This window comes from Balaenoptera ricei, chromosome X, assembly GCF_028023285.1.
Source record: "Balaenoptera ricei isolate mBalRic1 chromosome X, mBalRic1.hap2, whole genome shotgun sequence".
NCBI lineage: Eukaryota > Metazoa > Chordata > Mammalia > Artiodactyla > Balaenopteridae > Balaenoptera > Balaenoptera ricei.
The window spans coordinates 63,768,912-63,821,203 of NC_082660.1; the positions used below are offsets into that span (position 1 = coordinate 63,768,912).

At 39.8% G+C, this 52,292-nt stretch overlaps 1 protein-coding gene and 1 pseudogene across 4 annotated transcripts; one reads left to right on the plus strand and one right to left on the minus strand.

Annotated features, from left to right (window-relative positions):
- Nucleotides 1–1,292: 1,292 nt before the first annotated feature.
- On the minus strand, nucleotides 1,293–6,188 carry LOC132357085 (suppressor of cytokine signaling 6-like; annotated as a pseudogene).
- Nucleotides 6,144–43,307, plus strand: OGT (O-linked N-acetylglucosamine (GlcNAc) transferase). Of its 4 annotated transcripts, none has more exons than XM_059911663.1 (22): nucleotides 6,144–6,421; nucleotides 9,264–9,444; nucleotides 10,320–10,563; nucleotides 16,325–16,393; nucleotides 19,680–19,796; nucleotides 22,058–22,137; nucleotides 22,692–22,887; nucleotides 23,147–23,287; nucleotides 23,879–23,979; nucleotides 24,141–24,294; nucleotides 24,397–24,498; nucleotides 24,696–24,875; nucleotides 25,548–25,706; nucleotides 25,855–25,944; nucleotides 30,862–30,987; nucleotides 31,403–31,573; nucleotides 31,687–31,803; nucleotides 31,892–32,062; nucleotides 33,704–33,856; nucleotides 35,732–35,984; nucleotides 36,208–36,331; nucleotides 41,086–43,307. In XM_059911663.1, exons 1-22 carry the CDS (start codon nucleotides 6,385–6,387, stop codon nucleotides 41,258–41,260), a joined length of 3,141 nt encoding a protein of 1,046 aa, XP_059767646.1. In that variant the 5' UTR covers nucleotides 6,144–6,384; the 3' UTR covers nucleotides 41,261–43,307. The 4 variants fall into 4 exon arrangements, with proteins under 4 accessions (XP_059767646.1, XP_059767647.1, XP_059767648.1 ...); XM_059911664.1 differs by having other exon boundaries at nucleotides 9,294–9,444; XM_059911665.1 differs by lacking the exon at nucleotides 33,704–33,856.
- Nucleotides 43,308–52,292: the final 8,985 nt, after the last annotated feature.

Genomic DNA, 52,292 nt, shown 5'->3' on the forward strand with positions numbered 1-52,292 from the left:
TAGTTCTATTTTTAGTTTTTTAAGGAACCTCCATACTGTTCTCCATAGTGGCTGTATCAATTTACATTCCCACCAACAGTGCAAGAGGGTTCCCTTTTCTGCACACCCTCTCCAGCATTTATTGTTTGTAGATTTTTTGATGATGGCCATTCTGACTGGTGTGAGGTGATACCTCATTGTAGTTTTGATTTGCCTTTCTCTAATGGTTAGTGATGTTGAGCATTCTTTCATGTGTTTGTTGGCAATCTGTATATCTTCTTTGGAGAAATGTCTGTTTAGGTCTTCTGCCCATTTTTGGATTGGGTTGTTTGTTTTTTTGATACTGAGCTGCATGAGCTGCTTGTAAATTTTGGAGATTGATCCTTTGTCAGTTGCTTCATTTGCAAATATTATCTCCCATTCTGAGGGTTGTCTTTTCGTCTTATTTATGGCTTCCTTTGGTGTGCAAAAGTTTTTAAGTTTCATTAGGTCCCATTTGTTTATTTCTGTTTTTTATTTCCATTTCTCTAGGAGGTGGGTCAAAAAGGATCTTGCTGTGATTTATGTCATAGAGTGTTCTGCCTATGTTTTCCTCTAAGAGTTTTATAGTGTCTGGCCTCTAAGGCCATTTTTACAAAATATACAAACCACTAGATGAAAATGAAGGCAACAGAAAAATTCAACTTTTCATAACCAAAAAATTAGCACAACCTTAAAAATAATTTAGAAAAGAATGTGGTAAAAGATATACTGCAGATCTGCATTCTATTACCCAAGCTAGGTCAATTCATAATTCTAAATCTTTCTACAGTATGAGATTAAAAATCATTTTTAGTGTATATATAAATTCTGCATTTTATCACATGGGTATGTTTCTTCAACACTATCTTTTGAAAATAGGCCATTTAAAGAGACCACCATTTTTATTCTAAAAGTTTCATTCAACTTTACTTTGGGTTGCATACATGTGAAATGTGTTCTTAATGTCTAAAAATCACAATGGATAGCAGCAAAGGACTTGGGGGGAGGCACATTAAGGAGAATTTGATAATTTACATTGTGATTATTTTGCATACAATGGAAGACAATTCACACTTCTCAAACCTCAAGACTTTCCTTTTTAAAGAACCAAAAATAAACTCAAGACACGTTGGCAATACTGCCCCACCCCTAGACAAATTGATTACTCTTTTCACCTAAATCTTTAACAGTTATTGCAGCAAAAGATTTTGATAGTAATGAAAGTTTGTAAATTATATTTCAATCTCTTTTTCTGGAACCCAAAGTGCATGATGCAGGGTTCTCCTAATCTTTCAGTAGTGCTTCTCCTGTCAATAATTCTTCATTTTGTTTGGCAAAGGCAGTTTTTGAAATAAGTCTATTCTGATATACTGACATATAACAAAATAGCACCTGCAGGAATCGTGATACTTGTTTGGTCAGTCTGACAGGGTAAATTGCATATCCAGGCAACCGAGACCTTGAATAACAAAAAGCTCCATTTTCAGAGTCCCTGGTTGAATGTTTAATTAGATCAGCAAATTGTCCATCCACATCTGGTTGTTCAGAAAAGCAAAACCTAACATTTGAGTGCTCAATTCTAGTGTGAAGTGTTTACCATGGAAGCGAAAGCTGGAGCTTAAAAGATAACAGTCATCAGAACTAGCCGGAGCAAGAAAAGAACCATCTGGCACATTTGCTAGATTTCCTTCTGTCTCCCAGCATGTGATTTGTCCCCAGCACTATCCTTATTTCACAAGTTTTCTCAGCTTCTCTGCAAAGCTTGTCACAACTATAAGACTACTACTTTCCACTGAGTCACAAACTCTTGGGCTTCCCTAGTGGCGCAGTGGCTGAGAATCTGCCTGCCAATGCAGGGGACATGGGTTTGAGCCCTGGTCCAGGAAGATCCCACATGCCACGGAGCAACTAAGCCCGTGTGCCACAACTACTGAGCCTGCGCTCTAGAGCTAGAGCCCACGAGCCACAACTACTGACCCGTGAGCCACAACTGCTGAGGCTCGTGTGCCTAGAGCCGGTGCTCCACAACAAGAGAAGCCACCGCAATGAGAAGCCCGTGCACCACAACAAAGAGTAGCCCCCACTCGCCGCAACTAGAGAAAGCCTGCACGCAGCAATGAAGACCCAATGCAGCCAAAAATAAATCAATTTTAAAAATGAATAAATTAAAAAAAAGAAAGAAACTCTTGCAACCACAGGAGCAGAGTCAGGATCAAAATTCAAATGATAGCACGTATACTTTCAGATGCATGGACATCTGTGCTGGTAAGTCCACCGACGTAACTTTGGATTTGATTTTTCTGCATTGGAGGTGGCAATGGTGAGTGTGGAGGGACATCATCATGACTCACTCTTGGGCTTTGCAGTGTGACACCTGAGGTGCCAATGAACAAGCCATACACAGACTTGTCCACAAAGATCTCTGGGGCAATGACTAGGCCCTCGTTTTTATTTTTGGAGAAAGAGTTCTCTCCCGCTTGAGAAGGAACTGCAGAAACTTCCATGGGAAAACTGTCCAGACAATAGGCGATCCTTCCAAAGCATACATCCCCCTCATTTCTAGGCACAGAATACCAAACGCAGTCTTGACGGGTAAGTCCAATAACTACAGGCACGTGTTCATTGTGGTGAAGACGCAAATCTCCATTCTGAGATTCTGAACTCTTTTTTAAAAAAAATTTATTTATTTATTTATTTATGGCTGTGTTGGGTCTTCGTTTCTGTGCGAGGGCTTTCTCTAGTTGTGGCAAGCAGGGGCCACTCTTCATCACGGTGCGCGGGCCTCTCACTATCGCGGCCTCTCTTGTTGCGGAGCACGGGCTCCAGACGCGCAGGCTCAGTAATTGTGGCTCACGGGCCCAGTTGCTCTGCGGCATGTGGGATCTTCCCAGACCAGGGCTCGAACCCGTGTGCCCTGCATTGGCAGGCAGATTCTCAACCACTGCGCCACCAGGGAAGCCCCTGAACTCTTTAATGAATTATTTTGTTCTCGGCACACAGTTTCAGGCTGAAGACTGTGAAAATCTTTTCAGACATCCTTCCGTGTTGGATTTGGATTGGAAGAAAGAAACAGGGCTTTGAATCTCACTTCCTCCATTTTGATACACCGCTCCTCAGAGTTTGTAGGTCAAGAGACTAAGGGGTAGGACTATAGTGATGATTGACGAGGAAAGTGGACCTTATTGGTCTTTTGAGCTCTCGCATCTTTAAAGACTATTGGTGCTGAGGAGAGGAAAACGTATCCTCATCTGGCAGAGCTCCCAGAGGGTGTGCTCCCCTTGCTTTTCTGCTTTTGTTCTGCAGAAAGCCGCCTTTTTAATGTACCCATTAGGCTTTCAGTCTTTGATCTATTTTGTTCTACCTTTTTCATCTTCCCTGTTGATATCACAGCTGGCCATGTCTTTACCATAGCAGCTACCAAATAAGGAATCATTTTTTCCAAACTCACTGGCTAGTGATGGTTGCTGTGCTACCATGAAATCAGTTTCTTTACTTTTATTCGAGCTCAAAGATTTCCGGAAGGTTTTAAAACGAATTTTCTTCGTTATGAATGGTTAGCTACTCCGGGGGGTGGGGGTCGATCTCTCTCTGGAATATTATCCCCAAACATCTGGAGAGCCTGCGGCGCTACATCTATGTATTTTTCCAGCTTCATTGAACCTTTGGAGCCATTTTCCAGCGGCAACTGCGCGGCGGCGGCGGCGGCGGCGGCCAGAGCGTGTCTCCGGCTCCCTCGCCGAGCGCTGGCGCGACTGCTCTGAAGTGTGCGTTGTTTCAAGCCGCTAAAATTGGTGGGCAATTTGCGAGACAGTAACAGAAAACGAATACACCATTAGCGGTATTATTACGGTGTCAAAGTTTGGGATTGCGGTGGAAGAAGCGCCTGGTTTATTTTAGGTGATTCTGAATTTAGAATTGCTGCCCATAAAAGGGAGAAAAACAAACAGAAATCAGTGTGAAAGAGAACACACAAAAGCACCCCCATCAATGCCCAGGTCAGGCCTTCTTGGTCACCCTCCTCCAGCCTGAAGTGACTGTTCCCCCCTCAGATATTTATAGACAGTGATGTATTTTATCACCTTAATAATACTCTTCTGTTTTATGCTCTACTGGCTTTTTGTGTCTACGTAACTGGGCTTCAATTTCCTTGAGGGCAAAGATCTTGTCTTGCTGATTTTTGTGTCTCCCACAGTGCCTTGCACTCTAGTAAATGTTACTTGATTGGCCAAAGAAGATGCGTTTATCTGATAAGTCCTTCCAACTAAACCCTCCAGGTGCTACTGCTGGAAGGTACCTGGAGGGGGTTCTTGAGACTCCAACAGGAGTTTTTCCTTATTGAATCACTGTGAGCCCCACCACCCAGCTTTCCACAGCAGCGTCCTTTGACTCCTCTCAGGATAAGGAAACTTAGACCACAAGTATGGATGGGCCAAATAGCCTGCCTGGCTGGGAAGGTAATCTGGCATTTAACAAGAAGAAGAGTTTTACTTAATTAGCTAGCACCCACTAATCAGTAAGGCCTAAACATCTGCCAGTGGAATCTGAGAAGTCCGTTCTAAAAGTTGAAAAGCTGATTTTATTCACCACAGATGGAGCACTTCTGCCGGGGTTGGGGGGGGAGGGGGGAGAAAAAGGTTTTACCAGTTAAATCAAATTAAGAGAAGAGGTTGGTGCCCAGTTTCCAGGAGAGTTTGTGTAGTGAACTTTGTCTTTTTCACTGCATCTGACTCGTAATTATGGATGTGATAGAAGAAATGATCAATATTACAAATTTCCTCTGTGCCCATATCCATAATTAACAGTATGTGAACTGTCTCAAAGAAATTGAAGCAAAATTTGAGGACTTAAGGGTGTGTGTGTGTGTAGTCAGTTGGCTAGGTAGTAGAAACATTTTGAAGAAATTCACCGACTTGTTTTCTTAGATCAAGGACTTTTTTATTTCTTTTGGAAAAAAGAAGGCTCCGAGAGACACAACTTGTTGCCTCCATTGGTTTATAATTTCTTGCTGATGTGGCAAGCTACCTTAAATCCTTCCTGGAACAAGAGATGAGATATAAATTAATACCAATGTGACAAAATGTCTGAACAGTGGACTTGAAACTGCAGGAGGATCATAAAGTACTGATTTGTTCAATAAGTGGAGGCAACTTAGCTTCAATCTCGACGTGTGGTTTAGGTAGATGGCAAATTAATCCACTTATCATTGTTGAGCTGCCTTGAGTTAAATGATATCACCGATTGTGATTTGTTCAATAAGTGGAGGCAACTTAGCTTCAATCTCGACGTGTGGTTTAGGTAGATGGCAAATTAATCCACTTATCATTGTTGAGCTGCCTTGAGTTAAATGATATCACCGATTGTAACGTTCTGCAGAGCTACGTGGTGGAAATGAAGTCACAACTCAGAAGGGTCATGGATTTTGACGAATATGAATCGTCTTTAACATTTTTATGGCTGCTGCCTTTGGAGTGCAAACTCTCAGCATGTCCCCGAGTTATGAAGCATTTGCCATAATACTGTGGGCAAAACTATCCTGAACACCAAAAGGATTTGGAAATTTCGGGCCATATGGCCCAAATCTGAGATACTTGGGTTCACTTGGTCCTGTGAAACTCTCAATCTTTTTCATCAAAGTGCTTAAATCAATGGCTGGAATCAGAATTAAGATGTGTTCTAATTGGAACCCTCTCCGCCATCGTTTTGAACCCCGGCCTTTGAAATATAACCATTTAAATTTACTTGCTCAGAATTGATTCATCAACCTTGTAACTATCCTTTTTTGTACAAATAAAGTTGATGAAACTTTTGTAGATGCCTTTGGCATTTCTATTAAAATCTACGTTCTTGGCTAGGTAGTAGACTATATACTTTACCACTCTGGCAAAAATGTAGCCATCATGTGTATGTTTCTTTTTCACCTTCCGCTTCGCTAGTAGAAAACTTGGACGGTCCTGCCCCAGACAGTGCCCTAGCCGCGAGTCGGGTTGACAGGGTTGCTCGCATGCGCTCTCGACACAAATCGTGTTTGTCGCAATGGGCCCTGTGCGGAAGGCTACATAGGAAAGAGTGACTTTGATTATAGTCATTTTGACGTAAGTGGTTACCGCGCTACTTCCGCGCTGGTACTTGATTGTAACAGAAAGTAGTTCCGGTCCGTGTTGTCTCGGCCGAGGAGCCGTCGCCGCCATTTCAAGACCGTGAGAGAGAGATAGCCGACCAGAGTTCCTAAGGTTCAGTGTATGTAACTGTTGCCGCCGCTTAAGCCTCCCAAAGCAGTGGTACGGCTGCTGCCCTTGTATTTGCTACCTCTAGAAACATTCTTGCCAGTAGTGGCGGCAGCGGGACTCGATTACCCCCTTTTCGCACTCCCTCCAGAAGCTCCAGATGGCGTCTTCCGTGGGCAACGTGGCCGACAGCACAGGTACCGGTGTCTGTTCTACCTTGGCAGACGCCCCCTTGGGGTCTCGCGCCGTCCTCTGCCTCTCATCACTCCCTTCCCTCTAGCCATCCCCATTACATCAGTGGCATCGCTGAGCTTTTCGTCGTCTACCGGCATCCGATCGGGGTTTCTGCTGTCGTCCGTTCCTTAAACATTTCCTCTCGCTTGCTTGTTTTTTGCTTCCTTTCTTGCTTTGTAATCCTATGCATTTTCTAGCCTTCTACTCTCTCGGGACGCTTCTTCCACACGTGCGCGCTTAGGATGTCTCGGAATGGAGTGCATTGGAATCCCTGCCCTTCTCGCTGCCTTTCACTTGCCTTCGCCGCCGTATTCTCTCCTAATTCAGCTCACCGCCCCCTCCTCTTCCCCCTCCACGTCCCCCTCCACCCTGCTCCCCTTAGCCCGATTTGGTGGTCCTCTGTCAATCGAGGGCGGGGGTGCCGTTCCGAGGTAATCGTATCCTCACTTTGTATCACCCCAAGGACGAGCACAAGCTCCTGGGTGTGCTTCGAGTAACCTCGACAAGAGAGGATTTGGAAGCAGCACCCCGCCGGGCAGCGCCTTTCTGCTGTGTCTTCGGTTGAGTGGCCCCGGTTTCGATTGGAAATTTCCAGGGGTTCCTTTTGCCATCGCTCAATTCCACCCGCTGCCCCCAGCCTGGATTTCCCACCCAGTCCTCCTCCCTCCCCTCCCGCAGGGAGCCACACCCTTTCCTTCGCGAGGTTGCCAGCCCTGCGGTCCACTTCCTACCCTTGGGGAGAAACCACCCTGGTGTTGGGGCTTTGGCGTTGACCATCCTGCCCGCCAGTTTCTCGCTTTGTGTTACTTTCTCCCTGTATTCCTCCGCCGCCGCCTCTGGGTCTTCCATCCCCATTCTTTAGCCCGGTATCTCTTTATTCATAGGGGGTGTATTTTTTTTTAAGTTTTCATCCCTGCTTGAAGAGTTTGTAAAGCAACTGGAGTGTAGCTGCACAAGTACAAGGCGGTTGCCCTTTTAGACAATTAGTCGAGAGTATTTGGTACTAAAAATAAGGAAACAACCAAATTATAGGAGTGTCCTTCAGCTGCCTTTCCATATTGAGGCTATTTGGGGCGGGAGGGAGGGGGGGATTGGGCTGCGGTTCTAAGGTTTCCCACGAGGTTATTTTTTTGTTGATTTCTCAGTTGAGATGTGTCAAGGATTTTATTGTTTTTGAACATTGCGCACTAAGAAGTGAATCTTCAATTGTCTTATCCATGATTGTAGGTAGTGGGATTAGTTATTAGTCAGTGTTCCCCTCCCTCTCAGGGATTTTTAAAGATTTAAGATTCTGTCCTAGATTCTCCTGTACTAGCTTGCCCTTTTCTACGTGTTATTTTATTTGAGGAAGTTGTCATTTCGAGCGTTAAAATAGCAGGCGGCCTTGAAAAGTTAATAATGTCTTAAAATAAGGAGCTAGGAAGTTCTAGAGGCTTGTCTAAAATGTGCTTTTCTAGTTTTTCTCAGAGATATAACCGCCCCCAGAGTTGGATGCAGGTCTCTCTGCTCTTATGTTAGTGGTCAGCTAGCTGTGCATTCTGTTAGGAAATTTACTTTGCGTTCCCGTGAATACAGTTCACTCACCAGCTCTAATGATTGGGGGTCTAGGCTCAAATTTGAGCTTGTCACTCTGACCTTGGTAGAATTTAAGTAATTTGTACGATGTTTCCCACGCTATCTAGTTAAAGTGGTGTGGTCAAATTCCCAGTAATGTATTATTAAGTAAGTATCTACAATTGATACTTAGGTAGCTTGTTGTTGTTTTCCCTCTCTGGGCTTTAGATGTATACCCTTTATCTTTATATATCTGAACGAAGTCACTTACACACAGCAAAGTGCTTTCATTTGTTATTCTGTTGTGCTTTATCGAATGGTTTTATATTTTAGTGTTTTCCCATTCTTTTAAAAAATCATTGCAGTTGTAGGTAACTGCTTGGTTTACACAGGGTTGTTTGCAGTGTCTTAATCCTTCAGTCAGTATCCGAGGTCTTTGGAAAATGCTAGTGTTAAACCAGCGTGGGTGGGATTTAGCTAATTTGGTCTCAGTGTGAGTTTGGGATGGTAGAGGAGCAATGTAATCTTGGGTCTTTATTTAAAATGTTTGATGATCCCTTTAAATATTTTGGCTCTTGACAGATGAATTCATCTTGTTTATCAGCTGTTTTAAAAATAGCACCTTGACTTTTAGTTTTTTTTTCCGTATGCTTGTTTCTAGTGTTGCCCTTAAAGTAATTAAAAAATTAAGTTGTGAAATATACAAAAGCAACAATATAATTGAGTTCACTACGCATCTGGTGCCCCCAACCCAGGTTAAGAGAGAGATTGTTACCAGTACTCCACCCCCCACAGATCCAACCTAGAACATGGGACAAAGTATTAAGTTTCCCAGTAGGTTATTCTGACATTATTAAATCTATGTGACCTTGCAAATCACATGTTTTATATTTTGTTTTTCTGTGTTGACTAAGGTATGAGGAATAATGTTTCGTGACTCTTTAGATGCTACTTCTGATTTGTAACTTAAAAATACGAAGTATTTTTTGTCATTATGTAATCTCCTTTGGAAGTAAATATTTCTGTCTGGTCTGGGAAAGAAAGTTAATGGGCGAATTCTAAAAATGCTAATTCTGCACTTGATATTAACTTGGGGGTATCAGTAACGTGCAGAACACTCTAGTGCTTTACATAGTTTCAAGCATTTTCATCTTTAAGTTTAATATACCATATTTTTACATTTTTTTGTTTGCATTTCTAACTTTTTGTTTCCCCCCCCCCCTTCCCTCAAATGTTTTGATGATTCTCCAGAACCAACGAAACGTATGCTTTCCTTCCAAGGGTTAGCAGAGTTGGCACATCGAGAATATCAGGCAGGAGATTTTGAGGCAGCTGAGAGACACTGCATGCAGCTCTGGAGACAAGAGCCAGACAATACTGGTGTACTTTTATTACTTTCATCTATACACTTCCAGTGTCGAAGGCTGGACAGGTAGGAGATGTGGGGGTGATGCTGGTGATTGCTGCCTCTGGGTGCTAAGCTTGAAAAATGATACTTAAATATTTGAACTTGAAATTTTTCCAGTACTGGGTTTCACCTGGAGCCACCAACGCACATCTGCTCTCTTGCCCACTTGTGACATGCCCAGCTGCCAGTTTTTCCTCCCTCCTTTTGTGGTGGTGGTTATATTATCAGTATGACTAGGGACCTTTTCTAGTTCTTTCCACCTACGTCTGCTGCTTTTTTAAAACTCTATTCAGGTAATTATTCTTAGTATACATCTGAGCATCCACTTTTACCTTTGTAAGATGTGTCAGCTTGAGGGACAGAAATGCTCAGAGATGAAGGTGTATATGCTGTGGTAGGAGGTGCGTATGTGGTTCAAGTTGCAGATGCCATCAAGTCATTATGATGTGCTACTTTTAGCTAATCAGTTGAATTAATCAAAAGGGAAGAATCTGTGTTCTTATCCTTTTAATAAATTGTCATTTTGGCTTATTTAGATATTTAAAGGTGTGCGTCATTGAATCTTTTCAAGAAATGGAAAATGAGACTCACGCACATAGCATTTTTATTCTTGATCTTAACGATCATGGTTTACAATGAGGGAGTTTGGTAATGAGACTCTAGTTAAGAATTTTATCTCATAAGAAAAAAGAGTGTTCCAATTTGAAATCTGGAATTCCTCCACTTCTGAAAAACTTTGATTTCCAAAATTTTTCCTACTATGTGCTAGTTAAAAGATAATGTATTATTATATAATGAGCAATACACAGGATCTTCAGAAACTGTTTGAGTTGCGTATGGGCCATACCTTCTTTCTGTAACATGCATACCCATGCATGAATACTTTTCCCCTTTTCCAGATCTGCCCACTTTAGTACTCTGGCAATTAAACAGAACCCTCTTCTGGCAGAAGCCTATTCGAATTTGGGGAATGTGTACAAGGAAAGAGGGCAGTTGCAGGAAGCAATTGAGCATTACCGGCATGCATTGCGTCTCAAACCAGATTTCATCGATGGTTATATTAACCTGGCAGCCGCTTTGGTAGCAGCAGGCGACATGGAAGGGGCAGTACAAGCTTACGTCTCTGCTCTTCAGTACAATCCTGTGAGTATAATTTTAATGGTTATTATTTTCCCTTCACAAAAGCCCTGAAAGAAACAGTTTGATACTTTAGACACTAAAATAGGTTTTTGCATGGAAAAAAGTCAAGAGTTTGGAAATGTTTTGTCTACTTAAAATGGTGAAATTGCTTTGACTCAGGTCTGTGTTATGTTTTAAAAAAATTATTTTATCTAGCAAGTTATTTGAGAGCATAAAAATTATCCTTATTGCAAGAAACTCTACGTCTGTCTTTATAATGCCCGTAAAAGTACAGAACACATGACGTTGTTTCTTTGGGCTCTTTTGATTAAATTTGGGTAACTTCTGCTATAACATGTTTGTAACAGTTAATTGATTTTCAAGGAATAATGGAAGAAGGGCCTTAATCTGTAATATAGAATAGTTAAGATGTCAGTATATGGATCTGTGACATGAAAACTAGGCTGCAAATTTTTTTCCTCAATATCCTATTCTCTTTTCTTTCTACATAATTAGAAGTGGTAGAATAGAGGTGATAGTATGCACACCAGGCTTTTGATTAGTTCTAATAAATTTTTTGTCTAAATTGCAGATGTTTTCCGGGGAACAAGTGAGGCCCAGTTGGCAGACATTAAGTTCACAATGTGTTAAGGTTTCTGAAAGGTACACAGAAAAAGTAAGACTTGCCCTTAGAACTTTTGATGTAGTTAGGGAAATAAGATAGACATAACAGGAAAGTGATAAAGAGGGAGATTATAGGAATCCAGAAAACATTTAAGAATATGTTTCTGAGCTACGTCATCAACATTTAGCTTTGCACCAACCCTTGAAGTGGTTAATAATTAACTATTATAGCTACCATTTATTGAAAGTCTACTATGTGCTCAGACATTGTGCCATTCAGACGTTGGTCTTTCTTAATGCTCACAATGATCCTTCAAAGTAGATGGTATCTGTTCCAATTTTACCACTTAAAAACAGACTCAGGGGTTATGTTAACTTTCTTGGGATCAAACAGCTAGTAATGGTGAAGTGGATATTAAAAGCTGAGTCTGAATATCTTGAAAGCAAACATTGTAGAGAGAAGAAATAAAGGAAACCCTTTTTATCTGGGTACCCAGAGGGCATCCACCCCTCAAGGCAGCCCTTGAGCACAGTTTGAAAACCATTCTGCTGTCCCTTAATCCTTATTTTACAGGTGGGAAACTGAAGCTTAATATAGTAGTTTATGCAAAGATCTGAAATCACTTTTTATCATATCTATGAACAGTTGTTTTTTCCGTTAATTTTGATTGTAAAATTTTAAATTTTATTTATTGCTTTTTGTATGGATACAGTGAAAAGTCTCCCAGCTACCCTTCTTGGAGGTAGCTGATGAAACTAATTTCTTATGTATCCTTTTGGAGATACTCAATGCATATATATGTAAATTTGAGTGACTTTTTTGTAATTTTTATTGCAGTACCATCTAGCTAGTTACAGAAAGTTTTAGGGAACCCTGTATGTGCTGCCACTGGGGCTTGCACCTTGTTCTTGCCAAGGCTCAGGGCTCACTTGTGTACCTAATTGTCACAGTAAATTCTTTCCCTTTATTAATTAAGGTTGGTTCCATCCTTCACTTGTTGATTGCGTATACATTCACTTGTGCCCTTTTACACAGCCGTGGGCCCAAACACCTTGGAACTCTGATCCCCTTTGCTCAGGTTTCCAGTTGCCTACATGTATCGCAGAGCAGTCATTGCTGCTGACAGTATACCAAACTGTAGGAGTATGATGAGAAGGGAAAACTAAAGTGGGAGACAGAACCATGCTTTTCAATATCTAACCTGTTAACAGGAAGCTTATCATTGTGCCCTACCAAAGAAGTAAGATAATACTAAAATAAATCATGGGACTACCCCTTGAAGGCATTGAACAGCTGTGCATTCCCATCTGGTTCTGTTTCTTTTAGTGGAAGGTGCTGCTTTATTTCTGTCTTTACCAGTAAGAATGAAAAAGGGACTGTGCCTACTGCCTTGATTTCACCTAAATATACCGTAGTGATCATGTTTTAATTCATTTCAGGGTATTTAGTCTTAACTAGATTTAAGCTTACTGTCAAATGCCTGTGTCAATTCAGTACTGACAGAGAATCTTGAGTCTGTTCCTAGATTGTGCTCTTGTTGGCAGTGCATTGCTGGCCTGAATCACAGATGTAGTTGGCATTCTATGAAAAATAGTTAAAGAAACTCAGGTTATTTTGGTTTTGCAGTAGTGAAAAAGTAAAATGTTAAGGTGGTGGTCTTGGCAACCTGTTTTCAATAGTGTTTGTCTTTTTAAGTTAATGGTATGTCAGTTTAGAAGTTATTCTGTGACTTGATTATAGAAATTACTTTTAAGAAGTAGAGCTGTTTCATATTTTTACATTCTGAATTGGCTTCTGTAATATTGGGTGATTTAATAATTTCACTAAAATATTAGTCCATTGTATTTGAAGGTGCTGTTGCAGCTGGTAATCTTTCACATGATAACTCACTAGAATTGCCCATGCTTGGCAATCCCTTTTATGAGTTATGTATAAAATGTTCTTTGTAAGATGGCTATAATACTGAGTTGCTCTAAGGAACTCTGTTCCTGAGTCTATAGGTTTTTGAACCATTGCTTCTGTTTTGATTGTGGATGCATAGCACTGAGAGCTACTGGCATCTTGACCATCACGTGTTACTGTCATGTTATTTGTTACTGTTGCGAGTCTCAGTCATACAGCTAAACTGTAGAAAACCTTATACAGTCATCCCTAGGTATCCGTGGGGGATTGGTTCTAGGACCCCCCACGGATACCAAAATCTGTGGGTGCTCAAGCCCCTTATAAACAGTGGTGTAGTACAGTTGGCCCTCAAGAGTCCACAGTTTCTGCATCTGCAGATGCAGAGGGTCAACTGTATTTCTGTCCCTCTCTGCTCTGCTTTTTGTAAGTTTGCTGTGCAAATGTCACATTTAAATACTTGAGTGCTTATTGTGTGTACAGTGCTTTGTTAGGAATTGGGGAGATGTGTTGCGGGGGGAGTTGTGGATTATAATATGAGACAGGACCTGACCCATAAAGGAAAAAAGGTGTAAGCTCCTCAGATGATTATTCTTAGGGAGTATTAATCAGAAGATTTTCTCGAGTGGATGCTTATAACCTAAGCATTCTGTAGGAAGGTAAATAGCAAGTAGACTTCCTTGGCTGAAGTGGTGAGTCAAGTAGTAACAAGAAGTGAGTGTAGTAGAGGAGAGTCAATTGGAAGATTGAGAAAGAATAGAGGCTGAGGAGTTTGAATTTAATTTGAGAGGCAATTGAGAACTACTGTAGGCTTTAATCAATCTGATTTTATTTCGTGTGTATATAGATGTTGTGGGTGGGGGTGGGAGGGCTCTAGGAGGAAAGGCGGGAAATAAATGCTATCTCAGGAGGGGTTGTTATACAGCAGATTCTTACTCATTTCCGTCTCCTTACCTTTATTCATAGTATTTTCCCTTGTCTGCAATGTCCTCCTCCTTTGTCTGTTAAAACCGTACTCATCCTTTAAGGCCTGGCTTAAAATTTCTTCTTTGAGTTCATTTCTTTACCACTATGTGGCTGTTTAATATGTATGTGTTTTGTCTTTCCACATAGATTGTAAGCCCTTTGAAGATAAGGATTCTATTAATTTATTTCCCTACAGTTCCAGGCATATTGTTGAATTGAATAAAGGTTTGCATAGAAGATATTAACCTAGGAATGGACACAATGGGCTGGGTTTGAGAATTGTGATTCTCTTAGCAGATATTGTTTCAATGTGACTAATGAAGCGGAACTGATGTCTTAGGTTTTGAACTTTGGGGAGAATAGTGGTATCCTTGAATTTTCTGGAAATTAGTTATTCATGCATGAAGGTTTAGATTTCCAATGGGAGAATTGGATTTCACTATTATATTTAATATGATATGTTTTACCTTTTTCTAAAACTGCCTTATTGATTATTTTATAGTGATCTTGAAGATAATCTATTTTTAACTGTGGGCATTGTGTTAACTTGATTTAGTATGCTGTAATGGGTCTAGATGATGATATAACTAAATATAGGTACATACACTGTCAGTACTTGGATGGCATGCATCCAAGAGTTTATAGAAACTAGAGGGTAAAATTATGCAACAGTTGGCTAAGATGTATAGCCCATTAGGGTCATTGTTGGAGAATTATTGCAAGACTTCTGATTATTATGGCTCAGAAAAGAAATAGGAATTGGTAAAAGTCCAAAGATGTATAACCACGATAATGAGATATAGTAGAAGGAATTTGTTTGAACAGATTGGATTGTTCAGTCATGGTCTGCCAAAACATAACGGTAGCCCTTAAAGTTTAGGGGGAAAAAAATCATACAAAGTAGATAGCAAGATTATAGAATTCATTACTTCTGAGAGTATAAATAGGGTTGAAAAATACTTAAGACTCATTAGAGGATGCTAAGTCTGTAATAAGATTAATGATACCTATGAGGATTAGTATTAGCCTTTTGTGCTTGAGGTCACGGGAGACCACCATTTTCTCCCAAAACACTAGTCATTGCTCCATGGACAGACAGATCAGGTAGCTCATGGAACTGACTCAGTATGGCCAACCATAGGGTGTTCTGTGGCAGCCTATTCTTTGCTGGCTGACTTTTTGTTCACTTGATGGATGATAATATACAATCACAAAAGCTGTTTATCAGTAAAATTATCACCTGATTGTGGAAACCATAATACAGTTGCACATAGAGTAGTATATATGATGATACTTTGGCACAGTTGACAAAATTTCACTTTCTAGGACTTAGTGTCAGGCTCTTCCACACGTGAAACAGTTTGGAATGATAAGCTTACTCCTTATTGCCATTGTCTTTGCTTGTTGACTGACAAGGCAAACCAAGGACAAATAAAAATTTAAGCTCACTGTTCTGATGTGTCTTTCATACTGTGAACGGACTGGTGAGTCAGATGACAAGCAACACAATTGTGCTGCTAATAAAAAGCCGAGTCGACTGCTTTTCATTATTCGCCCACTCAACTCTAATGGCAGTTAATACTAATGAGTAATCTAGTGCCAGGTGCCAGGATTAAAGCTTTGGTTGGATGGTAATCCTTTTGTCTAATAGTGAAATGAAGTCAAGTTTTCTACATACTCTGACAGCCTAAGGGTAGGTTTGCCAATAACTAATCACAGCTAAATCCTTTTTTCCACTATGGACAATTTTTGACCCTCAATGTAGTAGTGGTTCATCATAACCTTGAACAAAATAGTTGAACAAACATTTGATGCTTTTTTTTTTTTTTTTTAACGTGACTAACATTTGGGGAGAGGAGAAGCTATAGCAAGGCCCATAGTCTTCTATCTGAAACTGGTGGGATCAAATGCGTCTTAAAATTCAGAGTTTTTAGGATTTTAGAAAGATGATAATACCATATATGACTCCCAGGTGTGTCTGGAGCAGCACCTTCTAGTAGAACACATTTATATTTCTGCAGCAAAAGGTATGCATATTCACATTAAGTGTGATCAATAAATTCTGTAAATAACTTCATGCCAGTTCAAGTCAGATTTAATCATCAAATGAGTTTTTAAAATTTTTTGGAATTTGGAATTGAGGATGAGGGGATTGTGTTCCTGTTCTTAAATTTGTCAAGCAGTATCTCTAGTTGACAATAAAATGATGGAGCTAGATACGTAAAAGTAATTTCAAGATATCTTTGGTTGACAAAGCAGAGTATAATTAATGACAGAGTATCTCTGGGTTTCTAGGATTTGTACTGTGTTCGCAGTGACCTGGGGAACCTGCTCAAAGCCCTGGGTCGCTTGGAAGAAGCCAAGGTAGGTGTTTGATAGAACACATTTAAACATCAGTGTTATGGATACTTGTACTTTTTGCCAAGTCTTCAACTCTTCATTGAGCTATCTTCACAAAACAGTCCTATGAAACTGAGGAAAACTGACGGCATGAATCGCCTCAGACTAGAGCAGGGCCAGGATTTGGCATATCTGTTCTAAATCTGGGGGTAAAGCAAGAACCTCTGAACATTTTGGAGCCTGTCTGCTGAGCTAGATCATCTTTATAACAATGGGCTCCATCATGATCTTATGTGGGAATAAATAACATTCCTTCAAATCTGAGGCTTGCCTGCTGGTGACAAGCAGAGCGCCTGTGATTTGGCTCAAGACTCCTATATGATGCAGGTGCCATTGAAAATGCTGCTCTTCTAAGTCCTTTGTGGCTTGTAAGTGGAGAAGAATTTCATCCAAATGTTACCCTGTAATACTGGCATTTAAAATTCTTATTTAACCTTCCTCCCTTCATCTTCCTCACCCTTTTTACAGTGGAAGAAAGGCTGTTAAATGATTGCAAATTAATAATTGGAACATCCTGCCCCTTCTTGTCCTCACTCCCTTCCCCAAGTTCCTGTTTCCTCTTTTCCAATCCTAGTTGTCTACCTTCTTTTCTTCCTTACTTCCTTCTTTTATTCCTCCCCATCCCACCTCTTTTAAAAAAAAAGTCAGAAGGACAAAGCTGGTTTGTTTGGGAAATGGACTGATCGAAAGAAAACTTGCCCAAGTGGAAAGGTGGCTTTTAGCATTCTGTGTTTCCAAATAATGAATTTGAACACCAGGTTGGGTTATTAAAGCTTTTGGTATAATTTTAAATTAAATTTATAAATGAAATTGTCTTGTTACAAGCCACCTTACGCAACCGCGCTGCAGGGGTGAGGAGTGGGGAGAAACCAGAATGCTTCTGAAACTCCCACCTGTTGCTCTGAGCCCCACGCGCATGCTAATACGTGGAGTGTATGCGCAGCGTAGCTGTCTGTTTGACTGCTTCATCCAGGGAGGGAGAAGGCTTTTCAGCACCATCTGATGTTAAAAGGCACTAGTTTTAAGTGCATAGCTCATAAATTCTGCTGACACTTTGCATTAACCTTATGTAGGTTTCCAGCTAATGAATTGTAATTGATTTCAATCTTAGCTGATAAATCTAATTGGTAATTTATAGAACAAATATTTGATAAGCTTCTATTAATTGTCACCCCACCAAGCGGACAGCTAACATGAATTGCACTTCACTGCAGCTTTAGAGATCGGTTTAGGCTGAGACATTGCGCCTGCCTTAGGTTGCTGACTTCTTTATTTCAGAGCTCTGGAGACACCTAGTTTGAAAAATGTTATTCTGTTTTTGTGAGAACTTAGTGAACAAGAAAATACTCTTGAGTGAAATGCAATGTATTTCTTTTGTAATCAGTGCATTTGAAAATTCAAGCCAGCATATTCCTAGTAGATGGAAGCAAAATTAAGTTGTCTTTGTAGAAAATGAAGAGCCTTTCTTCCAGCAAAAACCCCTGCTGTATGCAATAGCCCTGATTAACCCTCTCCCTTCTGCATGTTTCCCATATTACAGACTTGAGACTGTCCTCATTCCCATATGTAATAGACATCCAAAGAATTTCAATTGCTTTGTTGAACTTTTACTAATGATCTTGTTTTTATTTTCTCTCTTGTTTTTGGTTTTTCACCATTGATATTGTATTTAGAAGGTTTCAGGTGGGTGAAACCTCCTATTCCATGCGTAAGGTGCCTCGCTGAAGGGAGCTCGAGGCCTGGATCTAGGGCAGACACACACCTCCTCCTCTTCCAGCAAGGAACGCACCGAAAAGTCACATGATGAGAAATATGGTAACGGGTTTGTAACTGCCACAGCAAAACAATTTGCCTCCATGCCTGAATCTTCTGTCTTGTGGCTTCAGAAACAGCTTAAAATAATTTTATTTACAAGCAAGTTATGTAAGAGAATGTTTTATACTATAGCCACAATTCTGTCAAAGATAAGTAAAAGTTAATTGATATTAAAAATTATTAGAGATAATTTACTAGTAAAAGCTTCTAACTCTTCTTGTTGTTCATTTTTTCCTTTTTTCTTCTTTGTTTGGATTGCAGCATTCTGCTCTTCTGATGATGCGCTGTGACCCTGCAGTAGCGCAAAGGCTGCGCAGCGTTAATGCGCAATGCGTGCGAATGAGCCCCTGTGAACGGTTGACTAGATGAGTAATCTGATTGACTGGCTCCCTCAGTCCTATTTTGTAGCCTTTTTGGATAAAATTGGGTTTTAACATACCTCGAGTCCAACTAATCTCATTAAACAAATATTCTCTATGGGCCTGTCTAGTAGATTAATGGATCTGGTTGGCCGTTTGCTGCGTCTAGGGGTGTTCTATGTAGCGCAGCAGTTCGCAGCGATTGCGCAGTGCGATGCTGTTAGGTTGCGCAAGCGATGTTTGCGCTCGCATTACAGGGACCTCAACCTAGGTGCAGTCCTGTCATATGAGGTTTCAGCTTCAGTCCCCCTTGGGAGATGGGCATTGTGAGGATGTGACTTATAGCCTGGCCTTATGATATCTGGCTTGTCAGAAAAGCATTTTCCTCCTCAGTAGCATAGTTTTGATGTTAGTGAGGAACATTATTGTTTATTTAGAGCAGCATTTCCCAAAATGTGTTTTATAGGTATTCTCATAAAATGTCCAATGAAAGAAGAGTTCCATGGTCAACTAAGTTCAGGGAACCGTGTATATACTATTAAAGGCTTAGGGAAGTCCTGTAGTCAAGAAACCTGTTTTCTGTTTTCTTAATTTATTTGATCGTGAAATCCTTTTTTCCAGTGATAACTATTAACACATCGTAGAACAGACTTTGGGAAACTTGGGTGGGGGAGGGGGGGAGGAACTTAGCCTTAAGTGGCGCCTTCCAGATACCACTTGAAAACGTAGCAAGAGCCCTTAGGTGTTCAGATAAGAGAAGTCCAGCATAGAGTCTTAAGGCAACTGACTTTCCGGTTAAGTTCCAGTGTAAGGGTTGGTCATTGGTTGGCAGAACTGAACATGGTGGTTTGCACCTGGGTTCTGGTGGCGCAGGCGCAGGAGCAGCCAGCTGTGGCAGCGCATTAGTTTTGGCGCAAGCGAGCCTATGCTGCAGGGTCACTTTTGGCTGGTCAGAGAAGGAATAATGATATCACCTTCTTCCCCCCTCCCCCAATCTTTTTTTTTCCCCTTTATAAATTTTCCCCCTTCCCTTTACCTCCTTCCCCTCCCATCTTCTTTCATTAACCCCTCCTAAGGCATGTTATTTGAAAGCAATTGAGACGCAACCGAACTTTGCAGTAGCTTGGAGTAATCTTGGCTGTGTTTTCAATGCACAAGGGGAGATTTGGCTTGCAATTCATCACTTTGAAAAGGTTAGTCGTTAAATTAATAATTGGTATTTTTGAAGTGCTTATGTATGCAGGGTGTTTCTACTAGAACTAAATAATAGGCCTTTACTTAATTAGTCATATAATATCTTTGTTTCTCTGACAGTATTGCAGCATTTGCTGGATGGTACATGGCAGTTTCCAGTTTAGCATTGAAAATGTACTTTAGTAATTAAAAATTCTTTTTTTAAACGGGCAGCTTTACTGTAAAGAAGCAGTGTTTCTTGGTGAAAAGACTGATTCCAGATGTGGGGCAGGAAACGTACAAAAATAATCTGGAGTGCCTTGTTGTGCCAGAAAGCAAGGAAGTTTTGATATATTTATGTCAAAAGGACTCAGGAGGCAACTGGAAGAGGCTCCTACTGGCTAAAGATGGGAGTTGAGCATCAATGGGAATAATAACTGAAATATATTGAAACTTATCAAATACATTTAAGTTCATGAGTATAATTATACTAAGAAGAAATTCATGGGTCATCTTTGGAAGATAAGGAGCAACTCATTTTGAGAACTGGTTAAACAATTGTCCTCTCTCTCCTGTATGAACTGGACATCAGGGTAACCCAGTAGTTGATGGGGGAAGTTTCTCTTTATACAAGTGTTCCAGCTAATAAATGAAGTAGGAATGATAGAATCAGAGTATCACCAATAATAAATTTAGGCATTTATCAGTGGCAAAAAAAAGAGACAAAACCACATTTTGTACCTTGTGACAGAAGTAAATACTTCCACCAGTGAAGTAGCCTTGCAAAAAGAGAAAAGAACCCAAATCTGATTACGCTTGTAGTTCTACCAATTTACAGGAAATACATGGGACAGGGAAATATAATGAGCATGTTAAAGGACACCATAGGGGTGCAGTCAGCAAATTCAAACTATGGGAAGCTGTATAGGACAGTGATCTGATTTCTTCAACAAATTACAGGAATAAAAATGGAGATTTAAATTAAACTTTTAATTTAAAAGATTTAAAGAAACTCACAAAGACACGTTAATTGTATGGGTCTTATTTGGATCCTCAATCAAAGTTAACCAGAAATTGGACCACTGAATGGATATTTGATATTAAGGAATTGCTGTCACTTTTTTAGGTGTGATATTGGTATTGTGGTTATGTTAGAAGGAAAAAGTATTCCTGTATTGTCCCTAAAATATATTTTGAAATATTTTCGAATGAACTGATATGTCTGGGATTAGCTTCAGAATGATCTGGGAAGAGGGTGAGTTAGGTTGGAATATAGATTAAATAAAATTGAATATGATTTTTTAATTGTTGAAGCTGGGTAATGGAGACTTGAGGGTTTGTTATATTCCTCTGCTTTTGTATATATTCAAAATTTTCCATAATAAAAAGTTAAATTTTGGGGGTGGACATCTATTACTATAGACAATCTAAGTAAGTTAAGTGCAGCAGAGTTGCCATCTAAGTGAAGAGGAATGTTCTTAATGAATCTTAAATACATTCACAGTTACTCATTACCTTTACCTTTTCAGTATTTCAGTTCAGGTTTCCATTCATTACACTATAGTAGTACCTACTCTCTTGCTTGCTCTGTGGTTCTCCTTGGTTGCACATGAGGAGCTTGTAAAAGATATGGATATCCTGGCCCCGTTTTCAGAGGGTCTGATTTAACTGGCCTGTGATGGAACCCGGGCTCCATTTAGGAGGTGAATTCTAATATACTGCCAGGGTTGAGAATTACTGCTGTAGATATATCTGGTCATATTTTAAGACAGCTTCAGAACTATTTGAATGAACCATTTAATGGTTAGTATCCCCTTGAAGTAATGTATCTTACTGAGTATACAGCTCTAATTACATATCTTACTAAGGTCTGAGTATACAGTTGTAGTTACTGAGGTATGTATTTCCTTTTTCAGTTAGAGCTTGCTGCTTCTTCCTGCCATTATTTTCTAGAAGAGCTAGGCTGATTAATTGAGAATAAAATGGGGCCAACCATGAGAAGTGTTCAGCTCAATAAAATTGGAGCAGACCCAATTTAAAATTTTTCCCTTCAGGACACATTTTGCTCTTATATTACATGGGAAGTTATTTTGATAACATTGAGATTTGTGAATAATGAGTGGGTACTAAAATAATTGGGTTTTAAAAATGAAAGAAATAAGATTTAATTATACTAGAAAATGTAATTGGAGGTCTAAAATTACCTCAGACTAAAAAATTGTAATTGGGAAGTTAATCTGAAATTCTAACTTGCTCTAAGTAACTGTCTTGCAATTTTTAGGCTGTCACCCTTGACCCCAATTTTCTGGATGCTTATATCAATTTAGGAAATGTCTTGAAAGAGGCACGGATTTTTGACAGGTGAGGGAATGTTCTGTTTGGAGTTTTTGTTGTATCAACACTTGAGAGTTTAGACTGAAATTATCACAGTGGGTCATTGAAATACACTTTCCTTTTCTACTATGTTGCTTTCCCCTGCTCAGGTCTGCTGTATTACCTTTTATTATAGGTTTATTGTTGCCTGACTTCATTGTTGGCTTTTCACAAAGCCATTATCCTTTTGCTAGGAGTTTAGTTGAAATTTCCTTTATTGTAAAACTATTGAAATGGTTATCTTTTAGACTAAATTATTCCTTCTATCTGATTCAGAAAGCTAAGTAAATCCTGACTTTTAACTTTTTGTTGCTGTTGTCAAAGGAAAGTCTGTTTCTTATGGGGGTATAGAAAATTTTTCAGTGTAAAAATACATTTTATAAAGGTGCAATTTTGATTTTTGAGGTTAAGTGTAGTATGGCATGAATTAATTGTAACTAGTTATAATTGATATACTTTGATATAGTATAGAATGAAATAATTGTAACAAAGCATCCATTAAAAGTTAGTTGCGTTGTGTGTGTGTGTGTTTCTGTTTATAGAGCTGTGGCAGCTTACCTTCGTGCCCTAAGCTTGAGTCCAAATCATGCAGTGGTACATGGCAACCTGGCTTGTGTATACTATGAGCAAGGCCTGATAGATCTGGCAATAGACACCTACAGGCGAGCTATTGAATTGCAACCACATTTCCCTGATGCTTACTGCAACCTAGCCAACGCTCTCAAAGAGAAGGGCAGTGTAAGGATTTTTATTCAGTCTCTTTCTTTGTTACCTGATGGGATTAAAAAAAAGTAATTTTTGTACATATTGTCATTAAATATTGAGGTGGTAAATTGTTTAATTTCGGAGTTGTAGATGAGAGGAAGAATAGCAAAAATACCTGTTTTCTGGAATATTACCAGCCGTTAGGCTTAACTAAGCAATTGTTAGAATAATATCAGTGGTGGCTCTGTGATTCCTCTATATAGGTTTTTGAATAGTTTGTTTTGTTTTTTAGGTTGCTGAAGCAGAAGATTGTTATAATACAGCTCTCCGGCTGTGTCCCACCCATGCAGACTCTCTGAATAACCTAGCCAATATCAAACGAGAACAGGGAAACATTGAAGAGGCAGTTCGCTTGTATCGTAAAGCATTAGAAGTATGTTGAGGGTGGTGTGGCTGGGTATTTTGTCTGTGTGATAGTAGAGGGAAGGCAATTAAGTTTGCCATGTCATCCACCTCTTTTTTAAAAAATAGATAGTGGGTGAATCATTCGTTGAACCAGTAATTGAGTACCTAAGGTATGAGTGAGGTCCTGTGTGATATTCAAGAAAATCCTTAACATTGAGTTTGTTATTTTATGGGTAGATAAGATCGGCACAAAAAATTTAAACAGTAAGCTAGAGTTCAAGAAGAGTTACCAGTAAATATATAATTTCAGTACCTGGCGGCTGTAATGTTGGTTGGTAGGTGTGGTAGGAGTTTTGAAGAGAGAGATGCTAGAGTTACCAGCATAAACTAAGATGAGGAGAGGTCTACCTCATGTTTTGAAACACGGAGAGGTATAAAATAAAGGAAGAGGTAGAATTTGAACTACTTGGCTTTGAAGAATGAGTAGACTTGGAGAAGGTGGAGAGAAGTGTAGGGATATAAAGGTGCTTGAGCAAAGTTCTTGTTGTGGTAAGTTATTACTGCTGTTTTAGCAGTTATTTCTTTTTTAAACCTCGGTTATCATCTTGAATCTTTATAGGTCTTCCCAGAGTTTGCTGCTGCCCATTCAAATTTAGCAAGTGTATTGCAGCAGCAGGGAAAACTGCAGGAAGCTCTGATGCATTATAAGGAGGCTATTCGGTAAGAGACTCACAACCTTATTTTTTTCTTCTAAGTTTTTAAAGGTTTGGCATTTGGCACATTTGGTATGTGGGACTTTTAATAATAGCAGACTAAATTAATATTACAGGGGGTTAAAGGTTTTTGTACTAGAGAAATAAAATCTTTGTCCTCTCCTTTAGAATCAGTCCTACCTTTGCTGATGCCTACTCTAATATGGGAAACACTCTAAAGGAGATGCAGGATGTTCAGGGAGCCTTGCAGTGTTATACTCGTGCCATTCAGATTAACCCTGCATTTGCGGATGCCCACAGCAATCTGGCTTCCATTCACAAGGTACTATTTTTTATATATATTTTATTACAATATATGCATCTTAGCACCTAATGTTTTTAATTTTAGGAAAAATTTTAACCATCCCACTTTATTTATTTCCAGGATTCAGGGAATATTCCAGAAGCAATTGCTTCTTATCGCACTGCTCTGAAGCTTAAACCTGATTTTCCTGACGCTTATTGTAATCTGGCTCATTGCCTGCAGGTAAAGAATAACGGGCCAGTAATTGGCTTTCAGGGTTGTAATCACTTTTTAGTTGTTATGTGCCATATTAATCCAAGCTTGGCTGGAGACAGTGTTTTTTATTGGGTTATCTGACATTACTTTAGGCCAAAGACACATAAGATGTTAAGTCTTGGAGTAAGGTTTTCTGGATAATAACTTCTTTTTGCCTCCTCTAGATTGTCTGTGATTGGACAGACTATGATGAACGAATGAAGAAGTTGGTCAGCATTGTGGCTGACCAGTTAGAGAAGAATAGGTTGCCTTCTGTGCATCCTCATCATAGTATGCTATATCCTCTTTCTCATGGCTTCAGGAAGGCTATTGCTGAGAGGCATGGGAACCTCTGCCTGGATAAGGTGCGAGTCTTTCGTTTTAATCTTTTCGTTGTAAAGTAAAACACAGATACAGAAAACTACATGAATCAAATTTATGGCTTAATGAGTTATCATACGGTGTTTACCACCCAAGTTGAGAAATGAAGCTTCGTGAGCCAGCCCAGAAGCCCCCCTCCCATTGTGTCCTGTCTTGATCATAACCCCTTCCATTCTATAAGGTGGAATCCTTAACTGAAATACTTAACAGTAGGCTGATGGTGTTTTCCTTTAATTTTGAAACCATAGTTTTTAATAAAGTGTTTGGTATTTTCTACTCACCTTTGAGAACTAGAGCAGTACTTGATCAAAGGTGGGAATTTTCTCAGCAGAATAGAGCAGAGTGCTAGGTGTAATTCTGTTTTTAAAAAATGCTTCCCTACAGAATTTTCTAAAATGCAGGGTTTGTCATGCTCTTTTCCACTCTGCTTCCTTCCTACAACTTTAACTTGCTTGGGCTACTTCATAGGCCTCAGGAACAGGTCAAAGTATGAAGCATATTATACAAATTGCTAAGGTTGTATTAGACTGGTTATATGAATTAAAGAAGTATTCTGGGCATACCATTCCTAACAGGTATGCTTCTAGTCAGTTTTCCTAGATGAAAATTTACATATAGACTCAACTTTACTAACAAGCACTGAATTCCATTGGTAGATAAATGTCCTTCATAAACCACCGTATGAACATCCAAAAGACTTGAAGCTCAGTGATGGTCGGCTGCGTGTAGGATACGTGAGTTCTGACTTTGGGAATCATCCTACTTCTCATCTTATGCAGTCTATTCCAGGCATGCACAATCCTGATAAATTTGAGGTAAGACTAGTGTTGCACTAGAGTCACTATTTATAAAACCAAACAAACCCACAGTGGTAGCTTTATAGTCACCTTTAGGTGTTAAGCCCAGTGTCTTTTGGAAAGATTTGAGCCAAGGTTATTAAATATACTATGTGCTGCCTTTCAGGTATTCTGTTATGCCCTGAGCCCAGATGATGGCACAAACTTCCGAGTGAAGGTGATGGCAGAAGCCAATCATTTCATTGATCTTTCTCAGGTAGGTGAAACTCTTATACTTCCAACTTTTTTATTTTTTTGAGTCCTCTCCCTCTTTTTCTTGATGAGTCTGGCTAATGGTTTATCAATTTTGTTTATCTTTTCCAAGAACCAGCTTTTAGTTTTATTGTTCTTTGCTATTGTTTTCTTTGTTTCTATTTCATTTTTTTCTGCTCTGATCTTTATGATTTCTTTCCTTCTACTAACTTCGGATTTTGTTTCTTCTTCTTTCTCTAGTTCCTTTAGGTGTAAGGTTAGATTATTTATTTGAGGTTTTTCTTGTTTCTTGAGGTAGGATTGTAGCTATAAACTTCTCTCTTAGAACTGCTTTTGCTGCGTCCCATAGGTTTTGGATCATCGTGTTTTCATTATCATTTATCTCTAGGTATTTTTCGATTTCCTCTTTGATTTCTTCAGTGATCTCTTGGTTATTTAGTAACGTATTGTTTAGCCTCCATGTGTTTGTGTTTTTTACATTTTTTTCTCTGTAATTGATTTCTAATCTCATAGCGTTGCGGTCAGAAAAGTTGCTTGATATGATTTCAATTTTCTTAAATTTACTGAGGCTTGATTTGTGACCCAAGATGTGATCTATCCTGGAGAATGTTCTGTGCGCACTTGAGAAGAAAGTGTAATCTGCTGTTTTTGGATGGAATGTCCTATAAATATCATTTAAATCTATCTGGTCTGTTGTGTCATTTAAAGCTTGTGTTTCCTTATTAATTTTCATTTTGGATGATCTGTCCATTGGTGTAAGTGGGGTGTTAAAGTCCCCCGCTATTATTGTGTTGCTGTCGATTTTCTCTTTTATAGCTGTTAGCAGTTGCCTTATGTACTGAGGTGCTCCTATGTTGGGTGCATATATATTTATAATTGTTATATATTCTTTTTGGATTGGTCCCTTGATCATTTTGTAGTGTCCTTCCTTGTCTCTTATAACATTATTCATTTTAAAGTCTATTTTATCTGATATGAGTATTGCTACTCCAGCTTTCTTTTGATTTCCATTTGCATGGAATATCTTTTTCCATCCCCTCACTTTCAGTCTGTATGTGTCCCTAGGTCTGAAGTGGGTCTCTTCTAGACAACATATATATGGGTCTTGTTTTTGTATCCACTCAGCGAGCCTGTGTCTTTTGATTGGAGCATTTAATCCATTCACGTTTAAGGTAATTATCGATATGTATGTTCCTGTGACCATTTTCTTAATTATTTTGGGTTTGTTTTTGTAGGTCCTTTTCTTCTCTTGTATTTCCCACTTAGAGAAGTTCCTTTAGTATTTGTTGTAGAGCTGGTTTGGTGGTGCTGAATTCTCTTAGCTTTTGTTTGTCTCTAAAGCTTTTGATTTCTCCATCGAATCTGAATGAGATTCTTGCCAGGTAGAGTAATCGTGGATGTGGGTTCTTCCCTTTCATCACTTTAAATATGTCATGCCACTCCCTTCTGGCTTGCAGAGTTTCTGCTGAGAAAGCAGCTGTTAACCTTATGGGAGTTCCCTTGTATGTTATTTGTCATCTTTCCCTTGCTGCTTTCAATAATTTTTCTTTGTCTTTAATTTTTGCCAATTTGATTACTATGTGTCTCGGCATGTTTCTCCTTGGGTTTATCCTGTATGGGACTCTCTGCGCTTCATGGACTTGGGTGGTTATTTCCTTTCCCATGTTAGGGAAGTTTTCGACTATAATCTCTTCAAATATTTTCTCAGGTCCTTTCTCTCTCTCTTCTCCTTCTGGGACCCCTATAATGCGAATGTTGTTGCATTTAATGTTGTCCCAGACGTCTCTTAGGCTGTCATTTGTTTTCATTCTTTTTTCTTTAGTCTGTTCTGCAGCAGTGAATTCCACCATTCTGTCTTCCAGGTCACTTATCTGTTCTTCTGCCTCAGTTATTCTGCTATTGATTCCTTCTAGTGTAGTTTTCATTTCAGTTATTGTATTGGTCATCTCTGTTTGTTTGTTCTTTAATTCTTCTAGGTCTTTGTTAAACATTTCTTGCATCTTCTGGGTCTTTGCCTCCATTCTTTTTCCGAGGTCCTGGATCATCTTCACTATCATTATTCTGAATTCTTTTTCTGGAAGGTTGCCTATTTCCACTTCATTTAGTTGTTTTTCTGGGGTTTTATCTTGTTCCTTCATCTGGTATATAGCCCTCTGCCTTTTCATCTTGTCTATCTTTCTGTGAATGTGGTTTTTGTTCCACACGCTGCAGGATTCTTGCTTCTGCTGTCTGCCCTCTGGTGGATGAGTCTATCTAAGAGGCTTGTACTGCCAACTTTTTATTTTGAGCAAATAGTGAATAAAACTGTTGGTGTGTAGCTTGTATCCTCAATTTTCTTTTTTTAATTTAATTAACTTATTTATTTTTGGCCGCTTTGCGTCTTCATTGCTGCCCATGGGCTTTCTCTAGTTGCGGCGAGTGGGGGCTGCTCTTCGTTGCAGTGCGCGTGCTTCTCATTGCGGTGGCTTCTCTTGTTGCGGAGCATGGGCTCTAGGTGTGTGGGCTTCAGTAGTTGTGGCTCACGAGCTCTAGAGCGCAGGCTCAGTAGTTGTGGCACACGGGCTTAGTTGCTCTGTGGCATATGGGATCTTTCCGGACCAGGGCTCAAACCTGTGTTCCCTGCATTGACAGGCGGATTCTTAACCACTGCGCCACCAGGGAAGCCCATATCCTCAATATTTTTCATGACAGATATTTAACATCAGCTACTACATACCTGTGGTCAATTGCTTTGACCTTATTTCCTTGATTGTTTATATTTATTACATTGCATTTATAATCAGCATGGATTTTTGCTGAGTTTGCAAATGAAATAGAAATATGGTGTATTTGTGCTTGGACGTAGAACTTCTCTGGGGATTGAGCTAGCACTTGTGACAGTAGATACTAATTACCTGAATAAATTGAACAAAATGGTGGCTTGGAAGAAGAACAAATAGGTCATTGAAAGGGCCTTTGCCTTTGGTTTTCTTTATTTCTATACTTGCTGCATTGCTGTTTCCTCTAGGAGCAAAAGTTTTATGATAAATTAAGATTGAAACCTGTGAGGGAGTGAATTTGCTGAAGGTATGGACTAGAGTTTTTTTTATAGACGCTGTTGGCCACTTTGGTCACTAACAGAGGTACATATGGTATATCCAGTAATTCATATATATGAATCATTGAAGTCCTAGCAGAAGGATTGTGAGACTCTTGTCATTTCATAAATAATTTCTACCAACGTCTTTTGCGTTATAGCTGTTGCTTTGGAAATATACCTGACCATTTTTGATGTAGGGTTGGACTCTCTGTGACCAAGAAGAATATGGCCCTCCACCTCTGAGACCTTTTAGGATTCACTGCTTATTGACTGAAGACTAAACTCTTTAAAAATATATATTTATTAATTTTATATATATATATATATATATATATATATATATATATATATAAATTGAAATGTAGTTGACGTACAAGGTTATGTTGGTTTCAGGTGTACTACATAGTTAATTGACATTTGCATACATTACGAAATCACCATGATAAGTCTAGTAACTATCTGTCCCCATACAAAGTTATTACAGTATTTTTGACCATATTCCTCATGTTGTATGTTATATCCCTGTGGCTTGCTTATTTTATATCTGGAGGTTTGTACTACTTAATCCTGTTCACCTATTTTGCCCCACTCCCTCCCTTCCCTCTGGCAACTTTTAAACGGCTAAGGAATATTCCATTGTGTATATATACCACATCTTCTTTATCCATTCATCCATCGATGAACACTTAGGTTACTTCCATATCTTGGCAATTGTAAATAGTGCTGCAGTGAACATTGGTGTGCCTATATGAAGTCCAAGCTCTTCAGTGTGGCCTTCACAACCTTTCTAAACAAACAACCTTGTTTGCCAGTGCTTTTCACCCATCATTAGCCCTCAGTTATACCCTATACCAAGTAGAAGTGATCTACCCATTTTTTAAACCTACCATGCACTTTACTCTGGTTCTTTATTCATACAGTTCTCTGTCGAGATTGTATTCTTTCCAACTCCCTCAAACTCCTATCCATCTTTTTTAAAAATTAATTAATTAATTAATTAATTTATGGCTGCATTGGGTCTTTGTTGCTGTGTGCGGGCTTTCTCTAGTTGTGGCGAGCGGGGGCTACTCTTTGTTGGGGTGCGTGGGCTTCTCATTGCGGTGGCTTCTCTTGTTGTGGAGCATGGGCTGTAGGCACGCGGGCTTCAGTAGTTGTGGCACATGGGCTTAGTTGCCCCGCAGTGTGTGGGATCTGCCCGGACCAGGGCTCGAACCCGTGTCCCTTGCATTGGCAGGTGGATTCTTAATGACTGCGCCACCAGGGAAGTCCTCCTATCCACCTTTGAAGCCCATTTCAAATATCAACTCCCCTATGAAGCCTAGTTTTGTTTTTGTTTTTTTGGTTGCGTTGGGTCTTTGTTGGTGCGCGCGGGCTTTCTCTAGTTGTGGCGAGCGGGGGCTACTCTTCGTTGCGGTGCATGGGCTTCTTATTGCGGTGGCTTCTCTTGTTGCAAAGCACGGGCTGTAGGCATGTAGGCTTCAGTAGTTGTGGCACATGGGCTTAGTTGCCCCGCAGTGTGTGGGATCTTCCCGGACCAGGGCTCGAACCTGTGTCCGCTGCATTGGCAGGCGGTTTCTTAACCACTGAGCCACCAGGGAAGTCCCAAGCCTAGCTGTTCATACATTCAGTCTAGAGGTAAACTCTCCTTCCTCTGTATCCTGTTTGTGTAATGCTGTGGGCCCATTTTAATGGTACTTAACCATATTTTTACCCTGCGTTAATGTAATTTGTGTTGTTACCACTTTTGCATCTGGGAATTTGAATTCTGTTCAATGCCATTAAGACTAGTTGAATCAGTCTTAGATTATACATAGTATGAGTTCTTATTTTTTTATTCCATAGATTCCATGCAATGGAAAAGCAGCTGATCGCATCCATCAAGATGGTATACACATCCTTGTAAATATGAATGGTTATACCAAGGGTGCTCGAAATGAACTCTTTGCTCTCAGGCCAGCTCCTATTCAGGTAAAGGAAATAATGATAATTATTCACAGTGTTTATTGGGCTAAGAAGACAGTGATAGGTTTTTTCCCTCTTTGGTTAACTGTCCTTTGAAACAATAGGACAGACATGCTTGACTTAATGAAAAAAAAGTGTAGTTCTTGAAAATGCACAGGGACAAAGAATTTTGAGTGAGAACACAGTGCCCACAGGTACATGTACATGTATATGGAGATGTGCAAGTTGGATGTAAACAGTTGTTCTGTCTTGTAAATTGGAAAAACAGTTTAGCACTTAGAAGGTTAGTCTAAAATATTACTTGATTGCTCTTGGCTAAAGAAGTCCACCCTCCTTGGTTGTTTGTTTACTTATTTAATTTTAGACCATTTTGCTGAAGGTTCCTAGTCAGTTTTTGGTCTGATTTTTCTTTTTCTTTTAGGCAATGTGGCTGGGGTACCCTGGGACTAGTGGCGCGCTTTTCATGGATTATATCATCACTGATCAGGAAACTTCACCTGCTGAAGTTGCTGAGCAGTATTCTGAGAAACTGGCTTATATGCCCCATACTTTCTTTATTGGTGATCATGCTAATATGTTCCCTCACCTGAAGGTAGGTAGAAAAACAGTACTATAGGGGAATTGCAAAGAACTGTAGTCATTTATTTCCTTGCTGCTGTCCCTGTGCATCCTAAAAGATATGTCTGAAACTTTTTTTTCGATTAGAAAAAAGCAGTCATCGATTTTAAGTCTAATGGGCACATTTATGACAATCGGATTGTGCTGAATGGCATCGACCTCAAAGCATTTCTTGATAGTCTACCAGATGTGAAAATTGTCAAGGTCAGAACCTGGTCAATACTGTCATTGAAATTGTTATCTGCATTTGGGATCTTTTCCCTAATGATGTATTTTGTGTGATTATTTTAAGATGAAATGTCCTGATGGAGGAGACAACGCAGACAGCAGTAATATAGCTCTTAATATGCCTGTCATTCCTATGAATACGATTGCAGAAGCAGTTATTGAAATGATTAACAGAGGACAAATTCAGATAACAATTAATGGATTCAGTATTAGCAATGGACTGGCAACTACCCAGGTGAGAAGAGAATAATAGAACATACTATCTACCACCAAGTATACATTTATCTTCTTTACATCTCATAACTCTAGGTGGTAAGCGTCATTACTCCTGTTTTATAGATGAGGAAATGAATTCAGTGGAAATTGGCATCTTATATAGGTTTGTTTGATTTTAAAAGTCTCTTGGATTCAGCCAGCAGGCTACTTAATGAGAGTCTTCTGTGTTAATACCTTGTTATTCCCTGCCTGTGGCTTTACTCTTATCAACGGTGAACTGTCTGTAGGCATCATACAGTGTCTTGCTTCTGTAACTCATCCTTTCCCCAGTTAAATCTTACTCATCTTTAAGACTTTCAGTTCAGACAACTCCGCCAGGAATCTGTTTCTGTCCATATCCCTGACCTCTCCTTCCCTGCTCCATTGGTACCTGTATTCTCTGTTCTTGTAGTATTTGGGATATATCTTTACGTCCAGCACAACACATTATAATTCCCTGGGTTTGTATGTATTCTCCACTGAATTGAATTACTTTAGGGTCCGTGTCTTAGCCACAATATTGAAGTACGTGCTGAGTAAATATTGGGTTGGCCAAAAAGTTCCTTCAGGTTTTTTTGTAAGCGCGTATGAAAAATCCGAATGAACTTTTTGGCCAACCCAATAGTATATATTGCATACTTGAATAAGTGAATATGTAGCTCTGTCAAGAGATCATAAGGCAAGGATCTCTGACCTCTTTAGGAGTTAACAGTTTTAGTGGTATAGCAGTTTATACAAAGAATGCTTGAAATGAATTCAGGTAAAGGAATTAATCACCCGTAATGTGTATTGGGCCTGAACTGTCCTTTGAAACAATAGGGCAGACATGCTTGACTTAAGGAAAAAAAAGTATACTTCTTGAAGTGCACAGGTACAAAGAATTTTGAGTGTAGAACACAATGCCCGTAATGTATGAGATGTCTATCACACCTGGAATAGTTGCATAACAAGGTAGGGCAGTACCCAGATGTGTGGGAATTTTAAGATAAGACTGTAATTGTGTATGTAGATGCTCAGAAATAGTGCTGAGCAATGTGAGGAGAGGCAGTCTTAGTAGAGATTGTTTAGTAATTTAAGTTTAGTCTTGAAAGGTGGGTGTGATTTAGAAAAGGATATTTCATACATGGAGAAAAGAGTGAGCAAAAGCTTGCTGTTGGACTAATAGGGTTTTGAAGAGAACTTTTTGGCTAGAGTGAAATGTTTCATAGTGCAGTCCCCCCCAAATTAAGATAATGCTCTAACTTTTATCCTTTAACTTAATGTGTCATGAATATATTCTCATTATAGTTCAGTGACATGACTTTTAATGGTTATACCACTTTGCATCGTAAGGATTGTTTATTGATTGAAAAATATCAGATTGGGGACTTCCCTGGTGGTCCACTGGTTAAGACTCCATGCTCCCAATGCAGGGGACCTGAGTTCGATCCCTGGTCAGGGAACTAGATCCCGCATGCCGCAACTAAAGACCCCGCATGCTGCAATGGTGCAACGAAGATCCTGTGTGCCGCAACTAAGATCTGAAGCAGCCAAATAAATAAATAAACAAATATTGAAAAGAAAAGGAAAATATCGGACCATGTTTACTTTAAATATAATCGTATATTTTTTCTTGTTTTAGATCAACAATAAGGCTGCCACTGGAGAGGAGGTTCCCCGTACCATTATTGTAACCACACGTTCTCAGTACGGGTTACCAGAAGATGCCATTGTGTACTGTAACTTTAATCAGTTATATAAAATTGACCCATCTACTTTGCAGATGTGGGCAAATGTGAGTGTGTGTAGATTCATTATTAATGTCTAGAGATTCTAGTAAAGATTCTGTATATAGGTCGTCTTGCTGAGGCTGCCCCCCAATCCTTCCATTCAGGAGCTATTGTGCTAGATTATTGTGATAATCTTCAAAAGAGCTGTAGATTTCAGCAATTTTTGATTTGTCCTTCAAGTGTCTAAATATCATATTATGAACTTTTAAAATTTATGTGCTCAAATGCAGGGATCAGCAAACTTTTTCTTAAAAGGCCAGGTGGTAAATATTTTTGGTTTTGCAGTCCATACTCTTGTCACACCTACTCAATTCTGCCATTGTAGCAAGAAAACATCATACTCATTATATAAATGAATGAGTATAGGTATGTTCCAATAAGTTTTTATTTACAAAAACAGGCAATATGCCAGATTTGGCTCATAGGCTATAGTTTGCCAACCCATGGTCTAAGCTGATAGCAAAGCTGTTACGTATACTCATCCACATTTTACATCATTCTTGCAATATTGTAGAGTTAGAACCAGGAAGGAATTGGCTTATGCCATTACTTCTCAGTCATTTCATCATACCAGTTTGCATAAGCAGGACCTCTGAAGGTTCTAAACTTTGTTATCCATATCTGCCTCTTTTTCCATAGAGCTAAAATGGAGATAATTCTTGGTGGACTTTTTTTCTGATTAATATCTGGGTTTTTTGGTCTGTTTTCTTTTTTTAAAGGAGGAGGGAGGGTGGAGAAGAGGAAACAGATGAGTACAGGTTTACTATCCCTTAATCTTCACTTCCCCATTTCAAAAAACCTGAAAACCAAAAGCATCTTCATAAGTTTGTGGTAAATTTATTTGGTTGGCAGCCACACTGCCTGAACTGACGTTAGGCTATTTATGGTTCTTTCTTTATTCCATTTAGTATGAATATTCCTACATCTTGATGCAGAGATACTAATATGTTGGTTTGCAGGGAGTTGCCGCTGAGAGTGTTACGTAATTTATATATACTGTACTACTTTTTAAAAATCTGAAATATTCTAAATTCTGAAATCCATCTGTTCTCATGGCTTTCAGAGACGGGATGGTGAACTTGTATGATACATTGAGTAGATGTAGGTCTAAATCGGGTTGGCAAACTATGGCCGATGAGCCAAATCCAGTCCACTGCTTGTTTTTTTGTTTTGTTTTTTTATTTTGGCAGTGTGGCATGCAGAATCTTAGTTCCCTGACCAGGGATCGAACCTGAGTCCCCTGCAGTGGAAGCACGGAGTCCTAACCACTGGACCACCAGGGAAGTCCCAGCTGCTTGTTTTTGTAAATAAAATTTTATTGACACACAGCCATGCCTACTTACATATTGTCTATGGCTACTTTCCAGTGACAAGGGCAGAATTGAATAGTTATGACACAGTCCATGTTGGCATCAAAGGCAAAAGTATTTGCTCTCTGGTCCTTTACAGAAAATGTCTGCCGACCCCTGATCTAGATTAGGCAAATAAAGTTTGGCAAGTGTGAACTAACTTTATTTGTTGTACCATGGTGGGGGATTTAAAATTTGAAATGGAAAGTTCCTATCTCATGGACAAAAACCACTCCTAGTATCAATTCCCACAGGACATAGCTGCCTCAGATTTTGCCAATTAGTAACTTGTTTTGTGTCTTCTTGCATTAATCTCCTCTTTCTTTGAACTGTCTTTGGGGACAGCTAAGCAGAACAGGAACCTATAATTCAGTTGATCTAATTCATCTATGTGAAAGACTTAAGTTCACGGTAGGCTGCTTATCTGGGTGAAAAGAATAGAGTATGGTAGAATTACTAGAAATTTATGGGAGCCTTTCTTGAGAAGGGCAGAGCTGCTCTTAATACTTGCTCTTGTTTTCCCTATTTTAGATTCTGAAGCGCGTTCCCAATAGTGTACTGTGGCTGTTGCGTTTTCCAGCAGTAGGAGAACCTAATATTCAACAATACGCACAAAATATGGGCCTTCCCCAGAACCGTATCATTTTTTCACCTGTTGCTCCTAAAGAGGAACATGTTCGGAGAGGCCAGCTGGCTGATGTCTGCTTGGACACTCCACTCTGTAATGGACACACCACAGGGATGGATGTCCTTTGGGCAGGGACACCCATGGTGACTATGCCAGGTGAGTTGCTTCCTTGTTCTTTTTAAAATCTCCTTGGGAGAGACACTTCCAGGTGAAATCATATGTACTAGAAGCAACATTTAGGGCAAGATGATTGAAAATGAGACTTGTTCAAGTCTGGACACTCCTCATCTGCATTGTGTGGATATTTAACATAAACAACATTAATAACTGTGTGCTATTTGCATTCTCAGATGTGCAGTTGTTATCTTTCTTATTGCAGGAGAGACTCTTGCTTCCCGAGTTGCAGCTTCCCAGCTCACTTGTTTAGGCTGTCTTGAGCTTATTGCTAAAAATAGACAAGAATATGAAGACATAGCTGTGAAACTGGGAACTGATCTAGAATAGTAAGTAAACTTTTCCATGAACAAATTATATGGTGAGGTGAAGGAAACAAGAAAAATTTAGAGAGAATATAGGTGTTATGAAGTGAAATCATAAAATAAGGGTAATATAAAATAAATGAATTAGTTGTATGCTCTCTGGATGGGAGAAGGACTTTTTATTATTTTATTTTTAAATTTAATTTAACTTGTTATTTATTTTTATGGCCGCGCCACGCGGCGTGCGGGAACTTACTTCCCCGACCAGGGATCGAACCTGTGCTCCCTGCAGTGGCAGCATGGAGTCTTAACCACTGGACCACGAGGGGAGTCCTGAGAAGAACTTTTTAAACTTTCATAAATGAAGTGATCATTAGGTTTCACTATGTAAAGAGTAAGTGGCTGAATAAAAGTAAGTCAAGAGAATTAAAAGGTGTAAACTAGCTATACTTCAATCAAAAAAAAAAAAGAAAATTAAAAGGCAAACAAGAGGGAAAAAAATCTGTTCCTTAATGTCAAATATTAATAGCCTGGCTATATAAAGACTGAAGAATATTTACATTTTAAATCCCTTAATAGGAAAGTAAGCAAAGAAATGACAACTGACTAAAGTAGAAATACAAATGGTTAACAAGAAAGTTTCAACCTCTGTAGTAGAAATAAATATTTATTTTTTAATTTATTGGCCTTGCCACCCGCCTTGTGGGATTTTAGTTCCCTGATCAGGGATTGAACCCACGCCCTCGGCAGTGAAAGCGTGGAGTCCTAACCACTGGACCACCAGGGAATTCCCTAGTAGAAATAAATTAAAATAACATTGAGGTATACCCATTATTTTCCAATAAAATAAAAGATTTTTAATATGATACCAATGATGAGGGAGCATTGAGGTGCTGACCTTTTCATACATTGGTGAGTAAATTGGTAGTCCTTTCAGAGCCCTAAAAAAAAAAAAAAAGCTAGACCTTTGACCCTAAGAATATCCTTATAATAATATTTGGGCACGACTTAAATGCCCCCAAATGGGTGGGAATTAGAGAGATGATGCTTAGATAAATGATGCTTTATCCATACAATAAAATAGTGTTTATCTCTTAAATGAGATTTTTCTTTGGGTATTACGTGTGATTTTTTTTTTCTTTGTGTTTTCTGACAAGTAGCATATTATGTAGAAGTTTAAAGAAGCACCCTCTTTGAGTCAGACTTCCTGGGTTTGAATCCAGGCTCTCTCACAAGCTTTGTGACTTTGGACAAGTTAGTCTCTATGTGCCTTGGTTTTTCCATCTGCAAAATGGGGATGAATGATAGTACCTACCTTGCAGAGATGTGAGGATTAAAAAAAAGTGTTCCCGGTCAGAATGGCCATCATCAAAAAATCTACAAACAGTAAATGCTGGAGAGGGTGTGGACAAAAGGGGACCCTCTTGCACTGTTGGTGGGAATGTAAATTGATACAGCCACTATGGAGAACAGTATGGCGGTTCCTTAAAAAACTAAAAATAGAACTACCATATGACCCAGCAATCCCACTCCTGGGCATATACCCTGAGAAAACCATAATTCAAAAAGAGACATGTACCACAATGTTCACTGCAGCTCTATATACAATAGCCAGGACATGGAAGCAACCTAAGTGTCCATTGACAGATGAATGGGTAAAGAAGATGTGGCACATATATACAATGGAATATTACTCAGCCATGAAAAGAAACAAAATTGAGTTATTTGTAGTGAGGTGGATGGACCTAGAGACTGTCATACAGAGTGAAGTCAGAAAGAGAAATTCTACAAATACCGTATGCTAACACACATATGGAATCTAAAAAAAAAAAAAGGTTCTGAAGAACCTAAGGGACAGGACAGGAATAAAGATGCAGACGTAGAGAGTGGACTTGAGGACACGGGGAGGGGGAAGGAAGGGTAAGCTGGGACGAAGTGAGAGAGTAGCATTGACATAGATACACTACCAAATGTAAAATAGATAGCTAGTGGGAAGCAGCCGCATAGCACAGGGGGAGATCAGCTCGATGCTTTGTGACCACCTAGAGGGGTGGGATAGGGAGGGTGGGAGGGAAACGCAAGAGGGAGGGGATATGGGGATACATGTATACGTATAGCTGATTCACTTTGTTATACAGCAGAAACTAACACAACATTGTAAAGCAATTACACTCCAATAAGGATGTTTAAAAAAAGAAAAGAAGCGTTCCACGTGCAGCACTTAACAACAGTTCTTGGTACATAGTAAGCATTCAACAGATGTATGTTAAGCATTTATTTATCATTTTCAAAATTTTCTCCCCTGAACATCATATACAGCTAAGAAAAACTAGTGAAAACTTTGAGCCCAGGCATTAAACAATTAAGATTTATGTCCATCATCCCAGAGATAACTACAGTAAATAATTTAGTGTATTTTTTTTTTTGGAACTTAGTTGATTTCATACAATACTTTTTCCCAACATTTTGTTATGAAAAAGTTCAATTTTATAATAAACACTTATATACCTACCACCTAGCTTCCGCCACTGATAATTTTACTGTACTGTTATCACATTGATTCCATCTGTTTATTCCTATATCCATTTAGAAATCCATCTTATTTAAATTGCAGATATCAGTATTCTTCTCCCTAAATACTTCAGAATGGCCATCATTAGAGTTTAATATTTGTTTCTTTTGTCTTTTGAGGCAGAATTTATATACAGTGTATATACAAATCTTTTTTTAATTTAATTTTACTTTTTTCGTTGAAGTATAGTTGATTTACAGCGTTTCTGGTGTACAGCAAAGTTGATTCAGTTATATATATATAATATATATTATTATATATTATATATATAATATATATTATATATAATATATATAATATATAAATATATATATTATATATATATTATACACGTGTATATCCTTTTTCATATTCTTTTCCATTATGGTTTATTATATTGAATATAGTTCTCTGTGCTGTACAGTAGGACCTTGTTGTTTACTATATCTACAGTAGTTTGTACCTGCTAATCCCAAACTGGAATACACAAATCTTAAGTGAGTTTTGAGAAATACCTTTATAACCCAGGCCTCCAACAGCATGTAGAACATTACCATCACTCCAGAAAGTTCCTTCACACCCCTTCTCAGTTGGTCCTCCTCACCAACTCTCAGAGACAACCACTGTTCTGAATTTTTTTTGCACCATAATTTATTTAGTCTTGCCTTTCTAGAACCTTATACAAATGGAATCATACAGCATGTACTCTGAAGGCTTCTTTCACTCAGGATAATGTTTTGAGATTCATCCATGTTGTTGGCTCGTATCAGTAGTTCATTCCCTTTTATTGCTGAGTAGTATTTCAGTGTATGGATGCACCACAGTTTAACCATTCTATTGACATACAGAACTTTATTTATTTATTTAAAAATTTATTTTATTTATTTATTTATTTTTGGGCGCTTTGGGTCTTCATTGCTGCGCGCGGGCTTTCTCTAGTTGCGGCGAGCCGGGGCTGCTCTTCGTTGCGGTGCGCGGGCTTCTCATTGCGGTGGCTTCTCTTGTTGCGGAGCACAGGCTCTAGGTGCACAGGCTTCAGTAGTTGTGGCACACGGGCTCAGTAGTTGTGGCTTGTAGGCTGTAGAGCGCAGGCTCAGTAGTTGTGGTGCACAGGCTTAGTTGCTCCGCGGCATGTGGGATCTTCCCGGACCAGGGCTCGAACCCGTGTCCCCTGCATTGGCAGGCGGATTCTTAACCACTGCACCACCAGGGAAGCCGACATACAGAACTTTAAAAAAAAAACACAAAGGTATTTTTATTTGGAAGATAACATTAATATGGTCATGGTTGGGTTGAGGCCAACAGATATGCATAGCTGTTTTACTAGTTCCGGCACAAAAAAACATTAGAATAACCTTTTTTTTAATTGTTTTTAAAAATGCACAGGAGTATTCCAGCTTCTGGTTCTAAAGTAATAATTCTCTCTGTATAAGAATAGTCTCATGACAAATGATATATTCACAACAGGAGGAGAGAGAGAATTCTATCCTCTTTCCCCAGAAGAATTGATTGCTTTTTTTTCCTGTTTCTGAACAGAACCATAGTCTTGGTGATATTAGGAACCCTTTTTTTTTTATATCTAAATAAACAACTCAGTTCATGTACAAGGGGAAAATTAAAGCAGTAGACATACTGCAGTTTTTCCCCTTGAGTGTTTTCCTATTTCATTAAAACATTCATAAAATGAATACTTCTGTCTTATGTTTGTGCCTTAGCTATTGTAAATGATGCTTCAGTGAACATCTTTGCATGGTCAAGTATGTCTGCATCTCTGAATATTTCTGTTGAATAGATTTAAAAGTGTTATTGATAGGTCATAGGGTTATGAACATTTATGGTTCTAATAGACACATGCTAAGTTGCTTATTAAAAGGGTAAACAGTTTACGTTCTAACCAGTAGTACGTAGGAATAGACGTGTCATTGCCAAGTCTTATTTTTATTTTATAGGTAGAAATAAGATGAAGTGGAGAAAGCATGGTGTCTCTTGGATATGCTTATTTAGGAAAGAACAGTTTTTTCAGGAGACGTGGAGGTGAACTCCATTATAAGTGTTCAACATTATGTTAGCTGTGACCTTTCACTTTTTTAGCATTGAGGTAAGGGAGGGCCAATCAGAAGAGAAAGTTTGGTCATGTAATTTACCATAAAGGTGTCTAGGTGTTTATGGGGGCTAGTTCTGAGTTTCTGCTCTGATTTGTAAACTTGGATCTCTTTTTATTATTCAGCCTGAAGAGAATTCGTGGCAAAGTCTGGAAGCAGAGAATATCTAGCCCTCTGTTCAACACCAAACAATACACAATGGAACTAGAGCGGCTCTATCTACAGATGTGGGAGCATTATGCAGCTGGCAACAAACCTGATCACATGATTAAGCCTGTTGAAGTCACTGAGTCGGCCTAAATAATGACTGTGTGCACAGGAGAATTACCCCTGTACCTGAGCCTCAACCTTCTGGGGGAAAGGGAACTAGATACATTACTTTGTACTTATCTGTACAATATCATGTTGCAGATGGGTGACAGACAATGATAACAAATAGCACAGCCAGACTTGCTTCCTGCATGATCATGATAGGGAGAGACACAAGAGATGGGAAACTGCTGTTCCACAAGGAGTCTCCATAGAATTTTGCAGCAGCCAGGTGTTGCCTAAGTCTGGAAGGTCTGATCTCCCTTGGTCTTCCATGGGATGGATGGTTAGTGTGGAGGGGAGATAGAGATTGCCCAGCCGTTTTGTGATTATCATGGGTTGATTGAGTCTTCTGAATTTATTTTTTTCTTTATTTTGGGTATTGGAGCTTTTAAAAATGTTTGGTTTCAGGTATTTTTATTCATGTGAAGTGTATATGATTCTCTTGAGATAAGGTTTTAAGCTAAAATATTCCTTGTTTTAGTTTCTGAACTCTATAGATAATGGGGACTTTGCTGGTGTAGTCTTTTTATAGGTTTTATAAACCACTTGAGCCTATATCAGTCATTTTAGTGTCTGACATGTTTGGAACTATCAGTGCTTTGTTGATTTATGGCTTAAATTCTTTTTCTGGTCCGTTTCCTTCTTCCCTTCCCCCGCTTTAAAAATTTTCCTGTAACTTGGCTAACAAAAAACCAAGTCTGATTCAAAACCTCCCAGAGTGTTTCTCTTAAACACATCATCTGGTGCCAAATGAAGATTCTTAGGAGTGACTATTAGTTATGAAGGGCACAGTTGTGGTACTGTCACTGATGATAATAATAATGGATTTTTGGCCTAGAGTTTTGATCTATTTCACCAGTGTTTTACCGTTGACTGCCCCTCTATGCTGCTTCCAAAAGTGATAGTGTGTGATAAGATTTTTACTTTCACTTCTAAAGTTTTTTTTTTTTAAGTGAGTCCTGTTCTTCCTTTTTCTTTCAGCAGAAATGAAATCCCAGGTAAGTATAAGTATTCAAATATTTGATCAGTAAGTCACAGTTATCTCCAGTACATTAAATAACTTTTATCAAAAAACATGTTATAGGTAAAAAGCTCTGGAGGACCAGCTATGTATATGATTATTATGTTTCAGACCTTCTAGGGTATTATATATAATAACTTGTCTTCTGGACGTGGTCTTGAAGTCTTTATGGAATCAGCCTCAGTAGTAGCGAACTGCACTACTTGGTTTGGAGTATAAATTAGACTTTAGCCCTCCTGAAGGTTGAGTTTTTGGTATTGAAAACCATAGGAATGAAATTATTGTATTTCAACAAAGGATTGAGGGCTTGAGGCTTAAACAAGCCAACATATGAATATATGTTTTTGTCTTGCTGTACTGCACATATGCTGTCTAGTAACAGATATTTTGTCTGCTAGTAGTGTTCTAGATTCTGTCTTTCCAAAGCGCTGAGGCAGTGCACCTATTCTGTAGTTGCAGCTGATGCCTGAATGTATCCTAGCTGACAAATTATTGATTAATAAGAACTTGAATTTCTGAAAGATTTGTACTGTTAACCAAAATCTGAGCAAGGAGTCTCAAATGTAATTCTTGGCCAGAATTACCTGTTAATGAACGATTTAACAGTGTAAATCAAGGAACATCAGTGTAGGGATTTCTTTTAATTTATTTTTTACCTGCTTGAAATAATCAGTTAAAGGTTGCCAGCTTGGTTGCAGATGAACGGACGTTTGAAGTTCACCAAACTACTTAATGTGGAATAGGATAATAGACTTCCAACGCCCTCAAGGCTGTGACCTTGCAGCCATTTTACATAGCACATCATCCTCCTATAGGGATGAACCTTTCCCTGGCCTGAAAAGTAGCCGCTCTGGTTGAAGCTTTGCTTATTGTAACAGGCTTTTGTTTCCAGGTAACATGTCTGTGGAAGACTTAATTCTGAATAGAGATATAGATATTACTGGAAACTAATTGTTTTTTCTATTATACTCTGCTTTATCAAAAAAGTAAAACATTTACATTGTGCTACAGAAATTCAGATGTTGTCTTGCAATCTTTAAACAATAAATGAATGATTTGCCCTTAATATGGCTGATGTATTTTGTGTTCTGTTAAATTGAGCATTGGATGGAATAATAGGGTCCTCCAGTGATGAAATCTATATTTGAACAGCTCCAAACAACAAAAGGACCAGATTTTTTCCCTACAGTGCAGCTATGATAGTAAGAATTCTTTTGTTTTCTCAGCCAAGTGTGGTGGAGCATGGGTCAGGTTGGTGTACGATCCATTAAGACTTAACAAAGCCTGAGACTCCCAGCACACGCATTTGTGTTTGTTCCTGTTCAGCTTATAACCATTCTGGCTTCTTCATCTACCCTTGTAGTCTCATTCTTTATGTGGACTATTCCTTCCCACTCTGTATGGTGATTGAACTCAACCACCAGTATGAGTGAGGAGGATATCCATGCATCAGGGACCAGAACAGGCTGTTTAGCTGCCTGTTTTCTCAGAGATATAACCAATTTTTTTTCAATAAAATGTTAGGTAATTTACCTCCCAAGTTCTGTGGATTGAGACCCTCAAAGCCCTAATGTGGGTTAGTGTTTGTTTCTTGGAAGATGGGGCAAGAAAGATGTCCAGTAGATTAGTCATAAGTTCTTTTTTTTTTTTTCTAATATCTGTTTATTTGACTGCATCTGGTATTAGTTGCGGCATGCGGGGTCTTTTCGTTGTGGCTTGCGGGGTCTTTTCGTTGTGGCGCATGGGCTTCTCTAGTTGTGGCGCGCGGGCTCTAGAGTGCGTGGGCTCTAGAGTTGCGGTGTGCAGGTTTAGTTGCCCCATGGCATGTGGGATCTTAGTCCCCCTACCAGGGATCGAACATGCGTCCTCTGCATTGGAAGGCGGATTCTTAACCACTGGACCACCAGGGAAGTCCCCATAAATAAGTTCTTACCCCCACCCTCTTCTGTTTATTAGGAATCTGCATCAGTTATTTCCAGTCTACTTCAGCTCCTCCTGCCTTCAGTCTAAACGAGTTGCTTGTGCACCTTGAATAAACTTGTGTAACTTACCATTTGATTCCAATCCTAAACCCACTCTTTACTTGAAGCACATGCCTCTTAATATTAACTACAGCTAATGTTCAGATTCTTTGCCCAAACCTCTGAGGCACACAGTTATGTAATCTCCATTTTTATGGAATAGGCTTGTAGAGGTAAACTTGCAAGTTTGTTGTAAGTGATAAGGTTATAATGATAAGCCCTTCTTATTCCATTCCCTATCAACTCAGAAAGTACCTTTTTATATGTAGGCAGTTTGGTGCTTAAGACTAACTAGTGCTGCTGGAATTTGCATTCTAGCTCCCTGCCACTTTTTAGCCGTGTGATCTCTGTAAAATGAGAGTGCTAACACTGCCTACTTTTTTAAAGTGTCGTAAGGATTAAATCCATATTAAAACACTTGGAACAGAGCCTAGCATGAAATAAGCTCAATGTCATTAATGTTTTTAAATGCAGGGACGTTTTATATGTATTCTGTTGGCCAAATGCTTAAATTATGAGATGTATGGGTTTTTGCCAGAGAAACGGGCACAATCTAGAAAGCCTTTGCTGCCCCCGTTTGTTTTGCTTGGTGTGTCGGGAGTGAGTGCCAGAATGCTTCAAGTAACTAATTTCTCTTTATCTCCGGAGTTTGGAGGGGTCTGGAAGCAAACATCATAGTTCAGCGTTGCCTGGCACTTTTGGGTTGCTGCCTCACTCTTATCAAGGGGTCTGACCCCTCCCCCCACCCCCCTCCCGCGCCTCCGCGTTGTTTGGAGGGAGGCTAACGTTCGGAGGGAGGCTAAGGGTCTTAGTTGGGCAATTCAAGCAAGGAATGGGGCTCGCTTATCCAAGTCCTCACAAGGATGAAACTTTGTTCGGGAGGATTCGACTCGGTTTTTCCCTGTCGCCCCCAAAATTAATTTAGGGATCGCCGAACTACAGAAATGAGCTTGTACCCTGTGCGTGAAATGGTACGTTCCGGAAATATTAGCGATACCTCGTGGAAGTGATAAGCTTGATTCCGGAAGCACTATAACTGGGCGCCAACTTTGAGTTCATAGCCGCAAAATCTCCTGGTTACTGCACTGTGATAGGTGGGTACAGGGAGGGCGGGAATACGTCAGTTCCTACCCCCCCCGCTGAGCCTGGGCTCTATAAAAGCGCTCGCGTTTCACAGTTGCTCGGGACCTTGCACACTTTCCACTTCTAGTCTGAGGAGAGCGGCGGCGATTCGATCGGGCCAGAGGCCGCAGAAGCAGGTAGGTGAAGGGAGAGTACCGAAGCGGAAACAATCTTCACCATCTTCACCCTCGTCCTAGTTGAGCTGACTTCTGGACACTGTCCATGAGCCTTGAGACTGAGATTTTGGCAAAATATTTTGCCCATTTCCACTTAAAGCTTTTGGAAGAAGGAATTTTTGTGTGTGTGTTAGTGATATTAACTGCGCAAAAGAAAGGTGGGGGATGGGGGGCAGAGATACCAGTTGGTGCATGAGGGAGTAGAGGCCTGGGAGGTGCCGTACAGTTGTAGGGGGCACTCTAGGCCTGAGTGGTGGAAGGCCAGCCGGCTGATAGAGGTTGGAGTAACGTGTGGAAGTAGGGGCAGGTGGAGGGTGGGTAGGGGTGTGCGTGGGGGGGGGGGGTCGATGCCTGATCAGCTAGGGGCGAGAGACGGGCATGGGAGGGGGGAGCGGAGGAGTCAAGGCCTGATTGGTGCAAGGCCGGCTGGGGGCGCTGGGAGGTGAGGTGGGGGGATGGGTCTAGGACATGGTGCAAAGCTGCCAGGAGTGGGGAGGGGTCGGGGCCTGTTGGTGTAAGACCTCCTGGGGAGAGGAGGCGGGAGCAAGGGGATGGAGGGGTGTGTGTGGGGGGGGTGAGTGGAGGTGTTGAGGTCTGATGTGCAAGAGGGAAGAGGGGTCTAGGCTTGATTGGTGCAAAGCTGGCGGGGTGGGGGTGGGGGGGCGGGGGAGGCGGGGAGACGGAGTGCGGAGTGTGATGGTAAGCGGAGGGTTTGAGGCCCCGCTGGGGCAGAAGGTGGAGGCGTGGGGGGACGGTGACGTGATTCCCCGTGCGAGTAGGGGGATGGGGAGAGTGTGAGCTGGATTGAGGTGTGTGTCGGGGTGTGGCCTGGTCTGTGTAAGACTGGCTACGAGCAGGAGTAGGGAGGTGGTGGAGGGTACGGGGGTGGCGGGGTGGGGGGGGAGCGTGTGAAAGCCTGATGGAAGACTTCCTTGGGGCATGAGGCGGAAGTAGGGGGAATGAAGATGTGGGGAGAGGGGAGGGCCGGCGGCGATGTAGGGGGGGGTGGGAATACATTTGGGGTCAGAAGAGCATTGGGTCGGGGACGGAGTAGTACATGCTAAAGCCTTACAATGGGGAGAAAATTGATCTGGGGGCTGATAAATGAACGATTGTCCTCCCTGCACATCTCTGTAACAGATGGCGGTTGAGGCGGCTTAACATCAGGGGCCGCTATGGGCTTTGGGCTTTCTAACGGATCAACGAAGAACCTTGGTGGGGCAAGGTCGGAGAAAGATCGGCAATAAGCAAATTTAAATACTTCTCATTTCATAGAGCAAAGTTTTGGCTTTAAGTTAGGGTGAAGAAGCTGCTCAAAGGTAAATGCAGAATGTAGAAACATCTAACTGGTTCTGGTTTCCTTTCAAATGTATATCCTTGTCCTGACTACAGACGTGGACATGTCTGAAGCAGAGGATGTGCGTTGGAAGATCCGGGATGATGATTGGTGAGATTTGAAAAATTCTCTTTTCTCTTAGTTTAGTCTTACTCTGTTGGCAAAACGACTTTCTCAAAAAGTGTATGTTTATGTCACTTAGAGTCTACAGAGTGTATAATTTGGTTAGTCATAAAATGAGAATTGTGAAAAGAGAGCTTAGAATCATGGGAGTCCAGCTTCTATCCAATGCATGAATCCTCTGTATAACAGCTCTTTTAGTGGCCAGGAGTGTACAACTTCATGAAGCAACACAATGCAGTGTTGAATATGTGTAATTTCTAGAAAGTTCTTTATTCTGATGAATTTCGAATCTGTCCTTTTGTTACTCCCAGTGTTCGCAGTGCTGCCCTCTTGAGGTACACAGGTGAAGTATTTTTCTTCTCTGGGATAGGCATTTTAAGATAGTTGCCTCATCTCCTCCAAGTCTTCATTCTCCCAGAACACTGCTCTGTTTTCCTCCTTCACAGGTAAGATAAGCATACAGACAAGTGTCTGGTATGGGAGAAAGTAGAGACCATAGAATAGAGAGTCTGGAAATAGACCCAAATACATATGAAACTTTAGTTCATGATGAAAAAAATGACATTTCAAATCAGTGGGGAAAAGATAGATTCATTGAAAAATAATTTGAAGATAATTGGTTGACCATTCGGGAAACAATAAGAATTGGATTCTTACCTCATCACTCCTTATACCAAAATAAATTACACTTGGATAAAATATTTAAAAATAAAAAAATGGGGCTTCCCTGGTGGCGCAGTGGTTGAGAATCCGCCTGCCAATGCAGGGGACATGGGTTTGAGCCCTGGTCCGGGAAGATCCCACATGCCACGGAGCAACTAAGCCCGTGAGCCACAACTACTGAGCCTGCGCTCTAGAGCCTGTGCTCCGTAACAAGAGAAGCCACTGCAATGAGAAGCCCGCACACCGCAATGAAGAGTAGCCCCTGCTCGCTGCAACAGAGAAAGCCCGCGCACAGCAATGAAGACTCAACACAGCGAAAAATAAATAAATAAAATAAATAAATTTATAAAAAAAAAATTAAAAAAATTAAAAAATGAAACCATTAAAAATGCTAGAAAATATAGCTGGATTTCATTTCCAGTAATTTTGGAGTGGAGAAGGTCCTTCTAAATTTGATATCTAACAAAAGCATAAAAATGACAACAAACTGGAAAAATATTTTTATTACTTATGATAAAAGGCTATCTTCCTTAATCTACAAAGAACTTTTAAAAGCAACAATTAGGGAGTTACCAGGTGGCCTAGCGGTTAGGATTCCGGGCTTTCACTGCCACGGCTGGGGTTCAATCCCTGATCGGGGAACTGAGATCCCGCAAGCCACGTGGTGTAGCCAAAAACTAACTAAATAAAAGCAACAATTAAAAAAGGTGAACAAGCAGAAAATGAGCAAAAGTTTTAGAAGGTAGTTCTCAGGGAAAAAAATACAAATGGCCCATAGACATTAAAATTTATTCAACTTTTAATTTTATTTAAAGAAATGAAAGAATTTTAAATGAGTGAGATACCATTTTTCATATATCAGATTGGCAAAGATTAAAAAAAAATTTTGATAATACCCAGTGTTGGCAAATTTGTAGGGAAATTTCATACAGTCATGGTGGGACTATAAATTGGTGCAACCTTTTTTGGAGGGCAATCTGGCAATGTCAAAATTTTAAATGCCCATGTCCTTTGGCCCAGTAATTTCACGACTAGGACTTTTTCTTTCATTTTTAGGACAATTTTATTTAATTTCTGTATACATATACTCACATATACATAAGTGCAAAAATGTGGTTGCATCATACATGTTCTTTTTGTAGTTCACTCTTATTTTCTCTTGACTCCTTTTCCCCTTCTCCTTCCTTTCCCCCTTGTCCCTTCTCCCTGTAACTCATGCTCATTAGATCATATACAGACATACACAGGTTGTTTTGGTCTTTGTTCAGTTCTGTGGATGAAGGATGTATGATTAATTACTAGCGCACAGAGAAATGCATACGAGGATGTTCATTGCAACATTGTTTGTAATAGCACAAATTTGGAAGGAGTTTAAATGCCCGAAGGGTGTATTTGAATAAATTACGGTTCATCCAGAACAAAGTGATAAGAGCTATATGTGCTGATAGGGGAAATACTAAGGTATATAAAGTCAAAAACTGCAACCTGTAGAACAATCCATATAGCGTAATACCATTTATAAGAAGAAAAGCTTTGTGCACTTGACTTGTGCTGGTATGTGCTTTATGCTTAAGAACTTTCTAAAAGAATAAATACGAAACATTGTTTATCGCTGGGGAGTGGGACTGTTGGAAGAACAGGGACAAAGTGTTCCTCTTCCTTACTCCTCTTTTCAGTGTGTTTTAATCAGTCACAAAACTGTCTGGTAAACATTATTTCATGATAGTCAGTAAAGTGGGGAAGATTAGCAAAAGAATGCAGCAAACATTTGGAAAACATACATCTTAAGAAGTAATAAAAAGAAATGCTAATTTAAGAATGATTTACCTCTTAAATTAGCACATTTTAAATATTTAGTCCTATTATAGTGATATTCCTGACACTGTAAACTAGTACAGCGCTTTGGAAACAATTAGGGAAATGTACCAAGAGCTATAAAATTGATCATACTTTTGACTGAGTAATTTGACTTCTGGAAATCAATCCTAGGAAAATCCAATTTATGAAAGTAATTAAATGCACAAAGATGCTATTTGCAGCATTCAACTAAAGGATCAAAGTAATGTGTATGTGATCAAAAATGCACAAGGTAAAGTCCGAGCTCTCTCAATGACCCTCAGTCACTTGCCCCAAATAGGGAGTGCCCAGGGCACTTGGTTGGCATTAGTTCTCCTGAGAAGTAAGCAGGTATATTCTGCGTTATAAGTCAGCCCCTTGCAAACTTGGTTAGTAGGAGTCACTCCTCTAACATTTGATGAAGAATTGAGAAACCTGAATTCCTGAAGCTACAGATGCAAAGCCCAGATGCTGGACTTCTGCTTGGAGATTGCTCTTGAGGTTGGACAACGAACTGCCAGTCTCTCCACCCGCCCTTGTTGCAAGTCAGGACCATTATGTCTCAGGATCCGGGCACTGTATTTTCATTAATGCAGACAATATTGTTAGTTGTTTGTTTGTTTTTACTTTGGGCTGACTCTGTACCTCAGACTGTCACATAGATGGGCATATATGTGTAATTAAATTTTTAAGTGGAGAAAAATATTACTTAGTGAGATCTAATGGGCAAAAAAATCCTTTAAAAACAAGGTTCTGGGCTTCCCTGGTGGCGCAGTGGTTGAGAATCCGCCTGCCAATGCAGGGGACACAGGTTCGAGCCCTGGTCTGGGAAGATCCCACATGCCACGGAGCAGCTGGGCCCGTGAGCCACAATTACTGAGCCTGCGCGTCTGGAGCCTGTGCTCCGCAACAAGAGAGGCCACGATAGTGAGAGGCCCGCGCACCACGATGAAGAGTGGCCCCCGCTTGCTGCAACTAGAGAAAGCCCTCGCACAGAAACGAAGACCCAACATGGCCATAAATAAATAAATAAATAAATAAAAATTAAAAGAAAACCAAAAAACAAAAACAAGGTTCTATGGGGGTGTGGGTGGGAGGGTGGAAAATAATGAAAGGGGTCCTGGGAACCACTTTTTGAGATTCATTTATTCAACAAATATTTATTAAGTACTGGCTTTGTACTGAACAGTATGAAACAGATACACTTCCAAATCCTTGCCTAGCTTACTGTCTGGAATGGGAGATAGAAGCATGTAAACAGGCAATGACAGTATAGTGTGATAAATGCCATGATGGGGGAGAAGTACATGATCCTGTAGGATCTTGTTTAATTTTCACAATAGCCCTATGAGATAAATGGTTCTTTTACAGCTGAGGCCTAAGAGTTGCATTTACAGAAATCTAGGTGAGAAGTGATGGTGGTTTAGAGTAGAGTGGTGATAGTGAAGTTGGAGAGATTTGGATGAATGTAGGATATATTATCAGTTCAGAGACTACCCACATTTTAACATTTCTGAGATTGGGATGCATCGTATGTTTGATAGCATGTCATCATTTAGTAGTGTTTTTTCCTTTCTTAGAGGTACATATAATAATGTATCAGGTTAGATGAAATACACTCTAGAAGTAGAGCCAAAAGGTCTTGCTGTTGGATTGGACATGAGAGTTGAGAGAGAGCAAAATCAAGGATGACTCCTAAATTTTTGATTTGCATTTCTGGTTGGATGGTGGTGCCATTGACTGAGATGGGTAAGACTGTAAAGGAACAGGATGAAAGGAAAAAATGAAAAAATCTGTGTTGGCCATGTTACATTCTTTTAAAATTAATTAATTAATTAATTTATGACTATGTTGGGTCTTCGTTGCTGCGTGTGGGCTTTCCCTAGTTGTGGCGAGCAGGGGCTACTCTTTGTTGCGGTGCGCGGGCTTCTCATTGAGGTGGCTTCTCTTGTTGCAGAGCATGGGCTCTAGGTGCGTGGGCTTCAGTAGTTGTAGCGCGCGGGCTCAGTAGTTGTGGCTCGCGGACTCTAGAGCGCAGGCTCAGTAGTTGTGGCGCACGGGCTTAGTTGCTCCGTGGCATGTGGGATCTTCCCAGACCAGGGCTCAAACCCGTGTCCCCTGCATTGGCAGGCGGATTCTTAACCACTGTGCCACCAGGGAAGTCCCCTAATATGATTTCTTAGTCCTTTCATGATAGAGTTCTGGTTAAGCAACGAAGACCCAACGCAGCCAAAAACAAATAAATAAATAAATAAATTTATTTTATAAAAAATTAAAAAAAATCAGTGACATGAGTCTTGAAACACTGTCTAGGGACTTGTATTCCTGGTCGTAAATTTTACTTGAGAAGGGTGTCTAAAATCTGCCTTCTTTTTGACCTCCTATTTCTTCCTTAGTGCTGTCCTCGGACCTTTTCACTTTTCCTGTTGGTTACTAGCCAGGCTGGAATTCGATATTTTCTCTTTCGGGATTAGAGTGGGACTCTCTGTTGTGTAACTTTTTGTGTCATGTTTCCAATCCCTGATTCCTTTTGCCTGACCTCTAAAAAAAAAAAAAAGTGTGTGCGTGTAACACAAAAATATGTAAAAAGATAAATGAAGTATGAACCACGTTTTAGTTTATATATAGTGCGATATATTGATAATCGGTTTCAAATAACCAAGGTCACGTTTTGACCCATACCTAGGAAACCAAGAGTTTTCTTTCTTGATTAAAAAAAAGA

Bases quoted from the DNA above. Each gene is read 5' to 3' on its own strand.
- OGT (XM_059911663.1), top strand. From the start codon at position 6,385: ATGGCGTCTTCCGTGGGCAACGTGGCCGACAGCACAG. The intron at 6,422-9,263 runs GTACCGGTGTCT...ATGATTCTCCAG, and splicing joins CAACGTGGCCGACAGCACAG to AACCAACGAAACGTATGCTT. The intron at 25,707-25,854 runs GTAAGACTAGTG...GCTGCCTTTCAG, and splicing joins ACAATCCTGATAAATTTGAG to GTATTCTGTTATGCCCTGAG.